This window comes from Chenopodium album, chromosome 27 (genome assembly GCF_948465745.1).
Source record: "Chenopodium album chromosome 27, dcCheAlbu1.1, whole genome shotgun sequence".
Taxonomy (NCBI): domain Eukaryota; kingdom Viridiplantae; phylum Streptophyta; class Magnoliopsida; order Caryophyllales; family Amaranthaceae; genus Chenopodium; species Chenopodium album.
In genome coordinates, this window is record NC_137860.1 from 10310919 (window position 1) to 10383007 (window position 72089).

Genomic DNA, 72089 nt, shown 5'->3' on the forward strand with positions numbered 1-72089 from the left:
AGGGACTAAAGGTTCTACCATGCTGCCGTCCGGATTACGTTCAGCATGCTTCTCGTATGTTTGCTCGTACGTGCCATGTCCGCCTGTAAGGACAAAGAAGGATAGGTGAGGGTGAGATGGTACGCACTAGAAATGGAACCACTCCACAAAGATGAAGACTTTCCCCCGTCCACTCTAGACTCGTTAGTCCCAAGCAAACGTACGCCCTCATGAGGAGAAACAAAAGAGTCTGAGTGCTGAGCTAGTGTGTTCAAAAAAAGAAAATGAAAAAGAAAATAAATCAAGAAGAGAGAAGAGAGTATTCGGTTACCTTTGTAAGAGTAGAGGTTGAGAAAGTTCGAAGATCTTAGAAGAAGGAGGGCCGGAAAATTCACTCTTGAACGGAAAACTCGAACAGACGACGGAGCTCTTGAGGATTTTTGGCGGAATTAACTTTCTCTCTCTAGGAGCTCAGACTTCTCTCTAGATGGTGAAAATGCAAAGTAAAATTTGTGAAGTCAAAGCCTTCTATTTATAGGCAAAATTTGGGGGGAGGGGGTAAAACGGTAAAAATCTATTCCTGCCTAAAGAAGGAGGAACGATTAACATTCAAAATGAATTTAACCTAGAATTCAAACGGTTTTTGCCCGTTCCGCCTCTTTTGACAGAATTCGCACTGATAACCGAACATTTATGACGGAAGTCGAGCATGCGTCACACCCGTTAAGTTCGAAAGTTGTCTCGGAAATTGAACCTTTCCTTGAGAAATGGATAACAGCTGGTTTACAACCAAAAGCTATTTGGCCCAGGCCACTCAGCCCATCTCGCCCAACCAATCAGGCTAAAATACCCTGAAGATGTCAGACGAATCAGCTAAGGCACCTAGCCCAAGTGTGATGCCATTCGGCCAATCCTGTCCGACTGATGATCCGTCTGATATTCATTAAAAGGCATCAGGACATTTGGACGAGGGGCTTAGCCCAATAAGGCAGACAGAAAGTCCTGTCCGGCCCTACTAACAATAGGAAAATGTCTTAAATGAACCTAAGGTACTCGAACAAGTAAAGATTAGAGGTGGTGGCCCAGTTGGGACGAGCCACCCCTTTTGAGGGGCAAATGTTTAGGGTAAAAATACCCCAAGTACGTGCTTTAATCCATGATCACACGTGGCCCAATAAATGGGCGACACATGTCACCATAGGAAGATGACACGTACAATGAACAAGAGAGCACCTTAAATCAACTATGTCATAAAGGCCTCCTTACACCAGGATGCCCAAAATAGAGGACACGTATCCTTTACTGATTGCGCATCCAATCAATGGCCCTAAATTCTAGGTCGCTTACCCTAAGGATCACAATTCTCCACCCCTATAAATACCCCAATCATTGATGATGGGAGGGGTGGATTGTGACATATCCTTGCAAAGAGGACTAAAAGCTCCAACTTCTATCTACTTTCTCTCTCTACATTTATTTCATTTCCGATCAGTAACTTGATCATCGGAGGCGGATCTTTGATCACTGGAGATTCGTGTTTTGTAGGTGTCCGAGTCCCGTTGCCTAGAATAACGTGACCAGTATCTCAAGGGATTCCAAAATACCCCGAAACAAAATTGGTTTTTTGGTCTTATAATTTTGATCTAGTTATTATTTGGTTGGATATGCCTTGAAATAAGCTTTCCAACAATATATCATAATCCTAAATCCGAGTTATAACGAAGAAGATATGAGCCAAACACTAAACTCGGCCCAAAACCGACACCCTTTTACTAAAACGGCCATATCATAAAATATACAAATGATATTAACCTGATTCCAATTAAGTTGGAAAAAAGACTTGATAAAAATTCGAATGATACATTATATGCTTTATTCCAAGTTACGGATCAAAAGTTATAATGATTTTAAAAACGTGTAAAAACCTAGAATTACCGCGCACAGTGTAAAAGCACCGTGTCACAGTGCATGACGTGGCGCGTTGCCTGGGGTGCCATGACACAGTACTTTACAACGTGTCACGGTGCCATTTTCGATGTTTTTTCCACAAAACTCCACCGTGGCACGGTACCTTTTTGCCGTGACACGGTAACTGTTTCCGTGACACGGCACGGTGCTTTTTCCGTGTAATTTCCGCGTTTTCTCACACACTTTTTTACTGTGACACGGTGGACTGTATCGTGCCATGGTGGACACTGCCGTGTCACGGAATTTTCTCGTGTCTTTTCCACGTAAACCCTAACGCGTTTTATCCTCAGTTGGTATGTTTATGTCCCGCATCACGGGAATTCTTGTCGTGTCGCTGAACACCTGTGCCGTGTCACGGCACATTTTGCCGTGTCGCGTCAACCTTTTTTTAGGGTTTTTATCGATTTAGGGTTCCGTGTCTTCCCTCTACTCTTTCACTATAAAATACCCCCTCCTTTCTGCAGTTCGGGGTTCCTTCCTTAAACCAAGGCGTAAAAGGTAAATATAACTCAGGGTTTAGACCATATTAATTCTAAATTTATTTAATTTAATTTCCATTTGATTAATATTTTTATTGAAGTTACTAACAATTTATTCATGAAGTAGCAATTTAAAGGACCGTGCGGATTGTAAGTAATTAATTCACTTAATTACTCTTATTATTATTTTATATTGCTAGTATCATGATTAGGGTTGTTATTTCATTTTACTAACGTTGTTTATTCTATTGTTATTATATGATCACGATATTGCATGTTAAAGGGAATATGTATTGAATATGACGCTTAATAAGATAATTTGGACAACCGGTTTAGGTTCCTTTAATCTTGTTATTTAATTGAAGTGATTGCTAATATTTTAGAATTATGTGCTGCATTAATATTCAACCAATTTAGCTTAACAATAGTTTGGAGCGAATTGAACCTTTGTTTGTATGCCTTTGAGATCACAGGAATATTTTAACTATAAGAATCGAGCAGAGGCCAATACAGGCGAATGTGACTCTATGACTCACTTCGTACCATCATCCCCGATCCTTCTTTCGTGGTTCCGAACCATATGGAATTAGTACTCTCATGGATTATGAATGGTTGTAACCTTCATAGGTCAATCATTGTTGCCTTTCCTTGATCGTGGTTGCCTTATAATGATCCGTGAACGGTTTACAAGTTCCTTAAAAAATTATTGGCGACTCCCTATTTTGCTTTGTCCTTAATCGTTGTCCCTAGTCGTAATGTCAATTCCCACTTCTTATGAGTGCCAAGCATATTCACCACATGCTTTACGTAGACGCGCTTCTAACGACGCCTACAATACCCTTTGACTTTTTTAATACACCATATACCCATGAGTTTTGCAAAAATGCACCATACACCTTAAAAACTACAATATGAGTGGAGTTTGGTTAAGTATGCCACAAAACCACACCTCTCTTCAACAATCTCTAAAACCACCCCATATCTCTATAATCAAACACAATTTGGTGATATCCGTATGAAGCATATCTTATCCTTACTTGAAATTTGAGGTCATTTTGCTCAAGATTTTCTTATCGTAATCACAAGAAATGTTTTGATTGAGCTTCTCTTTCTACTTTAGATGAACCCATGATAAGATGGCCAAAAATTTAGTGTTGCTTGCTCATTTTAAAATACAATATATAATTTTTATTTTTAGAAAAATAAATAAGAATTTAGTAAACCATGTCTCTAAAGAGAAAAGGACTCAAAATACCCTATTACCTTTGTATTTGATAATTTCACAGAATAACAACAAAAAATCTTTTCAATTAACAATCATTATTCTTATTTAATTAAACTTGTTCGAATATAATTCAAATATTCCTGAGTCTAGTTTGTCCATTATTTTTGGGATAAGTACTGTGATTTTTAGAATTTTTTGTATAGTAATTTTGGGGTTTTTCTTAGATGGCATGGAAATTAAATGAGTTTGGTTTATAATTTTGGGGAATATTGGAGTTTCTTTTATTATGATTTATAGTACTTTTGGAGGTTATGCTATAATTAATGGATGTTTGTAAAAGTGTTTATTAAATTTTGTGTATTATTGAATGCTACGTGAATATTATAAAATTATGGAGTAATGTATATATATATGCATATAGTAGCTGAAAATTATAGGTAGAAATACCCTACAGGTGCCACACAGGAACAAATACAGTACATATATCATACAAGAACATATACAAATATAATTTTGAAAATTGGTAAAAAAAAACACATATAGGGAGATAAGAAACTTATTATCATAAGTAATTGGTTTCCTTCTTAAAACCGTGGGTTAGGAAATTTAAAAAAAGAAACAAAGAGATTTGTAATCATTCTTAATAGGTCTTTTTAATGGCGAGTATGAGACTTGTTGGCCATGATAACGTACAACGAAACTCTTTGCCTTCTTAAATTTATAATATAAACACGCACAAGAACCCTATTGTCTCACTTGTTAGATCTCTTATAAGTTCCAAAGAAACATGTTCTATTGACGAGGTCTCATAATCAACGTGACCTATGAGCTAATAGAGAACTCCTAAGAAGAGGTTTCTTAGGCCTATTTTAACAGGTCTCTAAGGCATTTTTTGATGTATTGTTGGTCGCAATGCCTTGCTCTCTCGGCTAGGCCTGAGCATGGATCGGATATCCGGACCCGAAGAATTAGTTATTTGATATCCGTATCCAATCTGAAATTTTCAGATGCCCGAATATTCGTTTATCCGAAAATTTCGGATTGGAAATGTCGAATATCCAATGTCCGAACCTTTTAATAACAAATAAATACACAAAATAGAGATTTATCTGAAAAACTGATTTAAACAATTAAATCCCAAAAAATAGAAAATCTAGAATCAACTAATTTAATACCATGTAAGACTAATTATACATAAAGTATCATGTAAAACAAAATGAAAAAAAAATACAAAGTAAAAAAGTACTCTGACGGTTGATGTGAACTCGATAACGACGTTGGATTTGGTTAACCGAGAAGCTTGAGCGATCGGTGGAGGTTGGTGAGCGAGAACCGTTAGAGGAGATCTAATATACTAAGAGTGCCCACTAATGTAGTTCAGTTGGTGGTCGATGCCTGTGAATAAGATTTGAGAAAGTGAAACAGAAAGTTGAGATTTAATTTGAGATGATAAGAGGAGAAAGAAAGTGGGAAAAGAGAGAAAGTGAGAAATTGAAATATGAGAAAGAAAGGTGGGCAGTGGCATGGGATAGTTACAAGAAAAGAGTATAGGGTATGGTGAGTGTCAGAAGTATTTCTTTTTACTACTACCTCCACTACATATTATTTGCAACGATTTGACCTAAAGTAGAGAGAAAAAATGTCTAATCGTTGCAAATATTATGTAACAGGGGTAGTATATAAAAAATTTAGTGGTTTTTTCCGAATATCGGATATTCGAAATCCAAAAGTTGGATATCCGATCCAATATTCGTATCCAAATTTTCGAATCGGACATCTAATCTGAAATTGAATTCCGGATCAGGTATCCATAATTATTGGATCGGATGCGGATCAAATCTTTGGATTTTCAGGTTTTCGGATTCTTTTGCTCAGCCTGGATTCTTTTGCTCAGCCTTCTCTCAGCGAAGAGTGCCAAGGCCCAAAATCTTGCAACACTAGAGCTTTGTAACACCGACTTTACCCAAATCGCTTACGATAAGCCATAATATTATCAAATCAATAACCTAGGTAATTAAAGAATTTAATTAAATGCTTCAAGAATCAACGTTAACCATTATCGAACATTAAATTTTTTAAGAAAAAACATCTTGTCTTTAATACAAACCATTTAATTATCAACTAATACGACTATAAGTACACTAAAAGTATCTAAAAAACTATGAAATCACCTAAAAAATTGAGGATATGTCAAATGAAGTGAAATTAGCACAATGTGACAATTTATATAAAAGTTACCCGAAAAACGATACTAATGACTATATAACCAACTATAAAAGTACCATAAGCGTGCCTTTAAATCCTATATAAATATGATTTATCAACCTCTACTTCACACACCTATGGAATCCTTCCTTAGGAACCACGAGCGATAACGATATGATTAATTAGGCTGAAGATTTGGGAGAAAGGAGAGGAATGATGTGTCGTGTCAATACTCCAAGCAACTAAGCGTAGGACCTTTGGGATTTCTCATTACCTTTACACACAAATTGCGACCGGTATTTATAGATATAGAGTTTAGAGTTTAGGGCTCATAGGCATTGTTTGACATATAAATGTGCGAATAGTCAAACTTGCACGCATCATATGTACGTAAGTCTAATGTCGCATTGGAGTGTCACGTACAACTTCGGACGTTGCGCGTACATTATTCTCCATAATTTATATAAGATCTTTTGTATCTTTATATAATGATTTGTTATCTTTTAGCGTATAAGACTTTATGTACTCAGATGCGCAACCTTAAGTAAGTGTTTCTGTCTGATCCCGACTCCTCCAAGAACTCGGACCTGAGATTCTGATACCCCTATCGGCAAGCTGAGAACCTACACAATGAGAAGAAGTTAGCTAACCCCGGGGTGATCCGGGGATAACCACTCCGATGATAAAGTCAGAAAGTGTTTGAGAAAAGAAGATAAGTAAGAGAGAGAAAGTAGAGAGAGATTAGAGAGAGAGAGTAATTAATGCCCTCATTAATGAGGTCTTACCAACTATTTATAATAGTTTACCTTGACAGGTGGCTCTCATCCATGCAGAGCCTTTTGTGCCAAGTGTTGAGCTTCTGTTGCCACGTGTTGCATTTCGGCGGGCCGACATGTCTTCATTCTGTAACATATCAGCATCTTCTCTATAATTATTAAAACCTGGTCGTGTTTTCACAAGATATCGGTCATGCCCAGATATCATCCCATACAATTAGCCCCCCAAGTGAGGACGTATGATCATTCATCATCGTGCTCAGTTTATATGAATAACAAGCTGAACCTAACGAAACAAACTTTGGGTTCCACATCTCATTCTTTAGACTTTTCCTTATGCTGTAAATTGTATTGTAGCAACGTTTCTTGTACTCTGTCAAGTACTGCTTACTGACAAAGTTTTATTACTGATCTTGTGGTCTTGGCTTTGTCACAATTCACTTTACTTGCTTGACTTGTATCCAGACAAATTGACTTGTGTATATGTATCCCTATATTTAAGCCCTATATTCTTTTGCTGAGAAGTTTTGTATATACCCCTATATTTAAGCTCTATATTCTTTTGCTGAGAAGTTTTACATTTGTATAAACTCCGTTTTCCACCCCAAGTGACCTTGTTTGCCGATAGCAGACAAGGTTTACTTGTTACAAAATACTCGGGAGCGAAAAACTCCGTTTTCCTCCCCAAGTGACCTTGTTTGCCGATAGCAGACAAGGTCTACTTGTTACAAAATACTCGGGAGCGAAAAACTCCGTTTTCCTCCCCAAGTGACCTTGTTTGCCGATAGCAGACAAGGTCTACTTGTTACAAAATACTCGGGAGCGAAAAACTCCGTTTTCCTCCCCAAGTGACCTTGTTTGCCGATAGCAGACAAGGTCTACTTGTTACAAAATTGAAATGTAACCGTTTTTTTTTTTTTTTTTTTTTTTTGAAGCGGGAAAATTAATACACGTGTCATAAATCCTGCCGTTGCTTTTTGAAATTGATTATTGATTCAGGGCCGTTGGATTTCTGAACCGCCTTTCATTTCAATTGACTCTTCAGTTTTTCTTTTTAGATCAAAAATTCCGTCGTTCTTTGTTTATTTCACTTTCATTCTCTTCTAAACTCTTCTCAATCACAATTGCTCTCCAACAAAAAAGTGCTTTTGACGGATTCTTCCTAATTTCGGTGTACGCCTCTTAGTGTATTCAGCGCACTTTTCTTCTTCGTCACTTCTCACTTTAAGTCCATCGTATCAGCGACTTTTGTCGAAGGTATTGCCGCTCCTTAACCTCTTGATTTTGCATGTTTTGTTTTATTTTCTCATTTTTAAATTAAATGTCGGAAGATAGTGTTGAAGAGAATTTCCCTAACCTTAGTACTGCTAGGCGTCGCTTAATTAGGCAATCCTTAGGCAAAGAAACCGGTAGAAACCAGGGTAATTCATCTTCCCTTTCTGATAATATTGATTACCCATTTGAGACGTTATCTTCTGAAGAAGAGAAACGCGCTTTTATGATACATAGGACTATCGCTCATCGTGAAAGTGCCTTTCACCCTACTAACCCTGATATCCCTGCCGATACCGAAATTCTTGAGGTTGAGCCTGTTAGTGTCCGTTATCACTTACGCAACTTTACTGGGAGACGCTATTTTAATCAATACGGCACTAACGTTGGCAATATAGGTATAAACACCATGCCAAGGGTAAAGAGTACCAGTTATCAGCCTCGAGCTGCTGCCCGTGAAGCCGCTGAGGCCGCCAAAGCAGCTAAGGCAGCTGAGGCCGCTAAGGCAGCTGAATCCAGCAAGAGACCTGGGCAAGGTCAGGTTGTAAGTTCTTCTGAAGAAGAACCTGTGGACGACATCCCTGCAAACCCTATGGAAGGTCCGTCATCTCCAGTGCACGACTCAGCCGTCAACTCGGTTTTAAAGGATGACGAGACTCAAGAAGATAGTGTCAACAATGAGAGTAGGGACGACATTGTCGATTTGACGGCAGAAGTTATTCAGGAAGAAAGTCTGGATGAGGGCTATAATTCCGAGACCGACGGAGCTGAGTTCCGTCAACCTATTACTCTCGCAAAAGATGGAAAAGTAGCCAAGGCGAAGATAAGCGATGACTTTAGGAAAACGGCAATTGAGAGAGATTACTGCCGTCGCGCTAAAAAAATTTTCAACTTACCCGACGAGTATGAGCTGTCAATTCCCCCATCTGGAGCCTCAGTATTAGATTGTCCTGCAGGTTCTGTGGCCGTTTACATGAAGCATTTAGACTTCGGCCTCCGTTTTCCTCTACACCCCTTTGTGGCAAAAATCTTGAAAGCCTGGAACGTCTGTTTAGTTCAGGTTACTCCTCCTACTATCTGGGCCGTTATTGCTACCATCTGGGTTATGTTATATCGAAACTATCCCCTAACCCTTAACGCTTTTAGGCGACTGATTACTTTAAAAAGAGATGGTCAGTCGGATGGGTGGTGGTCTTTGTATACCCAACCTCGCAAATACACCGTCCACCCAAAGCTGACAAGCTGTAAGGGATGGCAAGTGAGGTTCTTTTTCATGTCGGTTCCTGAGGATTATCCTCTGAGGAGAACCTTTTTTCGACCTCATCCCCGTTTTGACTCAATCCCTGAGAGGGATCTTGGGAAGCATGAGGAGAGAGCTGTTAATCATTTTGACATCTCTGAATATGATGAAGGAGATGACAAGGTCCGTTTTGTTCCTGCGGTGTGGGTGTCGAATGTTAGTTACATTCTGGGCAACGCGCCATTATCCCGCGTCGGTCTGTGTTGGACTGACGATTATGGTATTGTTTATTTGAATTTCCTTTCCTTCTTTTTCTTTCCTCTTTGCTCCTTTTTCTTTTAAAAGATTATCCACATCTAACTGATTGAAGTTATATTCCTTGTTTCCAGGTATTGATAAGTTGGACAATAAGCAACTCGGCCTATCTCCTGACGGGAAAAGGGTTATCAGGCGCTGCCTGACAAGGTAATAATCGCGTCGTCAAACGACTACACCTAGATCAAATACAATTTATACAACCTAAACAAACCTAATACGAGTATAAGGCAAGCATAGGGGTCGAACCACAGAGAACGGTTAAACACCACCAAATGTTATCGACAATTAAGCTAGTCCGGAATAGGAGATAAATAAACTAAAGTCTAAAAATGCTAAAACAAGAAATAACGCATTAAGGGAAATGGTTTAGGAATAGCATTCACTTGAACATAAACAAAGGCATAGAAATTGAATTAATTATGAACTAAACATGCTCAAATATCGAAATAAAGGATCCAATCTAGCCGCCTTCCGGGGTCAATTGGCTTCTCCTAACATAGCCTCTATGTTTCCACATTAGAACCATATACTAGGAGGTAGTACTAAATAACAATCGATTATAATGAACCTTAACTAAGTCAACTTCCGTTCCTTGTTAGCAAAGATTCACCTTTAATCAACCAACAATGTGCACTTGCAAGAAGATTAAAGAATATCAAGCATATAAAGACTTTAATCACAAATAAATCAACTCTAAACCTAGAACATGCTCAAGATCCAACTACACCACAACCATCCCCTTAATGGGAGAATTACTCACTAATCATGATAACAACAAGATTAATCAACAAATAATCAAGAATCAACATGATTAACAAGAAATACCAACAACAAAAACGATAATCAAAAGAAAGCAAATAAAAATAGAGGAGAGAGAGTTAGAGATTCTCATTGATTGAAGATGAAAGTCTACAAACAAGATGATCAATCTTCTTCTTCAAAATCCAAGCTCAACAATGGTGAAACCCTCACTTTCTCTCTCTAAACTACTCTAATCCTAAGCTAAACCTAGAGAGAGAAGCTCTCCTAAAACTAGGGAAAAAGATCTAAAAGAATGAAGTTCCCTTTTTACAAAACAAGCCCCGCAATATATAAAGAATCGCGCAAAAACGCTGAACAGGACCCGCTGTGCGCCCGCGCATGGTAGCTGTGCGCCCGCGCGTGCGCCCTCGCAGCGGTCTGTGCGCCCTCGCAGCGGCCTGCGCTCCCTCGCAGCAGCCTGCGCGCCCGCGCAGAGTAGCTGCGCGCCCGCGCATTTGTGGGTTGCGCGGCTAGTGCTTAGGTGTGCGCGCCCGCACGGTGTGGGTGTGCGCCCGCGCACATGTCGCGCACAGGCCGCGCAAAACTTTCTGCCTCGATTCTGCAATTTCGCCAATTTTGCGCGGGTTCTCACAGGGCTGCGCGCCCGCACATTATTTGCGCCCTTGCACCTTGCTTTCTTCGATTCTTCTCTCATGCTTCCTTGGCTTCTTCTTTGCAATCCAAGACTTCAAATACCTAAGCACAAACACCAAGGGAAGCAATAAGGTATAGGGAACGGTGCAAACACACAATGAAGGCAAGCATACAACAATATACGCGATTTCATTAAAATCACATCGAGACATGTATGCACGCATTATTTGAACAAAACAACTACAAAACACCCTAAGACAAGCTAAAACAAGGCATAAACACTATCCTAGGAGTGACATAAATGTCACTCATCAAATTCCCCCAAGCTAAACCTTTGCTCGTCCTCGAGAAAAGCTAGAGCAAAAGAGAACAAGAGGAAATTATTGAAAGCAAAAGAAACAAAATAGAAACAAGGAGAAAGAATGTACACTAACTCACTGTCGTAGGAATCACGGTTGTTTTTAGCTACAACAAGCCCTTAAAACCCCAAAGTCGCCTATGAGGACGAGTGAGGTCTCGTGAGGGTTTCCTAAGAGCTTAACCCACAACTCTTGAGAAAAACCAGGGCAAGGCAACAAAAGGAAAAAAAAAGAGAAACACGAAGAGAAAAAGCAAACACAAGCTCATATATGGACAAGAGATAGGGACAAGTACTAATGAATGCAAACCTTTCTAAATGGACAAATGTATGCACGTTTCAAGATGTCAATGGTTGATTGAAACATAACACATGCTAAGCATAGAGAACTACTTAGGACTCAATCCACCCTAGCCCCAACCAATCGGGCCACGTTCTCTCCACTAGCTTCAAATCAACCCTTATGCTAGCTTCTCAAGATTCCACGAAGGAACCGGAAAAAGATAAAGAAATGAAAAACTTTGAGAAGGTAATCCCGACGTCTCAACTATGCATACTCTTTCCATAGGTTTGAAGTCTATCTCCCTCCACCGTTCTTTTGACCTAACCCACTAGAGTCTAAGGGTCTTTTTATTGGTTATAACGTAAGGCTAAGGGTTAAGGCGGGGTAAAAATTTAAAATTTGGTGATATTTCCTAAGTGAAGCAAAAAGTGCGGCCGACACTCAAAAACACTCAAGAATTCACTAAATATCAAGCGAAAATACCACTAATGCCATTCCCCAAGCTTATTCAAAACAAACACACAATATTCCCCCAAGCTTGAACAAAGCATTGTCCTCAATGCTTAAACTAAGGAAGAAAATGAAACCATCTAGAAAATTTTTGTTGTTTTGCTTTTTTTTTTTTTTTTTTTTTAAACTTTATTCATTGTCCTTGCCTTTTTTTTTTATTTTGGACGGCTTTTCCTTGAAACTTCACTTGATTTTCATAAATTTGCATATTTCTTTACAAGCTCAACTCTAACCAAATCTCAAAATGCATCTTGTTTATGATTAACAACTCAAAACTCAAACCTCACATGCCAATGCTTCACTAACTAAAAGGTTGGTAAACATAGGTCATTAGGTTTGTAATGTGGTTTAAACAAGAGCGGAAAACATAAGGCTCAAATTGGTTAGCAAGTAGGTTTATGCAAAATAGAAAATCAAATTTGTAACAAAACAAAAAGAAGATAAAGAAAAAAAAAAAAAAAAAAGAGAAAGAAGTGCCCTTTTCCTCCCCTAGAGTGCTTCGGTCACGATCTTGGGAGCTATAAGTCAAAACAAGGATCAAGACATGCATAGCTAAGGATCCAAATGTGCCACACAACAAAGTGATGAAGGCTAGAACAATGTTACCTCACACGGGATTATAACTAAGCAAATACCAACCAAGGGTGCCAAATCCACTATAGAGAGCAACACCATCTTACCACATACCCGTGAACTAGGGCTTCATGGTGCCCTAAAAGTTCTTAACCCGGCTACCTTAGCATGTAATATCCTAGAGTCAACCAATGACACTCTCAAGCCGTGCACACATTAACCACTTAGGAAGAAAGGCATTCAAGAGTAAACAAATCCAAAAGATATAATGTCCAATTAAGAACAAACAAAACACGATTGCTAAACTTGCCTTGAAGTAAACAAAAATCTTTTTGGATTTTCCAAAAGCATGAAAAACATGGAAATGCATATACTCAAGTGCATGACATGTATGAATCAACATCCCACCAAACATGATAGAATACCCTCCCCCAAGCTTGAATGAAACCAAGCTCTCAAATCATAAACGATGAAACCAAGGAGGGGAAAACAAGGAAAAATTAATCCAACATTACCAACACATGATCTTCAAGTCACAATAAGTAAGAGAGAGAGAGGGAAAAGAAGGATATTACCGGATATGGGATAAATGCAAAATCACACAAAAAACCCGAAATAACCTCATATGAGCCACAATCTCTACAAATAAGGCTTGAATTCCACATGATAGGTAAGTTGAGGCACATTTCCTTGATTCTTGATCATCACCAATGCGCAAGAGTATATCAAGTTGTGTACCTAGCAAGGAACACAAACACGTCCATGAGAGAAAATCTAATCTAAAAACAAAAGAAAATGAAAGCAATAAAACACGGGTTACTTCCCGCAAAGGCTTGTTTAACGTCCAAGCGAGACCAATCTAGTAAATAACCCGACAAAGAACGCAAAAGCTTGTCATATGCACTGGCAAACATATCAAGAAATAGAGCATACGCGATGCTCATATGACAAGCAAACATAAAGTACAAGGAGACTTTATGTTTGAGAGAAGGGGGAAAAGAAAAAGTAAAAGAATCAAAAGAAAAATCAATAAAATAAGAATTAGAAAATTCAAAACTAGAACTAGGGAGAGAAAAGGGAGGAACAAACTCATTTTGTTGCTTTTTGGAAGGTGAAATTCCATCATTGAGTTCAAAAGAAGGGTAATGGGGAGCTAAAGAGATTAGGGGCCCCTCAATCGGTGGAACTTTGAGGAAATATGGAAGTGAGATAGGGCAAGAAGGAAGGTTGGTAAGCTTTCTTAAAAAGGGGGTGGGGATTGAAACACAAGCCTTTTCCTCCAAAGAGTTCCCTTCTAACACATCTTCACTACCCTCAAAGAGTTTGTAAATGTCCTCAACCACCAATTGGGATTCTTCACTCTCAATAAGAGCATGGTTTTCATTCTCAACATTCCCCAACTTAACATGATCAAACATGAGTATCTCATCATCACCACAACCCATCTTTTCTCTTAACAACCTCAAATTAGTTTCTAAGTCCACCAAAATGGGATCTTCAATGGGTTGCAAAGAGTGTTGAGGTTCAAGTTGGATAAAGGGTGTGGTTTTCAAAATATCGTCAAATGAAGTATCTTCCATACACCCTCTATCGCTTTCAACATCATCATCATAATCATCCTCAACCATGCACTCAAAAGCCCAATTAGGTTCAACCATATGGGAGGGGGAAGAAGAAGGAAGGACATTTGTTTGGGATTGAGCTAGGTGGGAAATTTGGCTCTCAAGTGCCTCTAGCCTAGCTTTCATCTCCTTGTTATATTCTTCTTTCTTTTCCGTCATCTCATTAACCTTCTCCATCATCTCGTTGAGCTTCTCCAACAACTCTCCTTCCTCTCTATGTCCCATTGAATCACCCTCACGAAAATGTTCACTAGATACATGGGAAAACTCATTTGGAATCATGTTGGAAAAGGAAGAGGTAAAGGGAAGATCATGCAAGTGAGGATTAGGGGTATGGGGAGCATCATCAACATCCATGCACGCATTTAAAGAACATTGAGAAAGAGCATGAACATTATCAACATTAAGATGCATCTCATCATAAATAGCACACAAGGGGGAGGGATTTGCATCTTGGGGAGCATAGGATTCATCATTAGAGTGCATGCAAGAGCTAGAAAAATCACAAGAATTAGCATTATTCTCTTGCTCATAACCATCCTTGGCAAACCACATATAGAAATCCCAAGCCTCATCCAAAGATTTGGCTCGAAAATGACCATTACACATGTTTTCAATCACCCCTCGAGTATACTCATTCAATCCCCAATAAATAACTTCACAAGCCTCCCATAAGGAACAACCATGGAAATTAGAGAAGTCTTCAAACCTATTAAAGTAGACCCAAAAGGGTTCATATTCAAATTGAGGCAAAGAGGAACAAGACATCTCATTTTGGACAAATTGATCCATGACTCAATGAAGACAAACAACAAGCAACCAAACAAGAAAGCTCAAGAATTATACACAAACCAAAATAAAAGCAAGAAGAAAAACAAACCAAAAGGAAATTATTCACAATGGACTAGTCTCAATAAGATAACACAACGATAATGGAAGCCGTTCCCCGGCAACGGCGCCAATTTGACAAGGTAATAATCGCGTCGTCAAACGACTACACCTAGATCAAATACAATTTATACAACCTAAACAAACCTAATACGAGTATAAGGCAAGCATAGGGGTCGAACCACAGAGAACGGTTAAACACCACCAAATGTTATCGACAATTAAGCTAGTCCGGAATAGGAGATAAATAAACTAAAGTCTAAAAATGCTAAAACAAGAAATAACGCATTAAGGGAAATGGTTTAGGAATAGCATTCACTTGAACATAAACAAAGGCATAGAAATTGAATTAATTATGAACTAAACATGCTCAAATATCGAAATAAAGGATCCAATCTAGCCGCCTTCCGGGGTCAATTGGCTTCTCCTAACATAGCCTCTATGTTTCCACATTAGAACCATATACTAGGAGGTAGTACTAAATAACAATCGATTATAATGAACCTTAACTAAGTCAACTTCCGTTCCTTGTTAGCAAAGATTCACCTTTAATCAACCAACAATGTGCACTTGCAAGAAGATTAAAGAATATCAAGCATATAAAGACTTTAATCACAAATAAATCAACTCTAAACCTAGAACATGCTCAAGATCCAACTACACCACAACCATCCCCTTAATGGGAGAATTACTCACTAATCATGATAACAACAAGATTAATCAACAAATAATCAAGAATCAACATGATTAACAAGAAATACCAACAACAAAAACGATAATCAAAAGAAAGCAAATAAAAATAGAGGAGAGAGAGTTAGAGATTCTCATTGATTGAAGATGAAAGTCTACAAACAAGATGATCAATCTTCTTCTTCAAAATCCAAGCTCAACAATGGTGAAACCCTCACTTTCTCTCTCTAAACTACTCTAATCCTAAGCTAAACCTAGAGAGAGAAGCTCTCCTAAAACTAGGGAAAAAGATCTAAAAGAATGAAGTTCCCTTTTTACAAAACAAGCCCCGCAATATATAAAGAATCGCGCAAAAACGCTGAACAGGACCCGCTGTGCGCCCGCGCAAGGATCTGTGCGCCCGCGCATGGTAGCTGTGCGCCCGCGCGTGCGCCCTCGCAGCGGTCTGTGCGCCCTCGCAGCGGCCTGCGCTCCCTCGCAGCAGCCTGCGCGCCCGCGCAGAGTAGCTGCGCGCCCGCGCATTTGTGGGTTGCGCGGCTAGTGCTTAGGTGTGCGCGCCCGCACGGTGTGGGTGTGCGCCCGCGCACATGTCGCGCACAGGCCGCGCAAAACTTTCTGCCTCGATTCTGCAATTTCGCCAATTTTGCGCGGGTTCTCACAGGGCTGCGCGCCCGCACATTATTTGCGCCCTTGCACCTTGCTTTCTTCGATTCTTCTCTCATGCTTCCTTGGCTTCTTCTTTGCAATCCAAGACTTCAAATACCTAAGCACAAACACCAAGGGAAGAAATAAGGTATAGGGAACGGTGCAAACACACAATGAAGGCAAGCATACAACAATATACGCGATTTCATTAAAATCACATCGAGACATGTATGCACGCATTATTTGAACAAAACAACTACAAAACACCCTAAGACAAGCTAAAACAAGGCATAAACACTATCCTAGGAGTGACATAAATGTCACTCATCACTGCCCCAAAGCCTCTAGCCCTTACGATACCCTCGCTTCCATTTGTGGCCGTGCCCTAGCTATCAGTGCCAAAAGGAGAGCTGAGATCATGGCTGATGATAATGCCAAGAAAAGAAAACTAACACCTCTAGCCAATCGGCGAGGTGGAATTGTGATCTTCAGCCCTAGGCAACCTGAAGGGCGGGCCGAGAAGAAGAAGGATCAACCAGCGCCCGAGAAGAAGAAAGATTAGTCGGTGTCTGAGAAGACCCCGACTGCCAACAAAGCTAAAAGCCCTGAGGCCATTGTAAAGAAGGTTATTCAGGGTATTGAGATCGAAGATCTCACTTCTGCTGAATCTCCTCGTCAGCCTCAGGCAACCACCGCAATTGCTCCTACAACGGTTGGGTCGGATTCCAACATCCCAGCCTTGACTTATCGGTCCAATCAATGGATTGAACGAGTTTCTGGAAGGTTTCCAGATGAAGTTTTGAAGGGGTTTGCCGTCCCTCCTGGCCATTTTGGCGACCGTTGGCAACCCGCTACGGATGTCGGCCGGAACGAATCTATGATAACCGATGACCCAATGCAAGGTGGGAATCTCGGTTATCGGCTGTTGAGCAATTTGACACTGCCGATGGACAGACCTGCTGGTCCAATCGGCCCCCTTGCTGCTACTCATATGCACAACATGATGAAGGTAATTATATTATATTTTTTATTATTTTTATTCTATTTTTTATTTTATTTATTATTTATTTTTTTTTAAACGTTATCGGTTTCCCTATTTTTACTTATATATACACTTTTTATAGGCCGTCATGTCTGGCACAGAGCTGGTGGAGATGTATCGTTACTATCAGGAAAAACATCATCAAGCCTCCGCCAGCGAAAGTGCTATGCAGGAAGTCATCAAAAATGCTGAAAAAGCTTTGGATGACTTGAGGAAAATAAAAGAGAAAGACGACAAAGAGATGTCGGAGCTGAAGGTCAAGGCTGAGAGGGTTGCCAATCTCGAGCTAGAGGTGCAAAGTTTGAAGACTCGGATCACTGAGAAAAACAAGGTCGTTGAGCGGCTTCCCTCAGTTGAGAAAGATCTCCGGGATGCCAGGATAAAAATTAAGAGCCTTGAAGAAAAGGTTTAAGAAATGGAAGCTGACAAACCTGGTATCCGCCAGAGAGCGGTCGGCCGTTATCTAGCCTCCGACGAGTTCTGCGCCAAACTCCAAGATCGTTTTGATGGAGGTTGGACTGCTGCTCAGAGATGTGTTGCCCACGCTGCCGGTTGGAAAAAGGATGATTGGGCCAAGGTTGAAAAGGCTTTCGGCGAAGAAGCCTACAAGATCCCTTCCGGCTTCGAGGTTCAGCAATTCTCTGAAGAGGACTTGTAAAACCTAGCGCCAACTGCTGATGACGGCCCCAAAAATCCCAGCATTTTGGATTCCCCAGTGCCTGAGAATGCACAATCTTGAAGGGGCGGGCAGTCATCACCGACATCCTCTTGTGGGTCTTGTATCATTGGGCCTTACCAGCTTTAACTCTGTAATTGTCTTTTGTATGTATGAACACTTATTTTGACAATGTTGTCCTATCGGCATATACCCCTTTTTTGTGGTGATGCCTGTCGATTGTCAATTTCATCTGCTATCTGTCAACTATCTTTTTTTTTTTTTTTTTGTTGTCTGTCAACTATCTTACGAATTTCTACACTTTTTATCATAACTATGTTGTTTTCTGCTTATCATTTTATAATCTGTTTGTACTTACAACGTTATGATAGCTATATTGCCTTGCTACTTCAGCATATATAAAAGAACTTGCAAGAAATAAAAGTTTACCTGATAGTTTATCTGAAGTTCGACAACTTCCCATCAGAAACTTCAAGACCTCGGCTTTGGAAGACATAAGGTCTTTACCAAAAATTGCATTAAAATTTACCAAGGTATGACAGATAAATACCAAAGCATTTAAAATTTACCAAAGTATGACAGATAAATACCATATCACTCCCTGCTCCCCTCAGTATATATAGTTCGTTCTAGATCTATGTATACTGAGTCATAACCGGTTGTTGTTCAGATTATAACATCGGTCACCTACTGCTTTGTTGTTTCAGCCAGTTAGGTACCCTCTCGGCGATCACATTCTGAGTTACGCCTCATATCGGCATATACTCGAATTGATTTGGCCGGTATTTATATTTTGAACCAGCAACCTCATGAGTTAACGTATACAACTGATCAGGTTGTATAACTGTTATCTTCATGGAAGCGGTTTTGAGCTGTCCGTCCCACTTAACGATGTTCTGTTTAATGGAGGATGCCTATTTCAATGCGCATTGCCTGAATACTTCTTAATTCATCACTGACATCTTTCTTGATATCAGCTTCACATTAAAAACGTTTATTACACATAATACTTCTTCAGTACAGCCGAATTCCATACATTTTTTAGAGGTGTTCCATCCAAAGTTTCCAGGTAGAATGACCCTTGGACGACGACATCTCTAATCCGATAAGGCCCCTCCCAGTTTGCAGTCAGCTTCCCGTCTTCATTTCCCTTACCGGTTGCTGCGGTTCTTCGTAGTACCAGATCTCCCACCTTTAATGGCCGATGAGATACCCTTCTATTATATGCTCTAGACATTCTTTCTTTAAACGCAGCTGAATTAACTGTTGCTTTCTCTCTTAGCTCTGGCTGAAAATCTAATTGTTGTCGCAAGAGTAGATCATTTTGGTCTTCACAATAATGCTGAACCCTAAATGTCGGCAGTCCGACTTCTGCTGGTATGACCGCCTCTGTCCCAAAAACCAAGTTATAAGGTGATTCATCTGTGGCTTCCCTTACTGTTGTCCTGTTTGCCCACAATATCTCTGGTATCAAATCCGCCCACAAACCCTTTGCATCTTCTATCTTCTTCTTAATGGCTGCTATGACCTGTTTATTTGCTGCTTCCGCTTGGCCGTTAGACTGTGGATGGCATACTGCTGCATAAGCAAACTTTACCTTATACATCATTAAGAGATCTTTGACTGGTTTACAGTCAAATTGGGTTCCATGATCAAAAACCATCGCCATCGGCAACCCAAACCTCGTGAAGATATTTTTCCATATAAACTTTTTCACCTCCGATGCCGTTATCTTCGTTACTGGTTCTGCCTCTATCCATTTGGTGAAGTAATCAATTCCCACTATCAGATACTTTCTGCCACCTATGGCCGATGGGAACGGGCCTACTATATCCATCCCCCATTGGGCAAAAGGGATCGGGTTCAATATCGGAGTCAGATCATTTGGAGGCAAGTTGATAACTGGGGCAAACTTTTGACACTTTTCACATTTTTTAACATAAGCCACTGCATCGGCGTTCATTGTCGGCCAGTAGTATCCCCTTCTCATTGCCTCTCTGGACAAGGCTCTTGCTCCAAGGTGGTTTCCACAGCTTCCCTCGTGTAATTCTTCTATTAACCTTGCTGATTCCACATCCGTTATACACCTTTGCAATGGTAATGAAAACCCCCTTTTGTACAACTAGCCCTGGTACATAACGAACCACACACTATCCTTCTGTAACCTTTTCAGCTCTCCTTTGTCTGTTGGCCCTACACCATGAATAATGTATGCCAGTATTTTATCATACCATTGATCCCCCACTTCAACACAACAGACATCCGCCGACATCTCATCTATGCTTCTCTGCCTTAAAACCTCAACCATTACTGTTCTTTCCAAGTCATTGAAGCTTGAACTTGCCAATCTTGCCAATGCATCTGCTTGAGCATTTTTCAATCTCGGAACCAATTTAATCTCAAAGTATTGCAACTGAGCTGCTAACTGTTTCATTTTCTCCAAATACTTCACCATTGCTGGCTCTCGAGTTTCGTATTCCCCACTAAACTGGCTTGACACCAGCTGAGAATCAGTTGTCAAAACTAGCCGTTTTGCTTCTGCCGCTATTGACAGCTGCATTCCGGCTACCGCGGCTTCATACTCGGCCTCATTATTTGTTGCCTTGAACTTAAATTTCATGGCGTATTCAAATATTTTTCCATCTGGAGCCGTTATCACAACTCCGGCCCCTGCCCCCGTTGCTGTGGCTGATCCATCAACTGATACCTGCCATGTTCCCAACTCCTCTTCTTCATCTGTGTATGTGGTTTCAACAATAAAATCTGATAATGCTTGAGCCTTAATTGACGTCCTAGGCTTGTAACTTATTTCATACTCCGATAACTCTACTGCCCATGTCAGTAGTCTACCAGACGTATCCATTTTGCGCAGTGACTTCTCCAGGGGATGATTGGTGAGTACTTCTATCGGATGTGCATCAAAGTAAGGTCTTAACTTCCTGGCTGCTACTAGTACAGCTAAAGCCATCTTCTCTATAACTGGATATTTGCATTCTGCCGCATTCAAGACATGGCTGACAAAGTAAATCGGTTGTTGTTGTCTCTTCCTTTCTACCAACAAAACGGCCGCTATTGTTTTTGGTGATGCCGAGATGTATAATTGTAACACTTCTCCCTTCTCAGGCCTGGAAATTGTGGGAAGAGATTTAAGATGATTCCTCACTACTTCTAAGGCATCACTTTGTTCTTTTCCCCACTCAAATGCCTTATTCTTTCTCAACACCATAAAAAACGGGAGTGCTTTATCAGCTGATTTGCTGATAAATCTTGTTAGCCCTGCCATCCTGCCCGTTAACCTCTGTATATCACGGATGGTTTTTGGTTGTTTCATTTGAAGCACCGCATTCACCTTATCGGGATTCGCATCTATCCCCCGTTCACTAACCATGAAACCTAAAAACTTCCCTGATCTCACCCCAAAAACACACTTCTCTGGATTCAACTTCATTTGATATTTTCTCAAGGTTTCGAATGTCTCCCTCAGATCGGCTATATGGTCTTCTTTGTTCTTACTCTTTACTATCGTATCATCCACATACACCTCAACATTCCGCCCTTTCTGTTTCTCAAAAATCTTATCCACCAACTTCTGATAGGTTGCCCCTGCATTTTTCAACCCAAACGGCATTGCCTTATAACAATACACACCTACATCTGTTATAAAGGCCGTTTTATTTCTGTCGGCCTTATGCATGCTGACCTGATGATATCCTGAGAATGCATCCAGAAAACTAAGCATGGCATGACCAGAGGTCGAATCTACCAGCCTATCTATCCGAGGTAATGGGTAGCAATCCTTAGGGCAAGCTTTATTCAAATCTGCAAAATCCACACACATTCGCCATTTCCCTGTCGGCTTCCTCACCATTACTACATTTGCCAACCATTCGGGATATGTACAGGGTTCTATAAACCCTGCTGCCAAAAGCTTATTCACCTCGGCCTGGATCGCTTCTATCTTCTCAGTCGAGAAATTACGCTTCTTCTGCCTTATCGGCCTAAATTTTCTATCAACATTCAGCTTATGTTCCATTACCTCAGGATGTATGCCTGGCATCTCACTGGCCGAGAACGCAAAGACGTCGGCGTTCTCGCGCAATAAACTTATCAGGTTACACCTGGTCTCCACATCCATATCTGCCCCAACTTTCACTGTTCTACTGGGGTTGCCTGGCTGCAATTCAACTTGGACGGTTTCTCCGCCCGGCAACGGCCTTGGTGTTTCTTCAGGTCTTGCATCAAAGTTTTTCATTGTCAAATCTTGCACTGTCGGCTCACTTTCCCTTGTTGGGTTGCATGGAACTGCGGCATTACCAACTGGGTTCTTCAAAGCTGTTACATAACAGGCTTTCGACATAACCTGACCTCCATACACCTTTTCCACAGCTCCCAAGTTTGATACATAGGCTATTGCCAAATGGTATGTTGATACAACAGCCTGCATGTCATGAATTATCGGTCTGCCGATAATTGCGTTATAAGCCGACTTGACACCTACCACCAAAAACTCTGCCATCACATCCCTCGCTTGTGGTCCATCACCCATCCTTACAGGCAACACAATGCTCCCTTCTGGCCTCACTGTCGACCCATTAAAACCGATCACAGGGTATGATACCGGTTTCAAGTATTGCCTTCCTATATTCATTTCGGTAAAAGCCTGCATAAACAACACGTTCGCTGAACTACCTCCATCCACCAGCACTCTTTTGATGTCAGCCCCATTGATCTTGGTTATCAGGACTAACGGATCATCATGTGGGAACACTACACCTCGTGCATCTTCTTCCGTAAATACAACTTGTGGTATTGATGCCGGCCGAGGACGATTATCTACATCTAAAGCACAAACTAGATGACGGTGCTCCGCTAAATGCTTCTTCGCTCCACTAATCGTCCCTCCATGAATCGGCCCCCCCGTTATCACATCCACTCTTCCTGTAGATAACGGCGGTACTCCTGCACCCCCTTGTCGGACTATCCTCCCCTGTGTCCTTTCAGGCCTCGCTTCTATCTGCTGCCTCTCAACTGTTTGTGTTGGCTGTAGATTCCTGCCGGTATTCAACCGGTATTGTGTTAGGTGCCCTTTCCTGATCAACTCCTCAATGTTGTCCTTCAATTGGGTACATTCTTCCGTATAATGCCCCACATCCCTATGGAACATACAGTACTTCTTCACGTCCCTCGACCTTGCTTTCATGGGAATCGGCCTTGACCAATCTTCTCTGTTCTGATTCACTGAGAAGATTGCAGCCCTTGGCGTATTCAGGGGGGTGTAAGTGCTGTATCTCATTGGCAGTCTTGTCGGTCTAGTATCTTGTCGGCCTCCTCCTCCCCTTCCCGGGGCAGGAGCTCTCGGCCTGCTTCCTCCAGATGAGGTCCCTTCATACTGACTCTGCCCCTTCACGGCGACCACATGCCTGCTACTCGTTTTCATCAGCTCTTCACTCTTTATGTAATCATGGGCCTTGCTGAACGCTGCTGCCAGTGTCGGCAAGCTCTTCCTTGTAAGATATCTTTTAAAATCCGAATCAACCAACCCATTCATCAAAGCCATCACAGCTATTTCCTGTTGTAGTTTCGGAATGGTATTAGCTTCGTTGTTAAATCGCCTGATGTAATCCCTCAAAGATTCATCCAGTTTCTGCTCTATAGCCATCAATTCTCCAGAGGTTCTCTGCCTCACGCTGTTACTGACATATTGACCTACAAACATCTCGGTCAGTCTTTCAAAACTATCTACTGACCCGATTTCAAGGTTGTTAAACCAATCGGCTGCAGCCCCAATCAAAGTTGTCGGGAAGACTTTACACCAAACTGCATCCGAATTTGTATACAGCATCATGTGCCCTTCATAGGACGTTATGAATCTTGTCGGATCCCCTCTCCCATCATACCTACAAGTCGGCATCTTCACCTTTTCCATTGGTTGATCCAAGATGTGCTGGGCAAATGGAGATGCCCTTAACTGCACCACCATGCGCACCGTTTGACCTTCTATCTGCTACTGAGTTCTGGTATTCACAACACGGCTCGAGGATTGCTCATCCTGCCGTGACGTTGTATGCGTCCTTACTGACGACTCATGTCGGGGCCTCCTCGACGGGTTCTCTAACTGGTCATACTGTTCTTCTTGGTTTCGGTGCAATATTCCCCTATCTGCCTGAGCAGCTTCTCTTTCAGCCCGTGCTGCCTCAGCCTCCTTCCTCTTTCTACTCATTGCACTCATCACTCTTGCAGCTGTTTCTAACTCGTCTGGGGTGAATGCCGCCATAGGATCCTCTGCCTCTCCTCCTCCTGCAGGGGGGGTTATCGGCATATGGAACTGATTACCCTCTAGGGTATGGGTTTCATCTACTATCTCCACCTGGGGTTGTCCTACTGGTATTCCATTGTTTCCGGCCATGATTATTGTTGTTGTATATATATGTTTTGTGTGAGGTTCTTAGGCGATAGAAGTGATCAACTGTCCCCTCCTTCTAGCGCCAAATTGTTTCTGTCTGATCCCGACTCCTCCAAGAACTCGGACCTGAGATTCTGATACCCCTATCGGCAAGCTGAGAACCTACACAATGAGAAGAAGTTAGCTAACCCCGGGGTGATCCGGGGATAACCACTCCGATGATAAAGTCAGAAAGTGTTTGAGAAAAGAAGATAAGTAAGAGAGAGAAAGTAGAGAGAGATTAGAGAGAGAGAGTAATTAATGCCCTCATTAATGAGGTCTTACCAACTATTTATAATAGTTTACCTTGACAGGTGGCTCTCATCCATGCAGAGCCTTTTGTGCCAAGTGTTGAGCTTCTGTTGCCACGTGTTGAATTTCGGCAGGCCGACATGTCTTCATTCTGTAACATATCAGCATCTTCTCTATAATTATTAAAACCTGGTCGTGTTTTCACAAGATATCGGTCATGCCCAGATATCATCCCATACAGTAAGGTTGGGAGAAACTATTGCACATGAGTAGTTGTTAATCATGCTCTGAATGCTGATAGCAGAAGGTTATTAACAAAGTGATTAATAACTCTTAGATTATATGATTAATAAATGCAAGATAACATATTCAAAGAATTTTCTAGGGTCAAAATGTTTTATGCCACCAAAGAAATTTCAAATCATGACATAATTGGCAGATTGATAAATTATTGTCGAATACATGTCTTTAGTTTGTTGACTATATATACAATTGAGTCTTGATAGATTTTTTTATCAACCAAGATTCTGAGTTACCTCATATAAAAATTCAGTGGTACAGTGACTCTTATAAAGTTACACCACAAAAAAATAATTTAATTACAGAGTTAATATGATATATTATTCTTAAAGGCCCTATGCGCACCAAGCACGTCTCATCAAGAGGCGACAGGTTGTAGATAATTTAGCAATTTACGAGATGCATGCAGCTTATTGGAGCACATGCCAACCTTGGGATTGAAGTTTCATTACTACACGGAGGGGGGTTAATTTTTACAGCAACTACACTTAGCTTGTATTCACCATTGACTAATTAAGTGAGTAAACCAATGCAACGGTAAAGGTCTCAACACCAGGTGCTACATTGGAAGACAAATTGTTGGTTTTACAACTAAAAATAGTGATTTAAAAATCACCAAACAACCACAAGGATAAAAGATAACAAAGTATCGGTAAGTTGAGAAGCATATATACGAATAATAACCAATGAAGTTACAAAAGGTTGAAACAAGTGAGACAAGACCACTACCAACCACCTTCAAATTGTAAAGATGGGGTGAACAAGTGAACAAAGTTTAAAGAAGAGCGTTCTTTAAAACTGATATAGTATGTAAGTGATGTAATAAAGAAAAATCAAAGCATAAATTGAGGTTGTAGGTTTTCAAGAAGCAATAAAATCAATTATCTATATATACAGTGTACTCTCTTAATACTCAAGATTATAGTGCTGACATCATTGTCTGTCTTGCGGCTTGCTTCTTCATCTCAGCTGCTTTTCCACTTCCACGAAAATACATGTAAACTTGCTGCATAAAAATTTGATATGATGGTGATGAATTGAGAAGAACAACCATGAGAAAGAAAATAAAATAGCATTAATGAAGCATTAGCATACCTGAATTACCCAAATGCTAAGCATCATTTCCAGAAAGAAAAATCCAAATCCAATAAGGTATAAGATCTAAAAAAACACAAAAAAGAAATGACATAAAATTAGAGCCTTTACACTACTTTAGAAGATTTAAAGGGAGAGGAAACTGCGTAATAAACTTTCCCATGTTTGGATAAATTCTCTTTCCCTTTTTAATAAAATACATTCTTCAGTTGTTGAAGAGATTTACTAGGAAGAAAATGAAAGGTCTCTCTTTCCTTACCCTCACTTCTATTTTTTATTCCTCTTTATTCTTCCTCTCCCTTTCATTTTATTGTTATTATCTTACCACAATTTAGCCTCTCAGTTGACATTATTAGTTTATGGTAATATACTTCTCTTGTTTATAGAAATCTGACACCAATTTGTTTCTAATTAAAGTTATTTCAATAGTTTTAAAACTTAAATAGATACCCTTATGGCATGGACACCTTAAAATATCTCTCCAAACCCAAACTTGGTGATGAATGACCTTTTATCGTCAATTGGTTAGTTTGCACATTAAAATAAAGAATTGCTTGAAGTCCTAGCCTTTATTTATTTCAATTCACCTAATCCAATCCATATCCCAACCGAATATCCATTCATACCCTTTTCCCAATCGAAATTACAAATCATAACCTAATTTTATTTCTTCGTGACCCTTGCCCAAAATCGAGAAAAACTAATTTGATGGCCCTATAACTCTGATTCAAATGTTATTTGGTTGAATAGGCTTTGAAATAATCTTGATATATCATAAGCCCAATTCTGATTTTAAATGAAAAAGATATTAGCAAAACACTAAAACTTAGCCCAAAACCCCTATATCAAAAAATCTACAAAAATATTTTGAACTACAATTATTGTGTTGGAAAGTAAGGTAAGTTTTTTTAAAAAAACTTTAGCCTCCCCTCTCTCTTCTCTCTCCTAAACTCTAATCTCCATGGTTAATTTCGAAGGGGCTTCTATCGGGTTTCACCGGTGGAAAGCCCTAATCTTTGTTTATATTTTTTTTTCTTGTTTCTAAGACTATAATAATGTATCCCTCAAAAGAAAGGGTTAATCTCTTTCAAAAGACAAGCTTTTTTCGATCTCCTTTGAAAGACACATTTTTCAAACTCTTTCGAAAGACAAGGTGTTATTTGCGTTTAATTTGGTCTCCAGTTGTGCGAGGCTACGATTGGTTATTGCTCGGATCGAATTACAAAATCAGTATAAGAATTTTCTTTTTCACAAAATTTTGAAGCAACGACGGATTAACTCTAAAAGTTGAATGAAACAACGAATAAAGAATGTGCTGAATTATTATAATTATCAATTTATGTATCTGAATTCTTAGCCCTTCCCTGATAAATTCTTGTTTAATTTTGTTAAATCTTTTTTCATTATCGTTAATTATCAATTATAGATGACATATGACTTTATTTAATGATGTATAGTCCTTTAGGACTTCTTTCAAAAAAACAACAAAAAACAAAAAAAAATTGTATTGGAAAGTAGACTTAAATACTGTTCCAAAGATGTATTATATTCCCTATTCGAAGTTACAGATCAAAAGTTATGGAGGTTTTAAAAACGCGTAAATCTGCTAAAGTACCACACCACTGTACAATGTAAAATCTCATGTTTCAAAGCACCGTGGTACGCACGGTACAAAGAACCGCGATATGATACAAAGAACCATGGCATGGTAGAGAACAAAAAGAAAAAAGCAAAATATAAATATACACACAATAATTTAATCCTTTAATCGTCCTTATACCTATTCTAATCATTATTTTCAAGAATTACAAAGTCCCTTTGCAATACTTAGAGTATTACTCATCAACATAGGCGTAAAAGGTTAAATTTCTGAGAGTTTGGACAAATCAAAACTTTATTTTATTTTAATTTAAATCTTTCAATTTAATATATAGTTTGATTGAAGTTACTAACATATTATTCATGATGTAGTATTTTAAAGGAGAGCACGTAATGTGAGTAATTAATTTATATAATTACTTATATTATTTATTTTGCTAGTATCATGTTTAGGGTCATTGTTATGCTTTAACTAATAATTTAATGATGTTGCGTCCAATATTTATGTCACACCATTTTATTTTGATCATTATTCTTTTACATGTTTAATCAAGAATATATTATTGAAAATCACGCTTAATAAGATAATTTGGAAAACCGAATCAAGTTCCCTTTAATTTTGATCTTGTGGACTTTAATAAGTTATCACAATACTTAGCATTTTATGTGCATTAATAGTCAACCAACTTATTAAAATTAGTTTGGAACAAATTGAATATTGTTTTTATGTCTTTTGAATTGCAAAGAGTATTTTTCTCAATAAAAATCGAGTAGATGCCAATATAGGTGAAGTTGACTTCTATGACTCCACTTCATACGATCATTCACGATCCCTCATTCGTGGTTCACAACCATAAATCTCATGGATTATAAATGGGGTGTATATGTGATAAGTGACATTTATGTCACTCCTAGGGAGTAGTATTAGAGTCATTTTCGTGTTTATTTTCCCTTATTTTACCTTTTATTATCTTGTTTTCTCTTTAATAAAGTCTCTAGTTTATTTTGGTAATTTTGGTGTGCTTTAGTTTATTTTCTTTATTTTATTAGTTTTAGTCTATTTTCCTATTTTATTTTATTTCGTCCTTTGTTTATTTTCATTTTATTTATTTTATTCTTTGTCCCGATTCTCCCTTATGTTTATTTGGTTGTGTAGGATCGTGCTCGGAGGTCGGAGGTTCGGGTTCAAGGTCCGAGTCCAAGGTTCGAGGCACAAGCTCACAAGCAAGCAGCTGCCCCTAACCAATACCCCTGCTGCCAGCTAAACCTTCACCACACCATCACCTTATCCTACACCACACACACACCAACTCTCCTTCTTCCCCTGCTTCCAGCTTCTCACTCACAAGTCACACCATCACCAACATCAACAAAAACAACACCAATCCCGCCAGCACTAACCAACCACCACACCTTTTATTTCCCCTGCTCCCAGCCGCAGCTTCCACCTCCAATCATCACCGAAACCACCAGCACCTGCCACCACCAATTACCACCTTCGCACCAGCCTAAATCCGCCACCTACACCAGCCACAATCAGCAGCAACACCACACACATCAGCACCAACCACCGCCACAAAACCACCACGCAATTCATCCCCGACACACCACCACACAGCGCCAACAACAACAGCAACAGAGTAGCAGCACCGCAGCAGCGAGGAGCAACCCAGACCACCGCGGGCGCGGCCCTCTGTTCTCCAGCCTACTCCAACTTTCAGTAGATGCCTGGGAGATGCCTAGCCGCGGCCGCTCCGTTGCGGGTCTTATCTTTGTCAATTCTCACGTGATTTGCACGAGAATGGAGGTGCTCATTAATGTTGAACGGTGGCGATTAAGTGATGATTGCTGATGAAGATTGATGATGAACGGTGAAGATGATGGTTGATGTTTGTGATGGTGTGAAGCATGGGATTATTTCCCATTTACAAGAGCAGCGAAATACGAAGTCTGAACTTCGTTTTCCTGTTTTTACTTTTGTTTTGTTTTTCTTTTATTTTTCTTTCTTTTAATTTCTTTTAGTTTCCTTTAATTTTTATTTTTCTTTTACTTTCTTTTCCTTTCTTATTTATTTTACTTTCTTTTCCTTTTCTTTTAACTTTCTTTTATTTTCCTTTTAAACTTGTAAATAAATACCCATTTTTTGGGGGCAATTAGGGAGAGAACATTTTATCTATTATTTACTCTCTAATTAGTTTTTAGGAGAGCTTCTCTCTCTAGGTTTAGCTTAGGATTAGGGTAGTTTAGAGAGAGAAAGTGAGGGTTTCACCATTGTTGAACTTGGATTTTGAAGAAGAAATTGGTCATCTTTTCTATTGATTTACATCTTCAATCAATGAGAATCTCTAACTCTCTCTCCTCTATTTTTATTGCTTTATTTTGATTATTATTTTAGTTGTTGGTATTGCTTGTTAATCATGTTGATTCTTGGTTATTTGTTAATTAATCTTGTTTATCATGATTAGTGAGTAATTTCCCCATTAAGGGGATGGTTGTGGTGTAGTTGGATCTTGAGCATGTTCTAGGTTTAGAGTTGATTTATTTGTGATTAAAGTCTTTATATGCTTGATATTCTTTAATCTTCTTGCAAGTGCACATTGTTGGTTGATTAAAGGTGAATCTTTGCTAACAAGAAACGGAAGTTGACTTAGTTAAGGTTCATTATTATCGATTGTTATTTAATAGTACCTCCTAGTATATGGTTCTAATGTGGAAACATAGAGGCTATGTTAGGAGAAGCCAATTGACCCCGGAAGGCGGTTAGTTGGACCCTTTATTTCGATATTTGAGCATGTTTAGTTCATAATTAATTCAATTTCTATGCCTTTGTTTATGTTCAAGTGAATGCTATACCTAAACCATTTCCCTTAATGTTTTATTTCTTGTTTTAGCATTTTTAGACTTTAGTTTATTTATCTCCTATTCCGGACTAGCTTAATTGTCGATAACATTTGGTGGTGTTTAACCGTTCTCTGTGGTTCAACCCCTATGCTTGCCTTATACTCGTATTAGGTTTGTTTAGGTTGTATAAATTGTATTTGATCTAGGGATAGACAATTGACGACGCGTTTATTCCCTTGTCAATATGTGTAACCTCCATTGATTAAATCACTGTTGCCTTTCGGTTTGTCCCTTTTCGGGGTTGGCTTTAATGATCTATGAACAGTTTACAAGTTCCTTAAAAATTTGTTGGTGGCTCCCTAATGTTTTGTCCCTAATCATATAATGTCAAATCCCACTTTCTAGAATTGCCAAGCATATTCAAAACATGCTTACGTAGGCGCGCTTCAATTGACGCCTACAACCCTACACCCGCAAATAGAGTGTTTCATGTACTTGTTTTACTTATTCTATGTGACATTCACCAAAAACTTGCACTACAAACATATTATTTACTAATTTCATCATATGAAATAATATCCATTCTACTAATTCTATATAATTAATAGAAGTTACTACATTTTTGTATGTACGTTGTTGTAAAAAATTTTAGTTTAATTCTTAAATTTACTAAAACCTCTAACTCCATCAAATGGAAAATTTAGGATTTTTTAATGCTTGTGATAATCATATGTACTACTTTACACGACTAAAGCTAATTTTTATTCATGCCAACCTCATTTTTTTCTTTTAATATAATAAATGAACAATATAATATGAAGACATGAATTTATAGACATAGTTTCAAGTAAATTTGCCACCGAAAAAGTGTCATGTACATATAGAGGATGATAGTTTAAAACAAGAGTCAGATTAATAGATTCTGTGACTATTTTATCTTAATTTAAGATAAACAAATGATAACTATTGTTAACAACAAAAAAAATAAAGGTATTGACAATATAGAACTTACCCCAATCGTAGCATTATCGGATAACACGTCTATAGCAGGCAATATACCCCTATTATACAACATAAGAAACAAGCATCAAACTATAGTAGAAATTTTTTAGTGATAAGCATGAAAATATATTTGATAAAATCTAATAATGTAGATACACCAAACCATCTTAGCATTCTTCCTACATTTAAATCTTCCTACATTTATTATAATGTCTCAAAGATTACATCACACATGTCCAACTAACAGAATGTTTTTTTTCTATATGCAAATATTGTATGGTAAGAGATGAGTAGATAATCAGTTCCATAGTAATTTTAATATTTTCAGTCATTACGATAACACCCCAACCATAAATGTTATATAGCTTCCAAAAATGCATCACAATGACAAATCCCCCCAAACCAACACAAATTATTTCTAGCTATTTTGTATTCATTCACTCAAGCGTGCACACCCTAAGAAACTTCCTAAGATGTCATCCATCCCAAAATAATCCAAATTAAGCATGTTTAGTTAGGAAGTCCCTTACTATATGAGTTTCTAATAAAAAAATTGTGTTTTATAACGTAGGAGGTATTTGTACATAAAATCATTTTTAAAGCAAAGTGTATGTATTGAACTTAATCCGACTTAAGATCGGCATTGTTCCCATTATACCTAAACACCAAAAGATTCTCTCTCATTAAGCGCCTGACCTCAATAACTAAAAGGTGGGGACTCGGTCACAAGGTTGTTTGGATTTCGTTTGTAACACTTTGACCACTAAGGGTAGTTACAAAATTAGCAAAAGTGAAGGACTATTGGCCCCGTAGATCAGCACAAGTTCTTTAGTTGCATTTTTTCTTCATTCATGCTCACCTATGAAACATCTTATGAGGTCACCCATCCTAAAGCTACTTCAACATAGGCACACTTATGTATAAATTATCTTCTGATATTATATTACCTCAAATAGCATGTAATTAAAAATTTTCTAAGTACATATTTAAGAGGCACAAATATTATAATTAAAGGGTTTTAATAAAGTAATTTTGATTTTGTAAAAGAAATTTAAATATGGGAAACAATAATGTATCATAATTCAAATATAAGAGGGTCAAGGATGTTTTTAATTCTTAAATGTCATTTTTGTAAATAACCAAATCCTGTTTATGGCAGCCTATATATACTTAATGATGATGATATACCATCATTTTTCCCTTAATTAAATTTGCAAAATCCTAACATTTTCTCTCTTCTTTCCCCCTCCATTTTCACGACTCTACCTCTTCCCCCTCTTGATTCCATGCGCCAATCACCACAAGAGCATCACCACCCGCCAATGGCACTAGCACTGGTGACCACAAACATAAAGCAAAACCTAACAACGACCTACACCCCTCCTTATGTTTTCTTTAGTTCATTTCAGCCCTTTTTTCTTTTAAAAAAGCCCTCTCTTCTTATTTTAATCATTGAATTTCATATTATTAATATTGTTTATCAAGATCTAATTGTCTGTAATGATGCTTATATATTATTAATGATACCATAATTCCAAATCATATTAAAAAATTAATAGCTCCAATTCAAAATCCTAGGTATCTAAATTTAATGATTTATGATAAGGGTTGGATAGTGTGTTGTTAAAGTGTAATTGAGTTTACTATATTATAGTTTTGCAAATTTCCCTAAACACTAGTTTTAATATTTTTATAAAGAGAAATACCCATGAAAAAAGAGATTAATTGGAGATTAACAATAATTCATATTATTTAGAAAGTTTTTTTTTACGGGAATTTAGAAAGCTTTAATGCTTATATATATTTTCTGGAAACTGTATATAATAGTGTCCATAATTATAGGATACTGAATTAAGCGATTTCTAATAATTCGATTTAACTTGAGGTTGTCTTTGAGGTATGAACATGAGTAAATACAAAGTACGTATTCTCCCTATGGTAAAATGTTAGAAATTATTTGGATTATAACAAGCTTGCTAGTATCATAACTATGATGGTTAGTGATGATTTGTGTGCATAAGATTGAAATTGTTAATCCGTCTTTTTAGCTTATATATTAAATGTAAGCACAAAAAAGTAGATTAAATAGTATACATGAGCTTGTTGTAAGATTTATCGAGTATGAGCCATGTAATTATTTATTAAGTATGAGTTATACATGAACTATTAATCCATTGATTTTATTATCAAGGAAGGAGCAGGCCCGACTTTGGACCTTTCGAAGATAGTTAGTAGGTTTAACTATGACACGTGTCAAGAAATATTTTTTTTCAAAGTTTTATTAAGGAAATTTTGCAAAAAACCACCTTTTATAAAAAATTTTTTGCAAGAAACCGCCTTATAAATTTTTATTTTGCAATGACATACCTTAATCAAAATTTTTTTACAATGACACACCTTAATCAAATTTTTTTTTTTTTTTGCAATGACACACCTTTGGGCAGAAAAGTGAGTTTTATCCTGTTTTTCGGCGTTGACCTGACCACTGCGAGGCACATGACCTCTTAAAACCACTCTCCAACTACGCCAACAACCAGAACGTCAACGCAATCTTCTTACCCATCCCACCGAAACCACTCTCTTTGGTGGCATTCTGGTGGGTGGCATAGTTGGAAGGTGGTTTTAAGATGTCACGTGCCTTGCACGTGGTCGGGTCAACGCCGGGAAACAGGGTCAAACCCTCTTTTCCGGCCAAAAGTATGGCATTGCAAAAAAAATAAAAAATAAATTGATTAAGGTGTGTTATTGCAAAAAAAAATAAAAATAAATAAAAATAAAAAATAAAGATGGTTTCCTACAAAAGATAACTTATTCAAGATGTTTTTTTGCAAAATTTCGTTGTACTAATTATAGAAAATACCATTTATTTCTCAATTTACATACCAAAAAAAAAAAAGTTCCACTAAGACTTTGAGGGGTCATTTTGGTCCTAAAAACACAAACAAAATTAAGCTTCGAATTAGCAAAAATAAAGAAAAGTCTTGTTTTGCGTGTCAAAAATGTCTCGATTTGCGTATTGTTATTTTTTTAGTCTTTAAAATTGCATAATTAAGTTGTTGAAAATCTTTTTGAATCTTCATATATTCAAAATAAGCCCAAAATTGACAAAAAAATGATAAATTCCTTGTTTTATGTGTCAAAAGCGTAATTTTTTTACATGCAAAATGAGACGTTATTTTATTTCCCAATACCAAGTTTAATATAGACCCATAAAAGACAAAGATGACTTTCAAAATCTTATCCAAGCAATTTTCAGAGTTAAAAAATAACGACACAAACATTGACATTTCTTGACATGCAAAATGACCCCTGAAATCTCACTCGAACAATTTCGCAATAGAAAAATAACATGGCTATTTTAAGACACTAGGTTAGGTCCCGTGCAATGCACGGTATTTTAATTACCACGTATTTTCTTTTGACAAATTAATTTAATATAGCACAAAATATAAAAATTGTTAAATATCTTGAACAAAACTGAAGTAACATGGAATATTTGATAAAGATCATATTCTTAAAAAATATTGCACCTAAATCACATCTTCTTGAAAAAGATTATATATTTCCTTATTATTTTGTAAATAATTGCTTTTGTTTTTCTAAGAAGCAAATAATTGTGTATCAACATAAAAATGATAAATATTATTGCTCATTTATATATTTGACAAAATAAATTTTATTTTAAAATAACTTTCTTAGACAAAATTCAGTAATTAATTATTAAAAATATATACTAAGGACACACCAGGAGATGACACGTGTCATTGTTGGAGTGTCTTTTAGTATATAATTATTCATATCCTGGCACGCAAATTTAAGCTGAATTTGGAACCAAAAAGTTTCAAAATGACCCTAAAAACCTTACTAGAGCGATTTCAGAACTTAATAAACACGCAAATTAAGATAATTCTTGACAAAAAAAAGGGATGCATTTGCATCATTGGTTTTTTACGATTACGAGCTTAATTTAGGCCTTCAAAATCTTAAAGGAGCATGTTTCGGCACTCAAAACGAGAAACAATGTTATTTTTAATAATTACTTAAAATTTTGAAAAAAAAACATATTATGACACATGCCATGATTAACCCTTATGACTAACGGTGTGACTAACAGGAACGACTAATTGAGCTAACGACCATTAGTGTTTAAGGGCTTCTGGTGGGTCTTTACGAAACTTGGGTTATATAGTGAATTTAAAAATGTTTAGGAGTATTTGGTAAATTAAGTGATAAATCAAGGGCATTTGATGAAAAAATTATTGAAATAGTAATATTCTATTATACATTTAGTTTCTCTTCCAAATTACAAACAAAATGGAAAACAATGGCATGCCCAATGGTTCGATATGTACACTAAACATTATAATTTCAAGTTGAAGTCTCTTAATGGCTATAAGATAAAGTTGTAATAGATATAAATAAAAATTTTACTGCTATGACACATCTAATCAACTTAGTTAACTTCAATGAAAGGTCAAAGGTGAATGATTTATGTCTTCGCCAAGTGCAATTGCTAGTTATATAATGGATCAAATTATGGAGATAATTAAGTTCGTTCTTTTGGGTCATCGTTATATCATAGCTAGTGGTAATAACAATCTTTAGGCTAGTAAAATAAGCCAAAACCTAATTGAATGGATCCTATAAGGTCACACAAAGGGCTTAGAATGAGCATAAGAGGAAGAGACCCATAATGGGCCTCATTACTCTAGGTGGCAGGCCATGAGGTATGGTTTGTACGGCTTTGGGTTCCTAACCTAGTCCAGTTATAATATGATTATAACTTGAATAGGTGCCTAGGGTTTTGTGTTGAATAGTTTTACTGTTAATCAAACCCGAGTTAGCAAATACGAGACCCAACCCCTCAAACTCCCTCTCTCTCTCACAGCTCTATTCCCTCCTTGCATCGGTATGTATGTGTGTGTGTGGTGGTGGTGGTGGCCAATTGTCCATAAAGGTGGTGATTGTGGTTTTCCCCTTCACTCGACCAATCTAGTATTTGTGGACGACTCGTTCGAATCCCGTGAACTAAGTTGAGGAGCAACACTTGGGGCTATATTCTCTCCCTGATTGTCAATCAATTTATTACGTGGAGATCACGCTTCAAAGGCATAATTATGTGATTCTTGTGCGTTATGTATGCGATCTTGTTTAGGTTCGTAAGAATATAATTCTTGAAATTCCGCTTAGAGTACCTAACTCCCTACTAAAGGCTCTACTCTAAACTATTCAAGTTAGACACTAATCCCTCTGTATTTTATTACTTGCTCCATTTCTCCGAACACGGAAGTTTAGAAGGAATAGTAGAAAGTATTAATATATGATGGAAGTGGGGTTTGTTGAATAATAAAAAAAAATCTAAAAAACCTAAAGTGAGTATAAGTAGAAAGAATATGAAAAATACTAAAATATGATGTGAGGGGACCACTAGTGGAGAGAATTTAGTAAAATATTGTTAAAGTTTCAAAAAAAGGAAGTAAAGCAAGTAATAAAATACGGTCACAAATGGAAAGTGCGTGGAACAAGTAATATATAACGGAGAGCAAGAGAGTTGTGACAAAAAGCGATATAATTACCAGGTTATATGCAAAAACCAACGATACAGCTAAAATATGTTGCATGATAATGTTTGTCATGACTTATATGATAATGCATCAAAAGTCGTTCTGTAAAAAAAATGCATCAAAAGTAGTCGCAAATATGAAGATGTATGCACCCTCACGACAATAAACGTCCGTAATAGCCCTTGTAACCACCTAAAAGTTTCTAGAATAAGTTATAACACATAATTTAGAGATGATTTCCCCTCATTTTGCAAATTAACATAAAAATAATACTAATAAGTCATAAACACATAGAAGGACCTTACGTCAGAGATTTTCCCTCAAAAACAATAGGTGGAGCAATTGCAGCCAAGATGCAAAAGCCGATGTGAACCTGTAAGAGAAAACAAACATCACTAGCACGAATTACACAAAAAATCATCTTTCCATATTAAAAACAACTTCTTACTGAATAGGCAATGAAAAACCATCCAAACTTTAAAGCGCTATCCGTCCTGTTATAATAAAAGAAATTCAATTACAAATGTGTCCAATTTAGGTTATACTTGTACACAAAATCTCAATAATCAAATTGCTATGTATGTTTTCCATCTAGAAGCACATAACGACACTAATGAAAAAACATCCTTTGCTAAAGTTTTATGTAGGGTATTTTTTGTGCCTTTGAACCGCTAAATAAGGTTTGTCACATTATATTCTTCGTTTGCCAACTCATATGATATAAGTTAAGAAGTTTACTTGTATTGGCAAGCTAATATTTGTTTTATACATGTGATACGTACTCAAGGTATGTACTATTAATATATTTTTTATTTATGTTTAATAGAAAAAAAAAAAAAAAAAAAAAAAAAAAAAAAAAAGACAAGCAATAATAAATTTCTGCTTAATTCACTTCATAAAAACAATAAGTTTCTATATAACTACATCGGTTTAAATTGTGATTATGTTTTAACAAAATTAGTTGATTCAAGTTCAAATAAGTCAAATACATTTGAAAAAAAAAATTGTTATGAATAAAGTATTATACATTCAATGAATAACATACAAATATTTTATCTTTTATACCTACCATAATCGCTTGCATTCATGTTTCCAAATAGCTATACACGATAATGAAAATTAATGTAGAAGTAAATACATCTGTTTTGTAACAGAGATGCATTAATCTGGTTATATGCGAAAGAAATTCCATGTATATTTACAAAAGATTTTCATTACAAAAAAATAATAATAAAAAAAAAACCTTAGTTACCCTACAAAATTGGGTCACTATAAAGTCAATTCTACTTTTTTATTATAGGAAGATTTAAGAAGAATAATCCAAGCTCTGAATAATCCTAAGTTTGCTATTTATTTTCTCTCAGCAACCCTAGCAGGTCACCCTACCTTTTACAACCGGTTACCATCCACGTGGCATTTCCTAATTGATCATTTTTTAAAAAAATTTCAAATTTAAAACGTTATTTTTAATTAAAAAAATTAACAAAAAAATCTTCTTCCTCTATCCAGCTTGTTTCTCTCTCCTCTCCTTTCCTCCATTATTACCCACCAGCGTCCAGCGCTACTCAACACACCATCCACAATCACCACCAACAACACAACCTACAACCCACAACACAACCGCAATCAACACCCATAACATCAACCCACAACCTACAAAATCACCTTAAACAACACCATAAGCAACTATCACCCCATAACACCAACCACACACCTCGGCGTGCCGAGAAGCCCACTCACACCCACCCATGACAACCAACAAGAAACCAACCCCAACCCCTGCTTATTACAGCCCCATAATTGAAGACATATGCCCTAATTTAGCCCCATATTCAATTGAGTGAGAGAGAGAAGAAAAGGAAATAAAATAAGATTGATGAAGGAGGTAGTAAGTAGAGTTTAATGAGGGAGGGGAGAGGGTGGCGGGAAGGTTCAGGGAGGTGAGTTGGTGGTTTTGAGGTCTTGTTATGTGGGGCTAGTGGTTTCGGGATATGGCTGGGATGGGGATGGTGGTTTCAACTAAGTGGGATTGGGTAGTTCAAGCCTAGGTAGAAGTGGGGGAAGGACTTCGGGTTTGAGTTTGGGTGGGGGCGAAGTACGTGATGGCAGAGGTGGTGGTGGTTGAAATTTCAGGTAGACAAGTGGTAGTGATGGTGGCTGAAATTCTGAAATGGAGTTGAAGAGGGAAGAAAGGAAAGGGAGTGGAAAATTAAGAAAAGAATAAGTTACCTGAAGTTCAGGTAACCGGTCAAATAGGTTCAGTATGAGAAAATAAATAGAAAACTTAAGATTATTTAGGGTTAATCGAAAGGTTGTATTATTTAGGGAAAACAATGCAAAGGTTGGATTAATCTTGTTAAATTTTCCTTTATTATAATCCAAGTTTGATAACTTAAGTAAACCATGTTATATCATAAAAAAGTTATGTTATAGTTGGGATACCCATTCATATATTTAGTAACCTTTGTTTGGTATTTCAAATATTATATGATATTAAGATGTGCTAAATTAGAGAGAAAATAGAATAGAATGGCTTGATTATTATTGATCAATAGGTAGAGTATTTATACAAAACCTACGAACATAAGATAGGAAACAATATTCCTAAAAGATATACTAACATAATCATAAACCCTAAAGATATATTCTCTAAATAATATCTTAACATAAATATTCTAAATATATTATTCTCCTAATAAGATCAATACGAAAAATATATCACACATATATTTTCCGATATTATCTCTAACAAGATGGCTTAACTAAGTTTTAATCCCATGGATAATTCTATAGGTTATTCTATGATTAAATTGTATATAAAACTAGCATAGGAGGTTAAATACTATTAGTTCCATTAAGTATGATCACACTTGTATCTAGTAGCCCACTAATGGAGGGTTCGGTCTCCTCGAGTGATATGGTGTGCTTTTCAATGTCATAATTTTATAGTGATTATGTAATTAGATAACACTTCCATATCCATATATAAACTATGGGATTATTGTGGAGACTTATAATTATTACCCTCTTCTAAAAGCCTTGTGATTTTGGTGAGATAGTTTGATTAGCAAGTATATTGGTAATACGCGTGGTACCACTTAGTCCGAATTGAATTGCCATAAATGAAAAATAATACCTAGTAGGTGATGAGTGCTATATATGGCACTTTTAGAGTACGATTTTAGCTTTGTTATCACTCATTTTATAATCAATAAACTCTTGAGTTTGCTTCTTTGAGTCCTAGTTTAAGCAAAGGTGGTGTTTAAAATGATTTTTTGTGCTTTATTTATTTGTTTATTCCCCTGTGCTTTTACTCGTGTTTCTTTTTTGTGTTTAGGTACTAGATCGTGGGTGAAGATTGTTTTATGAAGTCCTTCCTAAAGATTTTAAAGAGCTTTAAGCATAGCTAAAGATCTTTAAAGAAGTCAATATACAAAAGATCTCATGAGCCTTGTCATGCCCTCACCAAAAGCGACAATTTGTAGTAAACTATTTCTAACAGGCATCACCAAGTCATGGCGCGCGTGCACTACAATAGCATGAACGTTCCCCTGCTCCGAGCTCATACCTGAAGCAGCTACATACCTTGGGCTTGTGCGTGTGCTTGAGCCTTATGCTCACATGAGCATGATATGACCCACTCCCAATGTGTAGCGGCTCAACCACGTGTGCATTTCCATGTGCGACAACCATCTTTAATCTTCTTTTTCTATTTTTCGGTAAAAAGGCTTTACCTCTTGTAATTACTAACTAAGCTCATTTTATGAAATTTACTTTTTTTAGAGAGAGAAAGTGTAAAATAAACACTATTTTCTTTAAATTTCAATCGACTCAAGTTTAATTTCAATTTGCAATAAAAGCTTAGTTAGATTTCTTCTTTTTACTTTCAATCCTTGGTTTAAAACTGCTGTTTGATAATTTTCATGGTTAACTTTCATGCGTTAACTAGCTAGTGATTTGGTTAGTTGCTTAACTCCTTAGATTATTACAATGCTGATGATTATCTTAATTAGTTTTGGGTTTGAATTTAGCTTAATCAAGAGTAGTGAGAAGATTTTAAGCTATGGATAGGATGAAGCATGATTGATTAATTATAAAGTTTGATTTTTAGAAATTGAACAATAATACCTTAAGATTAAATAGATTAGATAAGGTTTTCATGTTATTTGCATTGATTGGGCTAGCTTAGCTACCTTTAATTATAAGTATAATTATATGGCATTATAGATCTTGATTGAAGTGAGAACCTCAGTTGCGATCACCTTATTTAGATTAACTTGATTGTAATATTCTTGTTTTCTTACCCATTGGAGAGATTTAGGGTGAGTTAGCTTGAAGATAGTTATCAAATAAATTTTAATTGCTTTTCTACCTAGTCTTCACATACTTTTGATTGATTGATTCTCAATTTTGTTAATGAACATGATTGCATATGGGTCTCAATTCCCTATCAAATTTAACATTCAATATTCACCTTAATTAAATTAATTAAATTTTTGACTTAGCATAGCTCAACCTTCAACACTTGATTCCAATTTAGCTTGATCATAAGTCAGTTTCAATTTTCATTTAATATCCTTATGGACCAACCTCTTGCTTATCAAAATCACTAGTTTTAACTTGTGTTTTAATAAATTTTGTTTGATTACAAGGAGTAAGTTTACAACCTAATTTCTAGCATCTGAAATTGACAGTATTGTTCAGGAGAGGCATTTTTGTTTGATTGATAAAGCGTAATTCCAATAATTGAAAATACAAGAAAAAGATATCCAATTTAAATTTGTATTTTGCTACTAATCATTTTTGTATGTTTTTAACTATAGAGTTCCTAATACCCCTTAGTACCTTTTGATCACGAGATTGAGAGAACCCTTAGAAGAAGAAGAGCAACATCAAGATCTTTAAGCTCAAGTCCACCTAGAGAGATATCTTTGAAAGACCAACAACAAGGAAACATAGGAGACAATCAAGGGCGCGTGAGCTTTGAGGAGTTAGGCACCCCAGGGGCTTATAGAGCCACACGTGAAATCGTAGCTCCCTCTACTTCGGGCAACAATTTCGAAATTGGACCCATGATGACCGACTTGATAGAGCGGAGGAAATTTTGTGGAGCGGAGACTTAGAGTCCCCTCACACAATTGAAAGAGTGAAAAATATTGCAACATGATCAAGTTGAAGGGTTAAGTAAAAAGTTTGTAAGAAGGAAGCACGTTATATTATCTCTCATTAGGAGAGCTCTTAAATGGCTAAATAAGGAGGTTAACCAAACTCTTAGACTACTTAGGATGAAGTTACAAAGGCTTTTCTTTCAAGGTTTACTTAAAAAAAACAGACGGTCAAAGCAAGAGTTTTAATCCAAAGTTTCGCCAAAAATAAAGTGAAAGAGTGTATAAGGCATGGGAGAGGTTTAAAGAGTACAAAGAGAACGTACACACCATGTAATCTTAAACTACAAAGTACTTCAAATCTTCTATGGAGTTTTGAACCCTCAAGGCAAGACTAGCCTCGATACGTGTGTTGTCGATGGACCAATTTTGAGCCGAACGAAAAAAGATTTAGTTGAGATAATTGAAGATGTTGATCTAAATTATATGGATCAAAAGAGGGTGAACGAGAAACCAAAAGCAAGAGTGGTAGTGTGGTTTACTCCTTTAATCACCTTAATGCCACCAACAATTTGACTTCTCAAATTACCAAACATGATATAGACATGTCTTCAATCAAAGGCTGCCTCTTCTCAAACTATTCTTCCTGCCCAAATTAAGGGGGTGAGGTACATATTGTAACTCTTCCTCTTATAAAACATGCCACTTGGATGTTAGTTTTGTGATGCTTAAGTATCTTATGATCATGATACATCTTTATGTGTTAAAGCCAATGATATTTCTTTATTTAAACTCTTAAGAGAATGCTTTGTCTAATAATAATTGACCAATATTTAACAATCAACGTTTCAAATTAAAGATGTAATGATTATGATGTAATGATTATGATTACCATATAGGAACCAAAAGGACCACAATCCCCAAGGTAACTATGACCAATAAAGTGGTATAGGAATTAAAATTATAACTAGGAAAATTTTGGTGGGAATAATTAATGGAGGCCAGGGTAGTTGGAATATTGACCAACAAAGAAAAAATTTTCAATACAATAATGCTTAAATGTCTGATTGAGAACCTCCCGATTTTGCTTTAAGAGCCCCTTTTCCTATGCTTCTTCCTCTTCTCATCTTATTCAAATTTGGAAGAAATGATTAAAACGAACAAAGAAGTTTAACACCTCCGTGGTCGCGACTGGTATGATATACAATGAGGTCATCATGACTCACAATAATATCCTTGAGACCAAATATCTCAAAAGTAAATGCTTTGAAAGAAAGAGCTACTCCTTCTCAACTCCCTTTCTCAAGGCCTTGATCCTAAGAAGCATTTAAATTTAGCTGCCACTATGAGTAAGAAAGTTTTTGAGGAGAGAGCTCCAAAGAAAATTCAAGTAAATGAGGGATTGAGAGAGTCGTTGATTGAAGATGATGAGGTGAAGGAGACTTACTTTTATAGAGAACAAGAATGATGGAAGCCTAATGGGGTTAAGAAGGAGAGTGAGGAAGTTGTGAAACCCAACTAATACCTTTGCGAAGAGCAAATTGGACGTGTAATTGAGGAAGTTCCTTGAGATGGTCAACCAATGCAACTTCACCTTTCTCTTCCTTTCATGGTTTCCATTAAGCAAACTTGAAATTATGCTAGATTTATAGAGAAGATCAATTATGAGTGGAAGAGGGAATTTACATGGTAGAGGGATAGTTAGCTTAATCGAGAATTGCAGTGCAAAAATCTTGAACAAAATGCCACCCAAATTGAAAGACTTTTGAAACTTTTCTATCCCTTGTGCAATTTACAACATGCTAATTGATAATGTTTTGGGTGACCTTGGGGCTAGTGTGAGCCTTATGCCATACTTAGGTTATCAAAGACTTGAAGTTTGAGAGCTTCTTTCTATGAACATTAGCCTTCAACTTGTCGATTAGTCAATCAAGTTCATAATTTCGGTTAGCTTTGTAGTATGTGAAATTAATGAAGATGCTCAAATTTGTTATATTCTTTATAGATCTTTTCTTACAACTTTGGTTTCCTTGATTGAAGTTAAAACTATATCCTTTTAAAATATGTCAATAAGAACCTAACCATATTTAAACACTATAATTAATAATTTTTTTATATTAGTAACACAAACTTTAACGTAGTTTTACTGCAATTAAATAATTTATGTATGATTTTCAATATTCTTATCTGTGTTTATAACTTACTGCACTATAATAAGAAAGTCAAAGGCAAATCACTCTTTCCCCTTTTTTTCTTTTATCATCAAACTACTTCTTTGTTACCACATGCAACAAACATTCTACCTAAAATATTCAACCTCTAATATAAGAATGGTCATTTTTTACAGTTTAGTGACAATATCAGATTTGTTATCGCGCATCATTAATGATGCAAAATACTGATTTTAAAAGGTTTCAATCAAAATAACAAAAATTCTTCATTTAGGCATTAAATTGAAGTTTCATTATTTTTTTAGCTATTTCCTCAAACACATTAATTATTACAGATAACCAATTAGTGCTTCATATTATTTCCTAATTACTACCTCCGTTTCTTTTTAGTTGACACGTATTCCTTTTTAAGATTCTTTTTTTTTAGTTGACACGTTTCCTTTTAGGGTAACTTTTTTACCTTGCATTTACAAGCTACGCCACTTGCTTTTTCATTCTCTCTCGCTCTCTCTCCTCTCCTTAATAAATGTACCTAAATCAAACGCGTCAACTAAATAGAAACGGAGGAAGTATATACTTTCATAATTAAAGTTCCATCACAAGATTAGTAGTCTATATACAATCCTCTCACCAATTCAGATTTTAGTAAATACATTAATACAAAAAACACAATACTTTTCAATCATCCTATGGACAACTTAAAGAAAGCAAGTAAGAAAAATGATGCATCCCAAGATAAAATGCATTATAATGGAATTGAATAAAGTTTTCTACTTTCTAATGCAAATATGGCTGATATAACCTTAAGTTCAAAATATGATTTGACAAGGTAAACTACTCTATATAAGGTTATCTTATTATATTAACTATTTTTATAAAATCATTTTTTATACAGTAAAAATTGATTAAAAGGGATTGGACATGATAATTAAAGTCAAATAAAGAGATCATGTTTGAAAATTATAGTTACTAATAGTGATGTTGAGAAGACAATGTAGAATGCATGTGCAATGTTCTTTCGTGAGCCCTAGTAAAAGAGCAACAACTATAGAGAATATGTTTACCTCATAGCACGATATAAAGGACGGTACCAAAAGCCATAGGCCCCTGGAACTCCTACTATAAAATAAATGATTGCGAGCAGCCAAATTTTAACTCCTAAAACAAATATATCAACTACAATTAATAAAATTTAAGGGATTTTAGCCAATTAAGAAACCAAATATGTAAGCCCATATCATTTACACACCATTCCCTTTGATCCAAGCAATTGTGACTGCCATGAAATTCCATAAAAGGCAAATTACAAGTCCTGTACAAGCCGAGTCAAAAAACTAAGTTAAGAAAGTTAATGTTAAAAAAAAAACACATTTTACCAATAACAATAGCTTATAAAACAACAATCCAAATATTTGTTGAATAACCATTTCATTCAGTAGAAAATTGCAAAGAACAAAAAAGGAAACCTAATTCTAATAGGTATGGATATAATATTATATTCAGATAAAAATTGTATAAAGAAAAATAAGTGATATGATCTTCTAAGCCTATTAGTAAACTTAATTTAAATAATGTTGTTATTACTAGTTATAGGAACATCGTGTAGATTTAAGTTCAAGAATTTCAAATTACCACTACTAGCGTGGAATTAGTGAAATAATAGTTTCTTACCGCAAGCTAGATTAAAATGAAGAATGGGCATCATACATATATATCCGAGAAAGATGAACAAGAAATATAAGGAACTTGGGGTCACTAGGATAAGAAAAATAATCATCATGAGCGGATAAAAGAAAGTGATGAGGGAAATAAGAAAAATGTTAGTCAAGGGTAAAGGAACCTCATAAAATAATATGTTAAATTACAGAATTTACTATACAATCAAACAATTAAAAGTTGTAGTGAGAAATTGAGCTAGCTACAGAAGAAAATTATAATGTTTATGGTTAACTCTAAGAAAAACAAATCTTAATTTATCACTTTTCAAATGAAAATTCATAAAAATCAGTTTAAGTATATTTGTCCTTAAAAATAAGATAAAAATACATAAATTTGTTTTTGACTTTAGTTTTTAAGGTGATCAATAAAAAGTCTTTGTGCCACAAAGCTCAACTAACCAAAGTTGTTTTATGGAACTATATGGTTTTTAGTCTATCCTCTCGCCACTCTAGTAACAAAGACACACGATTAATATACGGGAAATGGCTTCTTTGTTGATTAATTTGGTGTTCCTCATAATTACTCATATTATAAATTTATAGTCCAAATGAAGGTCAACAACTTGTGAAACCCCACTTTTAACTTTTCTATAATCTAGTCTAATCTTCTCTACCACCAATTATATAGCTAGTTCAATAATTTGGAACGTTTGTTTAATATGGTTGTGTGTACAAATTTAAGATATTTCTTAGCATATAAGGTTGGTTAAACACGACTCTTAGAAAATTACCAAAATACACTATTATAGAAAGAAGAGATCTGGAGAATATAAGAAGAGATATCAGTAAAAAGCATATATATAATTTTAGAACCAACTACTACATATTCTTTGTGCCAGATTATATAGTAGACTTGTCAATGGATTGATCCAAAGATAGAAATTAAAACAGAACGAAAAGGTCATCTTTAACGTTCAAACTTTTAAACTATCTCAAATTTTAAAGATTTTTATCATCCTTAGGAAGGTGACTTGAAATCTAAAGACTAGGGCTGTACACAGTTTGGTCTGGACCGTAACCAAACCAGACCAAACCGCATTTTAGCTTTGGTTTGGTTTACGGTTTGAAAAATATGGTTTGGTTTCGATTTTTGGGGAAATATGGTTTGCGGTTTGGTTTGGTTTTTTGAAAATTATAAACCAAACCAAACCGTAAACCAGTAAACCGCATTTTAATATTTATATAATTTTTAATTAAATTAAAATAGTTATTATATATTATCAAAAAATTAAAAAAAACATGAAAAATCATTAGAAGACTATACGGTCAGTATACTACTATACTCTATACTCATTCTCAAATATCAATACTTAAAATTCAATAGGTCATATAACTCATATTGCTCTTATTGTATTAGCACTTAGCACTTGATTAGTTGGTTGTTATTCTTATTAAAACTTTGTAGTAAAATTTAATCCTTTTGGGCTAATTATTTAAACTTTATTATAAATTTATTAATATTTGACAATTTTTTAGGAAAAAAATGTCGTCTCATCATAAACCGCAAACCAAACCGCACCAAACCGCATTATTACGGTTTGGTTTGGTTTGGTTTCAATACTAATATGGTTTGGTTTGGTTTGGAAAATTGACCAAACCGTATTTTGCGGTTTGGTTTGGTTTAGACGCAAACCGCACCAAACCAAACCATGTTCACCCCTACTAAAGACATATAAAGTTTTAGTTTTTAGAGTTTAAAAAAGAAGTAATGAATACATTCAACATTCATATTTATATTAAGATTGCGCCAATTAAAAAAGTTGAGTAATTTTAAGGAAATTTTGACTTTTACCACCAAAAAAAATCAAAAAATTGTTTTTACCACCAAAACTTCTAAAACTTTTATTTTACCACCAAAAAAATTTCTAAAAATTGTTTTTAACCACCAAACGTCAGGAAAATCGTTAAATCTAGCGGTTTAAAAAAAATTTCTTCGAATTTCGTGCACAAAAATATGTTTTTCATAGGTTTAGGGGGGCACTTTGGCCCTTTCCGATCATTGTTCACGTAAATCAAGGTTTTTTTAAACACGCAAAACGAGGCATTTCCGATCATGTTTTTTTGTCAATTGTAACCTCAATTTGGTCCCATATGACCAAAGCGTCCCCCAATACCCCTAAAGAGCCTGTGTTTGATGAGTGACATTTTTGGCACTCATTTGGTTCCTTTTTGGATGATTTCTATTTCATTTTATCTCTCTTTTCTTTAGTTTTCCTTAGTTTTATTCTTGTTTTCTTCATTTTATGATTTTTGTAGTTAGTTTCTCTATTTCATGCTTTTTCTTGTTTACTTGCTTTTTTTTCCCTTTTACTTGCTTTTTATCCTTTGATTGTAGGTTGTGATTGATTGTCCAAGGATTCCCGGGCTTCCTTTCCATAGTTTTCCATTGATTTTCATGCCTAAAGCTTGTGCAAGAAGTTTCAAGTCAATGTGAGGTTCAAGGAGCATGCTTCAAGGTCTTGTTTATGCCTTCCTCATGGCTTCTATTCTTCAAGAAATTCAAGGAAGTTCCTGCCTACCTTGTCCTCCATCATCATCATCTAGGATGTGTGCACCTCGTGAGCTAGGGCAAAGAAGAAAGGAGGAAGCAGCAGCGTTGTGCGGGCGCACTAGAGGAGTGTGCGGCCGCACATCTGTCGTGTGCGGCCGCACATCAGGTGCGTGCGGGCGCACCTTCCTGGGTGTGCTCCCGTGCGCATCATTCTCTCTCCTTCGAGCGCCCGCACCGACGTGGGTCTATTTTTGGACGTCTTTCCCAACTTCCTCTTGGGGATAGTTAGTTATTTCTTTCCATTTATAGAGAGAAGAGGAGATATTCAAGGGGAGAATTAGATTAGATTAGATCCTAGAGAGAGAAAACATTGGTTCTTAGCATTTTTAGAGAGAGAAAGTGTGGGTTTGATGATTGAAGATTGTTTCATTTGATTTGATTTCTATCAAGTTTGTAAGAATTCTTTACTCTTTAATGCAATTCAATGTTTGATTTCATTAGTATTGTTGTTTGATTTGGTTGATTGATAGTTTTATTGATTTGATTGAATTTGTTGGTTTCAATTTGATTTCAATTGATGAGTTTGGGAATATTGATTAGTTTAGCTTTGATTTTGATGTTCTTTATGGATTGTGAGTAGTTTATTTGCTAGGGTAGTGGTGAAGAATGTATTGATGATGAGTTGAGATTAATTTGGGGGAAATTGATTGAGTTGATAATGTGATTAAATTGGTTGATTGATCTTGTGCATGTGTGTGCTTGATTAGGCTTGATCACCCTTGTTATTCACACTAGATTGCATTGTGAGTTCACATTGATACGGACCATTGATTTGTGGCTTACATTTACTCGATTGAGATATCTTGTGATGTTTCCTAGCTAGTGTTTGATGTAGTTGACGCTAATTAGACCTCTAGGAGAATAGCTTGATGTACTCTCTTGGTTGCAATTTCGGTTTTCCCTCACATTGCTTGACTTGATTGGTAAATTCCCCAAGTTGATTGAACTTCATCGTTGATGCATGTGGATCCATTCCCCTAGTGCCTTAGCATTCATTTAGTACAAGCCTTTTGCATCGCCTAGCTTAGCCTTAGTTTCTACTATAAACCCCTTCTAGACTTCGGAATAGCTTAACTTAGGCATCGTGCATTTGACCTCCATTCCTTTGGGTTCGACCTTGACTTACCACTACACTAAATAGGGGTTTGTTAAGTTACAAATTTTGTTTGATTGGGTGGGGTGGTAGCCCAACGACCTACCGTTCTCCTTCCCATCAGTGTTTGACACGAAAATCGAAGAATTTTAAAAATTCCGTTAGGTTTTTGACGACAGGTGGTAAAAAACAACTTTTAATTTTTTATTTGGTGGTAAAATAAAAGTTTTAGAAGTTTTGGTGGTAAAAAACATTTTTTTTTTTTTGATTTTTTTTTGTGGTAAAAGTCAAAAAATCCTAATTTTAATTTGGATTCAGTCCTTAATTTAGTTTGAAACCTTAATAGATGTATTAAACCTTATCTAATCATCTAAAATACGTGAAGCTCGAGCCTTTTAAATTTTATTTTAAATGAACAAAAATACCTACAACATAGTTTAATGTAAAAAAGTAAATTGATTTCAGATCTTTTTGTATTTTACCCTTAAATTCTAAAACACCACTCTTGTCCTTATGCTTACCAGATTCTACTGGTAGTAATTGGGACAATGATCTTTAGGGTTCAATTTGTAGAAATTTACAAGAAAGTAAATAATAATCTCTTTCAAAAATGAATACTCAAAATCCCATTATATGCTTGAAATTGCAGCTCTTACCTACAAACGAACAATCACAACTAAGAGCAAGCGCTTTGCCACTTTTATTAGGATCCTCAATATCCATCACCGAATACCCTAACCCTCCATTACTTGTCTACCCTGTATAAAAAAAATGACCCGAGTGATAACTAGTCCTACACTCTGTGTCCATGTCCATGACCTTCCAACCCAAATGATATACTATCATCACTTACCCTGATAGGGTAACCGACCCAATCCTTTCAATCCTCTTAAACAAACATATTAATATTATTATGTTGTTTTCAACTAAAACAAGCAACATTACCTTGGTCAACTACGTCTTAATTCCTCTTACATTGAAGAAAGTCAACGTACACTATTAAAACTCAATTTAAAAATCATCAAACTTATTATAACATCTTAGATATCAAATTCATACCCAAAACTAAATCCGAGAGATATAGATAGGGAGAGTGTGTTTAGAAAAATTAGGGGAATGAATCTAAAATCATGAAATATATTAAAAAATTAGAAGTAAATAAGCAATGTTTTTAAATTTGATTAAAAAAGATTTTATTACTTTTTCTTTATGGTTAATTTAAATTTTTAAAAGGTTGATACACTTTCTATCTACTATAGGTTTATAGGGGTTGGCATCTTCTAGGTAGAATAAGAGGACAAGTTGATATATTTGGAGAAATTATAATAGTAGAGAAACAAAAAAGCTAGAAGATAAATGATGGTGGATAAAAAGGAACTGAAAGGGATTGCTATTATATTATATATAATTTTTATTCAAAATTAACCAAACTACTTTCTTTGTTCTTTTCTTTTTACTTCCTCTATGTCTCCTTTGCTTTCCTGATGAACAAATGACCTCTAAAAGATAATTGGAAAAAGTAAATAAAACATAAACAAACTTCCAAACATCATCACGCCATGTGAAACCAAGCAACGTTTATCATAAGTATTTATCTAAAGTCATTTATAATCAAGAATAGCTATAATGCAATTATTCTACAAGTATATGTATTTGATGGGAAATAAAAGATATAGATAGAATATCTATGTATAATGAATAATTTATTATTTATAGTATTATTTCTACAACTATAAACAAAACAAATAAAAATCCATTTCAATTAATCGTACTTTCTTTACATTGTATGTAGCTAGTGTTTTTACAGTAATTAGATGGATTAATTTAATATCCTAACATACTTCAGATAAAAAATAAGAAAATAAAGGCGTTCCAAATTAAAGGTATGTTATAAGTTTTAATTTTATATTAATATTCTATAGAGAAACAAAGTTACATAGATTTCATGAGATACATCCTTTAAAATTATCTAGAGTTGCAAGTCAAGTATACGGCATCATCCATTTAAGTATGTATAATATAAGTTATAAAATTATAACATACCAAGATATGTTGAGAATGCAACATACTGTAACGTCTGCAAATGAACAGGTATTTCATTTGCAATATCGTGGTGAATTAGAGGGAGAAACGGAGGCCAATTCTTCTCTTCTATTGTAATTCCAGCTACAAAAGAAAAGTATTATTAGACATTAGATTCTAAATCATATCCTATGTAAGATACCTTATTGACATCCACAAAAATGAAGAGCTTTACTACCTCGAAAGATGGCTTCTTCCCTCCTTTTTAATTCCTGAATCCATCATGGAGATCAAGATCAAATAAGTTACACCAAATAATATTAAGTATATAGTTATAGCTTAAAATAAAGAGAAATACAATGAATATTGTTCAATTCTTCAAGATTGTTGTTATTATTATAAATTCCATTTACAAGAATATATAAATCATCACCTTAAAAGAAATTAAAATAGTATAAGATTGTATATTGTCAATTCTGAAATTGAAACAGGGTTGGAACAATAACATAAAAGAGATATATATAAACATGAAGATGAAATTTTCTAAAGGATATGTGTGATCATAAAATCATATTTGCTTAGCCTTAAAAGTCTTTATTGCTCATAAGATAATAATGATCCTAAACTTGTGAGCTATGAAAGTGTATTACTTGTTCCTTTCTCTTCAATTCAGCTTCCTTAGCTTGTAGTTCCCTCTCTCTACTCTTTAAATCCTGTGAAACATATATAAATGCTAAATTAAAAATTTTATATATCACCAATAATGATAAATAAATAAATAAAATTGCTTTCTAATGTTAGATAAACTTAATTGTACCTTTCCATTATTAAGAGGAATATCAATTGTTGCACCACGGTTGTAATCAGCACGTTCTAACGGAAATGGTGACAATATTGTATTTGGGGTAGGAGGAATACTACCAGGATTCTGCTATTACATAGTACATAAATTAGATATTACCATTTCTTATAGTCTATGTTGTTTAGTATATAGAATAATTTCATTTCTAAGTACGTACAAATTTACTTATTTTAACTAAACATATAGTTAACACACTGTAACGTTAATAGTTTTCAAGAGAATGCATTGTTATGTTATAAAGCTTAATTAAGCAAATAAAGAACATTTTCAAAAAGAGCTAGAGAACTATTTCAAAATTAAAGTCATTACTTTGATGTTAAAAGTTTTACAAAGCAGAAGTAGAACTAAATAATAAAAAAAGACTACTTCCTAAGTCTAAATGTACATCATCCAAAAATAGTAACCTTTTTTTTTTTGTTTTTATTAATTATATCCAAATACTTTTCATTTGATGTTTGGAATATAATCAAATTTGTGTTTCCATCATAATTTACTTTAAGTTAAGCTAAATTTATGATTCGTTTGTAATTTTTGACGATTCTTGTAGTCAGTTCATTGATGGCTTTAGAAGGTGAGAGTAAGATAAATAATAATCATAAGGAGGAAAAATTGAAACAAATACTCCCACCTTTGCCTCATCTTCTCACAACAATTCCACCTTTTCGAATCAGGTAACATCCCCCCTTTAACCACTATTTTTCCAAAATAGTCCTTTAACCTGTTTCTTAAGTTGGAAACCGGTTATAGGAATGTTATTATGCCACATGTCAATTTAAATTGGTTTTTTTATTAATTAAAATAAAAACAAAAAAAAAATTAAAATAACACCACAAAATGTAAGGAGGGTGTTCCCATCGTAGGGGACCCTTCTCCTTAAATGCCCATGGCCCTTTAAAGCCTAGGACTTTACATTTGTTAGGGTGTATTAGGATTTGAATTCCGGACTGTTTGGGGGACCTTGAATTAGAATTGATCTTGTCATCACACTTTTTTAATAAGAAACAAGTAGGGAGTCGCCAATGAGTTTTAGGAAAACTCATAAACCTCGTTCATTCCTTTCTCCCATGTGGAGTTCATGGGATAATTAGCACGAATTGTAAGTTTACCTATGCCCAAATTGGTCTACATAAACTAGAAATGAGTTCGGGAGCGAGGGTACTAAAATAACATTCCTTTTAGAGGGGAATCGTTGTTCTAGTCCTAGTGCGGCCTCTACTAGCTCTTCCTTTTTCACAATTTCATCACCAAACAATATATGCAACGCGATACCTAAAACTACGTTAATTGATTTTATTTACATGCATCAATCACGTAGGAATTACATTGCAAAGTTGTTATTCTTTATTTAAATCAAATTCGTGAAAGGAACAAAAATAAACAAGATTCGCCTTGGCTTAAGTGATCAATCAATCAATTAATTATTCAATTCTAATCTTTTTTAACGCAAGATATTATGTGGAATTGATTAATTAAATATCCTTTTAAAATGATCAAACAACACTAATTAATTGATTAAGGTTCTTTTAAACAACAAAAATAAATATGATTTATCTAAGTGCTCGGGATTTTACCACTTCTCTTTTCTAGATTTCCGTTTAGAACACTTATGGACTCCTTCTTGTTCGGGAACCTCCACCGTAGTAACAAGTATAAAGGGGGTGAGTGTTTAGGACAAGAGGGTTTGGTAGCACACAAGTTCACAAAGAATCTGCCAAAGTTTTTGGTTAATTTCTGTCTGTTTTAAGCCTCATATTAAGCCTCTATTTATAGAGAATGGGTGCAATTAGGGTTTTAAGCATTCTGCCGCAGCAGGTGTCGCACGCATCTGGATGTCTTGCGCGCGGCATTATGGTAAGATTCGATTTTATATTTTTATGAAATTCTGAATCTTCCACGAGCGCATCACTAGCAGTTGAGCTGGGTGTCGCGCGCAACTAAATTAGTTGCGCGGGCCAAACCAACGCGACTTGTTGATATGCGTGCGGCTTATTCTGCGGCAGCATTAAATTTAACCTAGGCGCCTTTAAATCCGTCATTATTGGGTCTTAAGCACAAGCTTAAGCCTAATTATGATCAGGTTTAGTTAATTGGACCTTGTTTGCATTTTTTTTTTGGTTAGGCTAGTCTTTTTGTGTCTTTGCGGTTTAACCAGTCATCCATAAGTATTCTTTACATTGATCCAATGCGAAGATGGTTTTATTTATCGTCATTGCACTTCTTGTCGACACAGGAGGCCTAAAGTTGTCTACACAAAATTGTCAAAAATTGGACTATAAAAAATAATAATATTACAATGCCACAAAAAAGAAAAATTTGCGAGGAAGGTCCTTTTAATTGGCGAATTTGTGAGGAAGGTCCTTTTATGAAAAAGGTGGCACAAAAGGTCCTTCTATCATGATTGGGTTGTGAGGAGGGTCCTTTGACCAAATTCCGGCATTGGCAAAAAAATTTCGGCCAAAAACAGTTACGGGCACAACATGTCACCACTTAAATGACCTTTTTTTTTTCTTCCTTTTTTCCCCTTCCCCTCTTTTCCCTCAATTATCATTTTTCCCCCATTATTAAACCCTAATTTCATAACTCTCCTTTTCTCTTTCAAAGTAGTATAAATTTTCAAAAAAAATTCCAGAACTTGCAAGACCAAAATCTTCTTCGATTCTTGGGTTTCCATGGGTCCACAATGCTCTTTTGATAGTAGTAAGACCGCATCTACACCTCTTCATCAATTTGTGCAACTACAATGTACAACAAACAAAGATAAATTTCAAGTTGCAAAATTAAACTTGAAATTGAAGTGGGATTGTCACCCTACGTTCTTCGACTCGCGTTGAATGCTTTCGATTGGCCTTCAATTGTAATTTCAAGGGATAAGAATTGAAGATTTTGGATTAATTTTGTTTTGAATTAAGGTTTAATTATAGGAAATCAAGGGAAAAAGAGGGAAAGGAGAAAAAGAGAAAATAAAATAGGTCATTTAAGTGGTCACGTGTTGTGCACGTAACTGTTTTTGGCCGAAAAAATTTGGTCAACACCGGAGTTTGGTCAAATGACCCTTCTCACAACCTAATCCTTATAAAAAGGACCTTTTGTGCCACCTTTTTCATAAAAGGACCTTCCTCACAAGGTCGACCACTTAAAATGACCTTCTTCGCAAATTTTCCCTCAAAAAGCCCCCAAAAATTGATTTAACCACCACTTAACAAATTCTTGGATGGAATCCATTATTGTGACCCCCACGTACATGTGTCAGTATTGCATTGGTTTTAAAAAATAAAAAAAAAAAAAATTAAAAAAAGGAAAATATCCTAAACCCTAACCCTGCCCTAGTGCCACCACCGGCAACCCTAGACCCCCACCGTTGATAGCCCCCATCCACAACCACCGGCACTTGTGAAACCCACCCAAGCCAACCAGTAGCATGATGCACCACCCTAGCCCAACCTGAGACGCCGTAACCCTAACCAATACCGAAAATCCAGAAACCTGGCCTAATTTCATTTGACCCACCCAACCACCCTCCCTTACTTTCCACCCTTAAAAGCTACAATCGACCATGGCGGCCCTCGATTAGTCAATTTCAGCCGCCAATTTCAATTGTCATTTCAAGGGTTAGGGAATTAGGGGTGGTTTCTGCAGCGGGCTAAATGCGTTAGGATTGTTTCAAGGAGAGGGAAAATGGGAAAAGGGTGGTTTTTGCGGCAATTTAAAGGGGAAAGGGTGATTTTGTCTGTCAAGGTGGGGCCGGGTTAGTTTAGCAACGGTGGGTGTAAGAGTGTTGCTGGTTGTGGCATTGGGGTTAGGTTAGGGTTTAGGATTATTTTCTATTTTTTTAACCAGTGCAATACTGACACGTGTTGTAATGGGTCCCACTAACGGATTCCATTTAAAATTTTGTTAAATGGTGGTGCAATCAATTTTAGGGGTTTTTTTTAGGAAAAATTGCAAAAAATAATACAATCTTTGGCCGATTCTTTTTTAATAATCCAACCTTTCGATTATGTTTTAATATTACAACCTTTGGGGGTGTTGAATTTGACAAGACAAAAAACTTGTAACCTGTTAAACCGGTTGCACATGACACGTGTCGTTATGCAATTGATTTAAATAATAATTTTTTAAATAAATAAAAAATTTTCTGTTTTCAATCATTAATAAAAGTGTTAACATTTAATTAATATATACATAATTATAACATTAATTATGATTAAGTATTTTTAAGCAAATTATTTAAAAAAATGAAAATTTCACCCATCTCCCTCCCCATCACCCAGCCACCACGTCTTCCACCACCCAACCACCTCTTCTCCCCCTCCTCGCCGACGCTAAGACCGACGCCCTCGGCCCACGCACCATCTCCTCTTATCCCCTTACCCCCGACCTCACCCTTCTCCTGTCATCACCGCCCAGCCAACAACAGCAGCACCTACCACCCGCGCATCTGCCTTCGCTGCTCCCAGTTTCACCACCATAACAGCCATAATCAGCGAAAAACATGGGGGGTGGTTTCGGGGCTGCGGTGGCTGAGAAGTGGTGGAATCGGGGCTGCGGTGGTCGGTAAGTGGTGGAATCGGGACAACGGTGGTCGATTTTTGCGGGTTAGGGTTTGTTTGGATGGGTGGCGCGACGGTAAGGGGTGGTCGAGGTACTTGGGCATGGGTCGCCGGGGGTGGGTGAGCTAGAAACCGCCGTCCAGTTTCTGGGCTAGGGGAAAGGGGAGCTGCGTGAAGGCCAGGGGGGAGGGAATGGTGGTTAAGGTGGTGGCAGCCTGGCAGGGGTGGTGGGCTTTTTGTTTTATTTTATTTATTTTTTTTAGGGATATTTATTTTTTTTTTAATAATATTAAATAAATTTTTAAAAAAATAAATAAATATTAAATAAATATTAAAAAAAATTAAATTAAATTGAGGAAACCAATAACAAAATGACACGTGTCATGGTAACCTGTAAAAACAAGTTACCAACCAATTTTTTCCTGTTAAAATTCAACACCACCCAAAGGTTGTACTCCCTCCGTTCCTAAATTACATTCCTATTTCTAGAATTTATTCCTCACATAATAGAGAGAGGTAAGAATGTAATTTAGGGGCGGAGGGAGTAATATAAAAGAATAATCGAAAGGTTGTATTATTAAAAAAGAACCGGCCAAAGGTTGTATTATTTTTTGGAATTTTTCCTTTTTTTGTATTATATTTAAAGTTTTTTTTGTGGTGTTATAATCCAATTTGTGGTAGTTTTGTGGCGTTATTTTGCAAAATTTCTATTAAATAATAAAATAAAACTAGCCCTGTCCTGATCTTTTCCCTTTTTAGCTCTTCCCTGCCTAAACTAGCCACATATTCCCATTCATCGAAGCCAACCATACCCCCTTTTCCTAAAATCACCTTCCCTTACTCTCATTGAAACCAATGTAATCAAGTTTTTTTTTAACAAACTTGGCCTTTGCAAAATATATGGTAGGGGTGGTGTTCAAGCTGGTTTCGAGTGGGGTGGGGTTTGATTTAAAGGTGGGGCCATGGGTTTCGAGGTGGGATTTTAGGGGAGGGGGGAGGGGAGGGGAGGAGTTTTGCCGGTCCAGTGGGGAAAGGGGTCAAGTAAGAGGGGTTGGTGTTTACAAGGAAGTGGGGGTGAGAGTTTGGATTTAAGGGGTTGGCTTGGTGGGCTAGGGGTGCCTAGGAAGGGGTAGGGTTATTGGTGGTATGGGGAAGGGAAAGATAGTTTTTTCTAGATTGAGGTGGTGGTTATGGTGGTGTGGTGGCCTAAAGAAATATGAACACTGATTCAATTTTTTAGAAAATATGTAAGATGATGTTTAAACCCAAACAAAAACATGTTAATGCCCAAAGAATTATCAATTGATGTCAAAGAATGCACTTACAGGCATGTAAAAAGGACCGCCACTAAAGGTAGATTGCTTAGATCCTTTTCCTTTAGATTGATCCTGTTATTTTTATAAACAACCATTAAAGATACAACTTTGAACATAAAATAGTTTCCTCTTTATACATATTCTCCTTTTTTCATATAATTTAATAGATTTATGTAGATCTAAATCTCAAAAACTAACATTTCATTGAAAACCTAAATGTTACTAATGCATGATTTATCTATACCCTAATTTACTAAAACAATCATGACTCTGATACTACATCTATGTAAAGGCACATATTTTAATAGATGTTTAATATGATCAATTCATAATGCAAATTAAACTAACATTTACTTTCTTTGTTCCACATTAGATGATACAATTCTTTATCAGTTTGTCAATGCAAAAATTCAATCGAAAATATCTTTAATTATATTAATGCAACAAAAACTAAAATTGAATTTTAATTAAGTGCACATAAAAATGAATATAACAAGATCTAACATGACTATGCTTCTTTATATCTATAAATCACAAATGCTAGCTTAGTTAAATTAAAGTAAAGCTAATAAATAGTGCCAAAAGTCAAAATGTGTCATTTAATTTGGAACGAAGGAAGTAATAAAAATTACAAAGTTCCATAAGAAAATAAATCCTCATAAACTTCTCTAATTATATTTATACTCAGTAGCTTCCTTCCTAAATAATAGTTAAACTTGAAATCCACATCTAACATATAAAATAGCAACTTAAGTATTATAATATTTTTACAACATATTTCTCAAAGATGTCGATGAATCAAATTTTAAGAGCTTGTGTAAGCACATACATTGTCGTGCCAAAAAAAAAGTTAAAGTATACATTGTATACAAATCATAATAGATCTTACATATTCAAGAAAAATGGAAAAACAACATAACAATGACGATAATAAATTATGATACCATATGACATTTATCTACATATTAAGGGAATCAAAGGATATTGAAAACTCAAACATGCTTTCAAAAAGAAAGAGAACTTACCGCAAAAGGATTTATATCTTCGTCGAATGAGTTTCGATCATGCGCCATGAAAATAGAGTTGGAATTATAAGGATCGCATTAAATCAAATTTGAACAATGTAAGAGAGGATATGCAGGAATCTATTAGATTTTTCAGATTTGTTTACAATTTGGATAAAGCGTTTTAATGAATAGCTATGAGATTATCTTTTTATTTTCTTGTTTTTTTGTTTAATTTTGAATTTAGATGCGTTCTTATTTATAAAATTAAAATGAGACAATTAAGTTTTATTAATTTTTTTTTTACCAGTTTTTCATGCAACAAAGACAAGGACCACATATCACCTTTTCTAAGGTAACATACACTAAGTATAGACTTTTTTTTTTTAGGAAATAGACTATTATATATATTAGGTGTACTTTACAATACTATACTGTGCATAATGCTTGAGTTTATTAAAATATCGTGTGTTTGTTAGCACTTGCCCTTCTCATAAAAATCAAAATAAAAAATGATGGCCCATTTTTTTTTCCTATCTTTCATGTCCTCTTAATGTCTAACCTCGCTTCTTGTCTCAATGACATTCTCATCATCGTCTGAAACATCAACAAGACTATCGATATCACTACTATAGAAAGTGACTTATGTCAATTTAACATTATTAGATACGAATGTGAACTCCTCTAGGGAATGAAAAAATCATTGTCTGGTATCCTTAAAGAAAACTTGCTCTATATAAAGTAAAAATGATACTTTGTGTGCACTATACATAAGGTAGCTGATGTTGGAGTCAATGAGTTTTAAGTAAAAGTGGATATTTTTTTTGAAAAAATATTATATGGGTTTATTGCTTCATTCTAATTTTTGTTTTTTTTTTCTTCCTTTTTTTTTCTTCTCATTAGTATCAAATATTGAGCTAATAAAGTATGTTTAATTGATACTACTTAATTTGATTTTGTACAAATCGAGGTTATCATGTTTCATCTTCTTTTGTTTCTACACTCCTTTTTACCTATCATCACTCTTCTTATATCCTCTCGAATAGTTCTCCTTTGACCATAGTTACAACAAAGTTACTATAAGAGTTAGGGTCTGTTCACATTTACTTAACTGAGCTAAACTGAACTGAACTGAACTAAACTGATTGGAGCTAAACTGAACTAATTGGAGCTGAACTGAACTGAACTGAACTGAACTGAGCTGAAATGAATATTTTATGAGAGAAGAAAATTAGGAGCTGTATTGAACTGAACTGAACTGAAGTGAAATTAAGTTGAAGTGAATAGGCCCTTAATATATGGTTTAAATAATAGAATCATACTTTCTCCGTCCCAGGATATCTGGAACATTGTACTTTTTTCACTATTAATGTATTAGTTTTGACCATAATTTTTACAAACGTCATAAAAAACATATTATATCATAAATTATGTTGTTAGATAGGTATTAATATAACGATTATTTTACCAAATACCCTTGATTTTTTGAAAAATTCACCAAATACCCTCAAGTATTTCAAAATTCACCAAATACCACTAACATTTGTTACTATTCACACCGTGACCTCAAATACCCATGACGTTAAAGGTATGTTACCAATAAAATTGTTATTCACCAAATGCCCTAAATTTGTTAAATAATTACACAAAATACCTCTTTTTTTGGAGGTACAATCTAGTTTGAAAGTTAAGAAAACTAGCCGTTTAGTTTTGATTCTCACTCTTTTTCTGCATAAAATACTCAACACATAGCAGCTCTCTTATATGCTTTAGCACAACTTTTAAAACCATGAGTTATATGTTTAGCTCATTCTCCTCAACGTATGAGCACTCTTTGTAAGAGTTGCAAACAAATCTTGTATCTGTAGGAGAAAATCGCAATACGGAGTTCTGAGTCCATTAGTCCGCGAACAAGCCCGGACCGTTTACTAAGATGGGTATGCACTTATTGTCAAGCCGCATAGAAGGGGTTTGAGTTTGCTATATTAAGCTTGTTGGACAAAATATGAACTATAAGCCCGATCTATTTTCCACCCAAGCCCGTAAGTAATCACCTCTGCTTCATTTGACCCTCTTTTTCTCTGTTTGCAAGGTCTCCAACACTTTTTTTATGAATAGAGGATGCTTACAACTCATACACAAATATACTCATACATTGAGGAGGTTGATTTAGATTTATAAATGATGGTGTTAAAATTTGTGGTTAAGCAAATAAGAGGGCTACTATGTATTGAGTATTTGTGCAAACAAAGGGTAAGAATCAAAACTAATGACTAGCTTCCTCAAATTTTAAACTAGACATTTTACCTCCAAAAATAAGGGTATTTTGTGTAATTATTTAACATAGTTAGAGTATTTGGTGAATTAAATTTTATTGCTAACGGACCTTTAACCTCAAGGATATTTTGAGGTCACGATGTGAATATCAACAAACATCAGTGGTATTTGGTGAATTTTGAAAAACTTGAGGGTATTCGGTGAATTTTTCAAAAGATCAAGGGATTGGGTGAAAAAACCGTTAATATAAAGTGTAATAGTATAATTATAAAAATAATTTTCATTAAAATTAAATTATACTAAAATAAAGTCAAACTAGTGCATTGACATGTGTGCAATGTTGAATATATTAGATATTATGGGACAGAAGGAGTATGAATATATAAGTAATTGTATGTCTACCTTTCAAAATAGTTTAAGATAACTCTTATGAATACTGTTTAGACAGTTATACCCTTTGAAACGTTTATTTAATTATTTCTCCTTATAACTCTTAAAAATAGTGTGAGGACACCTATACCCCAAGCTACTAACCTCCTCTAAGACACCTTTGCACTCCAAGTGAGAAGTAACAATCTCATACATATATATATCTCATAATGTAGTAGCCACACTCAACGCCTCCTTGTTGTTGAGCACACTTGTAACACCCCAATAATTCTCCCTTTTATAAACCACTTACTTTAAATAAAATAGTGGAGAACCATTGACATGTTACCGCCACGTGTTAAAACGTTAAGGCTTTATCAAAGTATTGCAGCGGAAAACCAAACATAAGTCTTTAAAAATAACACAGTTTAGAAAACGAATAAGTCAAAGCTTACAAATTGGAACCATATAAGGCCCTTATTTAAAACCATACCAATAATCAAAGTCCAAAACATAAATGAAATAGCAAAGCATAAATAAGTTCAACACAAGAATCGAATACTCTCAATCACACCAATCCCTTGACAATACGTATGTCAAATCCCCGAACTTCACATCATCAAGCTAACCTGTGTAATACTGCTCCCCAATAATACAAGTGTAATAATTGGATCATCACAGGGTCATTGAAAGGCGAAGGCCATGACCAAAGAAAACACACAGAAAAGCACGCAATCAGCAAAGCTGAGTACATACAAGCTACAACGTACAAAACCTAGCATACTCAATTAATTATAATAAATAAACATACAACACGAATTCATTAATCAAGACTCCACACTTAGACAATTCAACTATCTCAACATACTTACTAACTAATTCCAAACACTTGACTCTTTATATTTAATTTAATTAATTTAGTTTGGAGTAAGCAATAGACCAGGCTGTCCAATCCAGGTCCCAAATGACCATTTGAAATAAAAGTTTAGCGCGATGCAAGAATGGGCGCGACTCCATTCTCACAAAGTTAGTCTAGGATCCCATCTAACTTTCATTATAAAATAAAATGTAAATACCAAAAGAGAAGAGGACATGTTGATCAAACAAGCCTCGAAAAGCCACGGGCTACCACCGTGTACCCCAACCCATAATTGTCAATACTCTAGAAGTACACGCTTTCCAGAGTTTTATTGCTCATCCATGTTTCACTTTACGTGATTACAATTTTAATTAATAGTCGACTCATTCAAGAAGACCATACATCAATTCACTTTTAATCTTATTTAGGACAATGGTGATCACATCACAAGTTGACCTTTAATTCCATTAAACTTCCAAATTATTCAAAATTGTTGAACATAGTCAACCCACCTAGCCATTTCTGCTTAATAAACCACCTTTACTCAACATACTAACAAGTCATGATTGAGTAATAAATAAATAAATAAATAATAACATTGTGGAATAATTAATAGATTCATTCCACTTAAACCATTCAATTCCAATCCTTTAATAATCCAAATGTGGTTAACAAACCAATCCAATAAAATATGTTTGTATCAACATTCCATACAAACAATCAATCCAATATAATTCAACATACTTGCATCCATAATTCCATACAAGCATAATTAATTCACCAAAACATGCCTCATAACATAAATACAAGAATTAATTAAATATATAACCAAACAATTTTCATCCAAGTGTTCTCTAATCATGAAACTAAGTTCTTTCCTTTTGGTACCTAAACATGATACTACTTATAACGAAGTAGACATGTACGTACCTTGTATAACAATCTTTTGTACCACTTTTAATCACTTAAAATTCTCCTAGGGAATAATCACTTCCTAGAAAACAACCAACAATTAATATTACTAACCCAAGTAATTTCCAACAATATAACATGTTGAATAACCTCTTAAAACTTCAATAAAAACATGTATTTATGCTTGATTAACTTTAAATATAATTAATTTTATTAATCAAACTCAAGGATAAAATTTTAAGCATAAAAAAACTTCGTTAAAAATCAAAAACTGCCCGAAAATCATATTTAGAGGCTGAATTTGGCCACGAAAGGGTATTCCACACTACCAAAGGTAGTGAATCTTTCTTAAAACATTATTTCCACATGGAAAACACTACTTTTTTGTTAAAATCGGATGAGTTTAGAACCTGATCGGGATTAAAACGGGATTAATATCAACGAACCGAAATCTAAACATTAAAACACGAATTTACGTGTTCAAAATAATCTGGAATTAAGTTAAACTAATTATTAGTATAATCACCAAAATTTCAAAACATCATTACTATAAAAGCCCTAAATCAATTATTCATAAAAACCCTAAAATCATGATTTTCAATAATTAAAAACCCTAGGTTATAAAATTTACAAAATCTGAAAATTATAACATTTATAAAAGCTGAAATTATAAAGTTTAATCATCAAAATACAATTTGATACTAATTAAATTAATTTCAAACAATAAAATCAAAACCCATAATCAATAATTATAATTAGACAAATTAATAAAACCAAGGAGAAAGAAAATAAGACTAACCTTTTATGTGGGGAAATTTTTGGGGATGTATGGGGTATTCATAGGAGAGAGGGTAGTAGGGTAAGTAGGGATATTGGGCCTCATAAAATTAATGGGTCAATTAAGAAAGTAAACTGGGTTTGGCTTGTTTGTTGGATATAAATTATAGAAGGAAGTTCATAAAAAGTTCTTTGTAATAAAATCGTTTATCAACCCCAAAATTAATTTGAAACTTTTGAAATTAAATCCGAAAAAATACAAATAAATATTATAAATAAAGTATAATTTCATTAATAATATATTTAATAATACGAGGGATTACAGAGATGAGTTAAACTGAACTGTACAGAACTTATTAGAGTTGAACCGATCGAACTGAAATGAATATTTTTATAAGAGAAGGAAATTAGGAGCTGAACTGAAATAAACTGAACTGAATATAATCTTATGAGAACAGGCCCTTAGGAAATACTTACATAAATGCATTGCGAGAGAGAGAGAGACCACTATAAAAAGTTCACTTAAGATAATTAGGGTAATCAGCTTAGACAACTGAAATGTTATATATATACACACATAGATACACAGAGGAGAGAGAGAGAGAGCACTAATCTGATCAATTAAGCTAGGAAATCGCAATTAGCTTAGGAAAAGGCTTACTAAAATGTTGGACCATTTAAGATAATTACGTTTTCTTAAGGTTACTTCTTATGAAAGATCACTTGAGATGAAAACCACTTACGAAAGATCAATTGAGAAAAAAGAAAGCAAGAAAGAGATCAAGAGACCATTTACGAAAGATCAATTGAGAGAGGCCACTTAAGAAAAATCACTTAACAAAAAGAGAGAGACCACTTAAATCAGAGAAATTAGCTTAGGAAAAAGATACAAAATGCTATAGAGAGAGAGAGAGAGTCCGCTCAAGAAGAAAGAAAGATAAATTTTTAAAAAAGGTCACTTAAATCACTTAAGAAAGATCGCTTAAGAAGAAAAGCCACTTAAGGAAAGAAAAATCACTTAAGAAAATCAATTGACCACTTTAAGAAAATCAAGAAAAACAAAGGCAATTATTTTAGGATAGGGCGAGAGCGAGGGAGAGATTACTTAAGGAGATCACTTAAGAAGAGAGATAACTTAAGAAAATTAATAAACCATTTAAGAAAGATTAGGAAAGGGAGGGAAATATAGAGTGACTGAGAAAGACCAGTTAAGAAAGATCACCTAAGAAATTTAGGGCAATTAGCTTAGGAAAAAAACTTACAAAAACGCGAGAGAGAAAATGAGACCGCACAAGAAAGATCACTTTTAAAAAATCATGGCAATTATCTTAAGAGAGAAAAAGAGTGAGAGGTCACTTAGCTTGTGAAAAAACAATTATGGAAATAAGATCTACGTAGTATTAGCTTTGGAGGACTGAGAGAACAATTAAGAAATATCACATAAAAAGAAATCAAGGCAATTAACTTACAATAGAAAGAGAAGGATCACTTAAAAAAAATTAGGGCAATTAGCTTAGAAAAATACAACTAGCTTAGGAAAAGGCTTAGTTACTAACAATAGAGAGAGAAAGACCACTTAAGGAAAATAGCCAATTGGCTTAGAAATTAAACTAGATGGTACAAAACAACAATGAAGGAAGAAGAGATAGGAATTTTTTGTTTTAAGACAAGTGATATAGGATAAAGGAGAAGCTAACATGAATTGATTTTACTATTAACATTAGTTTATTTAACAAAAAAGTGAATGGTGTTAAGGAAAGTCTTATGTTGTATTATTTTATTTTATATTAGCAAAAATCAAACTTAGCATGCTTTAGGTTACTTCTTTCTAATATGATGATGTAGGTTACTTGTTTTTTATATGATGATTTTTATGAAATTGGTGAGTGTTATCAGACCTAAAATTTTACAAGAATAGTTATTTTGAACGACACATCAAATTACTGAAAATCTAGCAAAAATTATAAATTGTAAATTACTTTTAATCATAATAATTTAAATGCATACATAGTTTAAACACTTCGCAAACAATAATTGGAGAAGCCCCTTTGCTTTGCTAGGTTTCAATGATTTCCTATTACGTTACATTGGCGGTAATAATTTAAATACATACAAAATTTAGACACTTCACAAATTGAATACCACTGTATACATAATTTACAGACAATTATCACCGTCATTGGGGGACCGCCATTTTATTTCATTTTATTTTTTTATAAATATGATAAGGGAAAAAAATATATTTGGTGAGCTCAAAGATTTGATATCTAAACCACTAATCAAAATGGTAATGCATTCACCATCTTAGACAGAGTCAAACTATGCTAAGAATATGCAAAAAATATATAATATATTTGATAATGGTACATTGCAGTACATTACTTTATTGGTACATAGCGGTACACGTCATTTACTGTGGAATTTTTGCAAGCAAACCCGTGTTTAAAAAATGCAAAAAATAAATACTACCTTTGATTTTTTTTAGTTGGAACTTTGAAATATTTTATAACTATCAAATAATACCCCAAAGTTGCAATTAAAAAAAATTGGAGGTAGTAATATATTTAATTAAATTTATTAGTGGTACATTCTGGTACGTTGCTTTAGTGGTACATAGTGGTACACGTCATTTATTGTACGATAATTATTTTAGCGTTAATAAAAAGTGAAAAATATAAGATTATAATTATAGCACTAAAAACAATAATTAACTATTTTAAATCTACAAATTCCTCAACTACATGTCACGAGTATACTCTATATATTTATTTCTCTTTCCTTATAACCTCTTGCATTTTTTTTTATTACGGAGTAATAATTTTTTCTTACAATTTTTAAAGAGAACGCGTTTTTTTTTTTATGGCATTTTAATATTAATCGTTCAACAAATCACCCTAGATAATTCTCCTGAAATTTCACCCAAAATTTAAGAGGGCGTCACTTCAAAAACGAAAGAAACATTATTTTCGAGGTTTTTTTATACTTAAAAAAAAACGTCATACTTTAAAAACAGAATTATATTTAATTTGTTTGTTTCAAAAAGCTGTCTATCCATTTCCTTAGCGTACACAGTTTACTCAACAAAATAAAGTAAGATAAAGATACTACAATTGGTACTCTGGTCTACTCTACTAGTCATTTTTTACACATAATCCAGTTCAACACCCAATAAAAAACCCAGAAATAATTACATTAAAAAAACTCAAAAGATACTCAATCCCCAAAAAAAAAAAAAAAATGTTGAAAAAAATGGTGCTTTTCTTTACTTTGGCAAATTTGATGCAGCAGTAGCAGAATTAGAGGAGAGTTTCAGAGCAGCTTCTCTTTCACTTTGTTTGTCTGTTTGCTTGCTTGTTTGTTTCTCTCTCTAAATTCTCACCTTTCACTCTTTCTCTCTCTAACTTTCTAACCCTTTTACTTTCTTTCCAGCTCTTTTCAAGCTATCAATTTAGCTTTCTCTTTCATTCTGCCGTTTTTTCTCTCTCTTACTTTCTCTCTCTTCATTGATGCATTCATTTCATAGCTTTCAGCTATTATTTCAGTTAAACAGGGAAAACAACATTCGAAACATTCTTTGGGTAGTTGAGAATCTGCATTTTTATCACTGATTTTTACTTGGGTATGTCCACTTGATTTGCTTTCTCTCTCTAGAATTTTTTTATTTTATATTCTCTCTCTAGATTATCTTGCTTGTTATTTGTCTTTCTGATTATTTTGTTGAATTTTTATAATGGTGGGTTTTTTTCCTTTTGAATTTTTGAAGGTGGGGTTGGTTTATTTTGATTGTTTGTACAATATATGGTTTGATCTGTGTTTTCTGTAACAATTTTTGGAGTTTGTCAATTTGAAAAATATAAGAGATTTACTAAAATAATTTTCTGGGGTTGTTTAATTTGATAATTTATTGATAAAAATGGGTGTATTAATTTGATGCTTTATCAAGTTTAAGTTAGAATTCAATTTGCTGAAATTATTACAGTTGAGGCAGTGTTTTTATGCTTATTATTGTGTTACCTTGAATTTACAGATTAAAAGTTGGTGCTGCATTTTAGTTAGATTGGTAGATTTGAGAGATTGAAGTGGGTTATCAAAGAGGTTGAGCATTGGATGAATGGGTTGGAAGATACGTATGATGAACTGCCCAGGTGTAAAGATCTGGGCTGAAGTTTCCTTCGTTTTTGTGTTCGTTTTTCTGCTGCATTTCACGAATGGGTCAACAAATCCCACTGATGGTCAGTGTTATCCTCGCAATTTAGTTCATCTATGGTTTTCTTGGCGTTTTTCTATGGTCAACAAATCCCACTGCTGCATTTCAATGGTTTTCTTGGCGTTTTTCTGTTTTGAGAAACCAAGTCGATTGTATTATTTGAAGTTTATGTTTCTAAGTGCCACTTATAGCATGGGATAAGTAGGTAGGTGGTCAATTTAACTTGGCATTGAAGGGGAATTAATGTATTATTCAATTTCGAAAATTCGAACTACAAAAACCAGGGTGCTTCTCTTGATATATATTGTTCATGGTAATCATTGTTGGTTGCCACAGGACTAATTCCCTAAGGTGTATATGTGTAATTGAATTTTATCAACTTTTCTAAGGAATCCACTCAACTTTTATTTATTTATTTATTAATTCTCATACCACAATTGTTCATAAAATAGCTCAAAGTGGTCACAATTGTCCATAGAATAGCTTAAAAAGACCAGAAAGATTTTCTTCTAGATTGCCATGAATAATGGCATTTTGTGGATGACAAAGCATTATGGCACTGGCTATTACCTTGGGGTTGAGGTGGTTACCTTGGCTAATTGAGTGAATTGCTCAGTTTGATATTTGTTATTTGTCCTGCAAGCTTTCTACTAGCTAGTTTATTGTGTACATTGTGCTATACATTGCAGTATTATACTCATCAACGATCATAAATATTCACCAGTCTATATTGTCTTGATGTCTGCTTATTTATATTTATTTTTTATTTAATATTTGAACTCTAATGTCTACGCATTTGACTATTTACTTTGAATGCCAAACAAGTGTGCATGTGTCTAATTAAAAGTTACAATATGTTGTTTCAACATAGTTGCTGCAATTAACAGCCTATATGCTGCTTTGGGTTCTCCAAATCTCCCTGGATGGGTTGCTGCTGCGGGAGATCCATGTGGTGATGCTTGGCAAGGCGTCCAGTGTGATGCTTCAAACATAAATTCAATGTAAAAACAAATTTTCTTTGCTCCAACTCTACATTGTATAAAGAATGTCACCTCCTCAGTATTGGTAATTGTAGTCTGAATATGTTTTTTACAGAAGTCTTGTTGGAGCCGATTTGGGGGGTGAATTGGGTGACAGCATAGGATTATTCACATCAATTAAATCAATGTAAGATCTCTCTCTTTGTTGTATGGACATGTAACTTGACCCTGTTAAAGACACCATATTTCATTTCTAGGTGATTTTGAGGAAAAAAAAAATTCAAATCTTAGAGTTAATTTTTGCTGAGCTTTCATTTCCACAAGTTGCATAAAATAGTCATCCTGTTTGCAAATAGTTATTTGTAGAATATTCCAAATCTTTGTGAGCTTGGTCTTTGTTTCTTAAGCTTTCGTGATAAAATATGAGGAATGTCTCCTCAAATTCGAACTGCATACGTTCCAAATATTGCCATTTGGCTGTGTTGTGTTAAGTTATATCTTTCCTTTTTTAGCTGGTCATGCCATGATAACTACTTTTCTTTTACAGTGATCTGAGCAACAATCATATTGGTGGAAGTGTTCCTTCCAGTTTGCCAGCTTCATTGGTCACATTGTAAGTGCACATCAAAATATCTTAAGTATATACCGTGTGATGCAAAACAACTGATAGTGTTTACCTTGCCAGTTTACTTTCAAGTAATAATCTAACTGGAAGCATCCCAAGCACTATATCCGCTCTTCCCGCTCTTGCTACATTGTATGCTCTTTTCATTACTCCTTTTGGTTTGGGAATTTTATATTCTCTCCCGGAGACATCTTTATCGATTTGCTTAGAATATTATGTTTTATAGGAAACTTAATGCCAACCATCTTACTGGAGAACTACCAGATGGCTTTCAATCTCCTTCAGCTTTGACCAGCATGTAAATAATCTGATTCGACTAGCTTTTAATTCCACTCTTCCAATCATAATTGAGGATTGAAACCCTTTTTTCTACAGAGATCTGGGTCAAAACAGTTTGAGTGGAGAGCTGCCTCCTTCGATGGAGAATTTGTCTTCTCTAGTCAGCCTGTGAGTTCTCTCTCTTCTTTAAGCTCTAAATTCATTATCCATCTGCAATTTTATGTAGTGAAACTAGCTCTGTTTATGCAGACACTTGCAAGACAATCAGCTGTCTGGGACACTTGATGTTCTTCAGGATCTTCCCCTGCAAGATTTGTACTTTTCTATTTACTCTCTTTGAAACAAAATTTAACATGAATACTTCCTCTTTGTTTCAAATTTGTAATTTGCTTTGTTTTGATAGTTAACTCGATCATTTTTTTCCCTCTTTGATTAGGGATATAGCGAACAACCAATTCTCTGGACCTATACCTGACAAGTTGCTGAGTATTCCCAGCTTCAAGTGAGAGCTCTATTGCTAGTATTTTCAATTTAGCAAATTTTTTGTAGTATTTTCAATCTCTTTTTTTTTCCTCCTATGTTGGCCATGTTGGTGTATCTTGCAAATGTTGTTGTAGGCTTGTAGCACAACATGCTATGTAGTATACAGATATGCTCACCATTGAGCTTGAGTTCAGATATCTTTTTTTTTTAGTAAGATTGTTGCTCAAAAATTGAAATTCTATAGATGATAAGTTTTGAAAAACTTAAAAAATTGAAAGTCTATAGATGATATGTTTTGAATTATGTGAATCTTTCTTAGTGATGCCTCAATACTTTATAGGACTGTCATCCCTGTTGTGATGAAGTACTGCAAAGGCCACTCTATGTGAAATTGTGAATAGCATGTCAACTTCTTTTATTTAAATTTTCAGTGGACAATAAGCATTTCTCTTGTTTGCTCACTTTTTATAGCAGATCGTGACTATTCTTGCAATGATATTACGATAATTTATGACACAGCAAGTGTTTTCCACTCATGAATACTAGGACTTTCTGGCCTAATCATGCTAGTGTTATACTATTTATGCAGGAGGGATGGGAATCTTTTCAACACCTCTATCTCTCCAGCGTCATCACCAACAGCTTCCCCTGTGACGCCTTCACCTTTTTTTCCAGGGACACCAACTCAGG

At 35.4% G+C, this 72089-nt stretch overlaps 3 protein-coding genes across 6 annotated transcripts in view; 1 reads left to right on the forward strand and 2 right to left on the reverse strand.

Annotated features, from left to right (window-relative positions):
- Positions 1 to 19141: 19141 nt before the first annotated feature.
- Positions 19142 to 24070, reverse strand: LOC145619663 (uncharacterized). The gene is made up of 4 exons (XM_081674368.1): positions 21981 to 24070; positions 20961 to 21269; positions 19862 to 20231; positions 19142 to 19741 (listed from the first exon to the last, which is right to left on the reverse strand). The coding sequence occupies exons 1-4, from the start codon at positions 24068 to 24070 to the stop codon at positions 19142 to 19144; spliced, it is 3369 nt and encodes a 1122-aa protein (XP_081530494.1).
- Positions 24071 to 26057: 1987 nt separating this feature from the next.
- LOC145620475 (secretory carrier-associated membrane protein 1-like) lies at positions 26058 to 59700 on the reverse strand. Its single transcript, XM_081675160.1, has 13 exons — positions 59653 to 59700; positions 58637 to 58699; positions 52717 to 52827; positions 52550 to 52612; positions 52138 to 52171; positions 51921 to 52043; positions 45765 to 45827; positions 45580 to 45673; positions 37688 to 37733; positions 37545 to 37612; positions 31686 to 31734; positions 26234 to 26299; positions 26058 to 26144 (listed from the first exon to the last, which is right to left on the reverse strand). Exons 1-13 carry the CDS (start codon positions 59698 to 59700, stop codon positions 26058 to 26060), a joined length of 915 nt encoding a protein of 304 aa, XP_081531286.1.
- Positions 59701 to 68002: 8302 nt separating this feature from the next.
- LOC145619304 (protein STRUBBELIG-RECEPTOR FAMILY 3-like) overlaps positions 68003 to 72089 on the forward strand; it is an 11610-nt gene continuing 7523 nt past the window's right edge. The window contains exons 1-11 of one of the 4 annotated variants that reach the window (XM_081673970.1): positions 68003 to 68444; positions 68853 to 69057; positions 69904 to 70033; positions 70128 to 70199; positions 70560 to 70625; positions 70698 to 70769; positions 70864 to 70935; positions 71013 to 71084; positions 71166 to 71231; positions 71353 to 71418; positions 71989 to 72089. The exon at positions 71989 to 72089 is cut by the window's right edge and continues 405 nt beyond it. In XM_081673970.1, the coding sequence (XP_081530096.1) occupies positions 68937 to 69057; positions 69904 to 70033; positions 70128 to 70199; positions 70560 to 70625; positions 70698 to 70769; positions 70864 to 70935; positions 71013 to 71084; positions 71166 to 71231; positions 71353 to 71418; positions 71989 to 72089 (838 nt within the window). In that variant the 5' untranslated portion in view covers positions 68003 to 68444; positions 68853 to 68936. Of the gene's footprint in view, positions 68445 to 68852; positions 69058 to 69903; positions 70034 to 70127; positions 70200 to 70559; positions 70626 to 70697; positions 70770 to 70846; positions 70936 to 71012; positions 71085 to 71165; positions 71232 to 71352; positions 71419 to 71988 lie in introns of those variants that run through there. The other 3 variants (XM_081673971.1, XM_081673972.1, XM_081673973.1) reach the window with 3 other exon arrangements.

Coding starts and splice junctions, on each gene's coding strand:
- LOC145619663 (XM_081674368.1), bottom strand. CDS start 24,070: ATGGAAAAGGTGAAGATGCCGACTTGTAGGTATGATGGGAGAGGGGAT. Junction 20,232..20,960: donor TGGGCAGTAGAGTTATCGGA/GTATGAAATAAG, acceptor ACCATTGCAAAG/GTGTATAACGGATGTGGAAT. Junction 19,742..19,861: donor CGAAGATAACGGCATCGGAG/GTGAAAAAGTTT, acceptor ATGATGTATAAG/GTAAAGTTTGCTTATGCAGC.
- LOC145620475 (XM_081675160.1), bottom strand. CDS start 59,700: ATGGCGCATGATCGAAACTCATTCGACGAAGATATAAATCCTTTTGCG. Junction 52,828..58,636: donor GCGGTCCTTTTTACATGCCT/GTAAGTGCATTC, acceptor ATGTAATAGCAG/AATCCTGGTAGTATTCCTCC. Junction 37,734..45,579: donor CCTTTATATCGTGCTATGAG/GTAAACATATTC, acceptor TTATTATAACAG/GACGGATAGCGCTTTAAAGT.